We start from the raw sequence: 72,089 nt of genomic DNA on the forward strand, positions 1-72,089 counted from the left end.
CCCCAGGTGGTAAGGGTAGGTAACAACACATCCACCATGCTGATCCTCAACTCGGGGGCCCATCAGGGGTGCGTGCTCAATCCCCTTCTGTACTCACTGTTCACTCATGGCTGCACGGCCAACCACGACTCCAACACCATCATTAAGTTTGTAGATGACACAACAGTGGTAGGCCTGATCACCGACAACGACGAGACAGCCTATAGGGAGGAGGTCAGAGACCTGACCATGTGGTGCAAGGACAACAACCTCTCTCTCAACATGATCAAGAGAAAGGAGATGATTGTGGATTACAGGAAAAGGAGGACCGAGCAAGCCCCCATTCTCATCAACGGGGCTGTAGTGGAGCAGGTTGAGAGCTTCAAGTTCCTTGGCGTCCACATCATCAACAAACTCAGGAGACTGAAAAGATTTGACATGGGTCCTCAAATCCTCAAAAGGTTCTACAGCTGCACCATCGAGAGAATCCTGGCAGATTGCATCACTGCTTGGTATGGCAACTGCTCGGCCTCCGACCGCAAGGCGCTACAGAGGGTAGTGCGTACGGCCCAGTACATCACTCGGGCCAAGCTTCCTGCCATCCAGGACCTCTATATCAGGCAGTGTCAGAGGAAGGCCCTAAAAATTGTCAAAGACCCCAGCCACCCCAGTCATAGACTGTTCTCTCTTCTACCGCAGGGCAAGCGGTACCGGAGTACCAAGTCTAGGTCCAAGAGGCTTCTAAACAGCTTCTACCCCAGAGCCATAAGACTCCTGAACATCTAATCAAATGGCTACCCAGACTATTTGCATTGCCCCCCTCCCCTCTTTTACGCTGCTGCTACTACTATCTGTTATTATCTATGCATAGTCACTTTAATAACTCTACCTACATGTACATATTACCTCAATTGCCTCGACTCAATTGCCCCGCACATTGACTCTGTACCGGTACCCCCTATACATAGCCTCGCTTTTGTTATTTACTGCTGCTCTTTAATTATTTGTTACTTTTATTTCTTATTCTTATTTGTTTTAGGTATTTTTTTAACTGCATTGTTGGTTAAGGGCTTGTAAGTACCGTAATTTCCGGACTATAAGCCGCAACTTTTTTCCCATGCTTTGAACCTCGCGGCTTAAACAATGACGCGGCTAATATATGGATTTTTCCCGCTTTCAATTTTTTTTGAAAGGAGATGACTTCAGTGGTTTCAGTGCACAGGAGGAGGAAGATAGTGACCAATGACTTTCTTGGTAGTCTACTGTTTACTGCAAACTTTTTATTTTTTGTTACAAGCCGTGTTTTGTTAAAGCCTATTAATTTTTGTTACAAGCCGTGTTTCGTTAAAGCCTGTGTAAAGTTCATTTGTTTCAATGTACCGGTAGGCACCTGCGGCTTATAGACATGTGCGGCTTATTTATGTTCAAAATATATATATTTTTTTAATTCAGTGGGTGCGGCTTATATTCAGGTGCGCTCAATAGTCCGGAAATTACGGTAAGCATTTCACTGTAAGGTCTACACATGTTGTATTCGGCGCATGTGACAAATAAAAATGTATTTGATTTGTCAGTCAAAACCCATACAGCACTGTGAAGCGCAGAGCAATAGCTTCAATGTCATGTATAGCATGTTACTGTACAGCCACTACGTTCCAATTTAGGCATTTATCAGTGCCCAAATCTGCCATTTTCCACCTGTATAAAGATACGTGTGAAGGGCTATACCAGTAACTTCCAGCATGTTAAAAAAAAGCATCGCAAGCCATGCCACTTCATGTTAATTATGATGTCACGGGCAAGAAGTGATTGATTTGCATGACGCACAAAGAAATAAATAATTTTTGATGCTACAGTCTGTACTGTCCCTGGAGAGCCACTTGCTGTTCCAATCCTGCCCACAGGATCTTGATTAGAAGTGGATGTTACATCTCCATCCAATGCCGTTCCTGGCAAGACCTGAGACAGTGCAGTCTGCTTGCCTCTCTGCCGGCTTGCCTCTCTGTCTGCATGCAGCATCTGGTGGACACCTGCAACAGTGCAAGTCACTGGAGAGAATAAGGGAGAGAGAGGCCTCTTCAAATTTACTAAATCACCATAACCTGTCCTAGAGTATTCAGACTATTCAACTGAAGCAAGAAGAAACAGTAGTGTACAGTCACCAAAGTAAAATGAATGTTAACAACAATCAGTAGTCATAGAATTTGTAACAAGAATATCCCCAAGGCATGGCAACCTTGCTCCAGTCCATGCAACAAGAAACATCAGGCAGTCCAGGTCCATGCATAAGTGCCAAATAAAGCTCTGTCTATTAGACCTGGAGTGGCAATAGTTTCTGTCCCTGTTACAAAAAATAGGCTAATGTGAAACTGCGAGGTTTGATATGTGGATATGAGGCAGAGCCAAGCTATGGTTTCTGGTTTGGCCAGCTCAGTGAATCATTCAGAGGGAGAGAGAACTGGTTCTAGTACCATCTGATGGTTTCAGGCTAACACACACATTTAATTAAACAATGACACATTGCCGACATGCCTTGTTCTTCCTACAGAATGGGGGTAAATTCACCCCTTTCAACAGGTGAAACCATTGTTTGTTTATGAAAGCAGGATGAGGAAGACTGAGAATGTTCAAATTTGCCTAATTCGCTCGCCTGTATTTCTTCAAGTCTATTGAATCAGTTCTCTCTTCATCCTGGTCACTCTACGTAACACTGGGGACAAAATACATATCATTAAATATGGTATCTAAGTCACAGCACAAAGCCCTTTGAACAACAAAGTCAGTGCTAACAATCCATCGGATGAAATATAACATCGGAAAAAGTGACAAGATATTTTCCCTTCACAACAAAGCCCAATGCTTCCTACAGTGGGCCAGTTCGTTAGGCCATAGCAAACCAAAGAAGTGCTTTCAAATGGTATCAGACACTCAGGGCTCACTGTTCACAGAGCTCTTCGAGTTTAGATCGGTCTCTCCTGGCCCGTGAGGCAGCAGGGTGGTTATTTTACTGCCGTGAGGGTGCAATGCTGATTGTTAACGCAGGCAAAGTGATCCCTGGAGTCAGGCCCCTGAACCTGCTCCATCCTTGTAACCATGTCAGCAGACAGGTAGTGTCTGGGTCACAGGGTCAACATGGCTAGGCTGCAGTGGTCTGCATATGAATATACAGGGGAACAGGCTTTTCATTAATCAACAACAGAACTTGATGTTCAAAAGGATTTAGTAACGTCAACCTCTGCTTAATCAGGTTAGCTCAGGGGAGAACAACTGAAGCCACGGAAGTTCAAGGCTGACCGCAGTATTGCAGAGATTGTTAGCAGAAAACAGGATCCCTCATTATAGTGAATAAAAAAATGGTGATCTTCGTGGTCAATCTTTGTGTTATCTGGAGGTAATAGATAATATGATACAAAGCAAATAAGTTTATATCCTCTTTGCATGCAAAACAAAGTATTCTTCACTGTGCTAGACTGACCCAGCGTGGTCTGTCTGTCTGTCTGCCCCCAGAGAGACAAACATACGCCCATGATCCTCTCTGCCCTTCTCTCCCTTCGCCTTGCCAGCACTCTGTCTTTAGTCGCTGTGAGACAGGCCGACTCAAGCCAAGGCCTCCACAATTCATTACTATAGGAACAAAAGCCAAAGCAGTAGACAAAGCCGTCCAGACCAACCCAAAGCAGCTCCCACTTAACACACACATCACACTTCACAGTGGTCTCTCTGACAGACTTACATACAAACGGCCAATTCAAGGCCTTACTTCTGTCCTTTTGAAAATAAATATGCTCAATAATTATAATTCTGCCCTAATTTCTAAACCCTATAAAAGTAGTCACCACCTTTTCAGGACAGTAAAATATGATGGTTTCAAGATCAATTACTTCAGAAATTATACTGTGCAAAAAAATCGGACAATTTCATTCAGAATCCAGTCTGTCCCCTACGTGATTTTACTTTGATACAACTCACAAATGTAATAGCGCCAAAGACTGAAGAGCTATAATCTACCATTGTGCAACAAAATCACCTGTCTCGCTGGCTTCCGGCCTCCTCACACTGGTTCTGTCTGGCCAAATGTCATAAAAAAAACTCTTTGCCCTGAACCAATCAGTTCTGAATGTGCATATATTCCTGTCCAAAGGAAGAGAGGCGAGCCAATGAAAAGCCTCCCTCTTCCTATTCCTCCTGGTCTCCAGACCTGCTCACGCACATGACAATCGCCTTGTAAGAAATGCCAGTAGAGAGGCAATCAGCCATTGTAATTAGGCTGCTTGCCATCCCTGAGCTGTCATAATTCAGACTGGGCTGGAAGCTGGGGGCCTTGGTGGCTAGGAGGCTGGGAGGCTGAAAGGCTGATAGGCTGGAAGCTAGGAGGCTCGAAGCTCGGAGGCGGGAAAGCTGGAGGCTGGAAGGCTGGAGACTGGGAGGCTGGAAGCTGAGAGGCTATGAGCTGGGAGGCTAGGAGCTGGGAGACTGGAAGCTTGGAGGTTGGGAGGCTGGAAGCTGGGAGGCTGGAAGGCTACGAGTCTGAGACGCTGGGAGCTGGGAGGCTGGGAGCTGGGAGGCTGGAAGCTGGGAGGCTGGGAGCTGGGAGGCTGGAAGCTTGGAGGCTGGGAAACTGGAAGCTGGGAGGCTGGAAGCTTGGAGGCTGGGAAACTGGAAGCTGGGAGGCTGGAAGCTTGGTGGCTGGGAAACTGGAAGCTGGGAGGCTGCGAGGCTGGAAGGCAGAGCATTGGGATTGGCTGGGAGATAAAGCGACAGTAGAGACCCAGCTGTTGCTGACTGGGCCCACCACTGACTCATCCAAACCCCAACACAGGCCATTCCCTCTCTCCCCTCTCCCTCTCTCTCCTTCCCTCCCTCTTCCCTCTGTCTCTTCTCCTCTCTCAGAGGGGGAGACAGCAGCATTGTTTGTGTGGTGGGAGAAGGGGCTGACTGCAAAAATAAACTCTCCCTCCATGTCCCTCCTTCTCCCTCTCTCTACCCACCCACCTCCCATACTGCTCCCTGTCTCTCCACCTCCCTGTCCCTCTACCCCTCTCTCTACCCACCCACCTCCCATACTGCTCCCTGTCTCTCTCCCTCCCTGTCCCTCTACCCCTCTCTCTACCCACCCACCTCCCATACTGCTCCCTGTCTCTCTACCTCCCTGTCCCTCTACCCCTCTCTCTACCCACCCACCTCCCATACAGCTCACTGTCTCTCTACCTCCCTGTCCCTCTACCCCTCTCTCTCCCCTCCCTGTCTCTTTCCCTCCCTGTCCCTCCTTCTCCCTCTCTCTACCCACCCACCTCCCATACTGCTCCCTGTCTCTCTACCTCCCTGTCCCTCTACCCCTCTCTCCCCTCCCTGTCTCTCTCCCTCCCTGTCCCTCCTTCTCCCTGTCTCTCACCCCCATACTGCTCCCTGTCTCTCTACCTCCCTGTCCCTCTACCCCTCTCTCCCCTCCCTGTCTCTCTCCCTCCCTGTCCCTCCTTCTCCCTGTCTCTCACCCCCCATATTGCTCCCTGTCTCTCTACCTCCCTGTCACAGTACCCCTCTCTCCCCTCCCTGTCTCTCTCCCTCCCTGTCCCTCCTTCTCCCTGTCTCTCACCCCCCATACTGCTCCCTGTCTCTCTACTTCCTCTATCCCATATTGCTCCCTGTCTCTCTACCTCCCTGTTCCTCTACCTCCCTCTCTCCCCCCTCCCTGTGGTGTAAAGTAACTATACTTTGAAGTACTACTTAAGTCATTTTTGGGGGTATCTATACTTTACTATTGATATGTTTGTCAACTTTTACATCACTACATTCCTAAAGAAAATAATGTACTTTTTACTCCATACATTTTCCCTGAAACCCAAAAGTGTTCGGTACATTTCGAATGCTTAGCAGTACAAGAAAAGGGTTCAATTCACACACTTATCAACAGAACATCCCTGGTCATCCCTACTGCCTCTGATCTGGCGGACTCACTAAACACACATGCTTTGTTTGTAAATGATGTGTTGGAGTATGCCCCTGGCTATCCATAAATAAAAAATACAATTAAAATTAAATGGTGGTGTCTGGTTTGCTTAATATAAGGAATTTTAAATGATTTATATTTTAAATTTTACTTTTGGTACTTAAGTATATTTTAGAAATTACATTTACTTTCGATACTTAAGAATATTTAAAACCAAATACTTTTAGAATTTTACTCAAGCAGTATTTTACTGGGTGACCTTAACTTTTACTTGAGTAATTTTCTAATAAGGTATCTTTTCTTTTACTGAAGTATGACAATTGGGTACTTTTTCCACCACTGCTCCCTCCTATACCACTCCCTGTTTTTCTCTACCTCCCTGTCTCTCCCTCTCTCTGTCTCTCTACCCCCCCACGCCCCGCTCCCATACCGCTCCTTTCTCACACTTAATTTTTTTCCCACTGCACTGCAGACATTTGTTTTCCAACCTGCTTGACTGATAAGTACATGAGCAACCGATGGCCTCAAGGTTCTTTCTGAATTCAAAGGCAACGTCTTTAATTGTGGAAATTCATTATCAAAAATAAAAATCGGAACCTAAACCTTGCACCACGTATTAAACATGTAAAGTCCATTTGACCAACATCTAAATCCTTTTAAATAAGGGTATTCTTTAAACTGCCTCTCAAACTCTAACAGGAATTCTCCCTGTGCTCTGGATGGATGCAGACTCAGAGAACTAGCTTAGTTTACCTTGGAATTCAGAGCTAAACAGGAAGCTATGGCAGCATTCTACTGAGATGTATTTTATTTGTTTACAGGGCGTGGTTGACTCAGGAACTGGCTTTGCCTGCTGTATCTTTAAAGGACCTGAAGTTTTCTTGGGCAGTAAAACAAATAACTGTGAGTTCAGCCAAAATAGACAATAAAGCAGAATGGAGAAACTGGGGCAATTCAGTCCAGAGGCTCATTTTTCCAAAATGATTCACACTGGAAAGAAACGCATTTCCCTATCCTCAGATGAACTTAGTGTGCTCTCTCTCCCCCTCTCTCTATATTTCAATTCAATTCAACGTGGCTTTATTGGCATGGGAAACATTTGTTTACATTGCCAAAGCAAGTGAAATAAACATCAAACAAAAGTGAGAAGAAACAAAAATAACATAAAACTATTATAAATTAACAGTAAACATTGCACTGCCCTCACAAAGGTTTCCAAAAGATAAAAAGATGTATATTATCAGCTATGTACAGTGTTTTAGCAACGTGCAAATAGTTGTAGTAGGAATAGTAGGGGAAGATAAATAAACAGATAAATATTGGTGGTATTTACAATGTTGTTTGTGCTCAAATGTTGCCATTTTCTCATGGCAACTGGCTACAAATGTTGCTGCTGTGATTGCACATTGCGATATTTCACCTAAAAGATACGGGAGTTTATAAATTGTTGATTTTTTTTTCAACATCTTTGTGGGTCAGTGTGATCTGTGGGAAATACTGTATGTGTCTCTAATGTGGTCATACATTTGGCAGGAGGTTAGGAAATGCAGCTCAGTTTCCACCTCATTTTGTGGGCAGTGTGCACATAGCCTGTCTTCTCTTGAGAGCCAGGTCTGCCTATGGCGGCATCTCTCAATAGCAAGGCTATTCTCACTGAGTCTGTACATAGTCAAGGATTTTATTAATTTTGGGTCAGTCACAGTGGTCAGGTATTCTGCCACTGTGTACTCTCTATTTAGGGCCAAATAGCATTCCAGTTTGTTTTTATGTTATATGTTTTTGGTTCCCAGCAAACCGGGAACATTCCCGGAACATTAGCTAAGATTCCAATTCAGTTCTTGTTAGGATAACATCCCAAAAACATTTAAAACGTGTTTCGAATGAAATATCATTGAAATGTTCTCCTAACATAAAATGTTGTGCACAATATCTGTAACAACCACCACAGAACATTCCCCAGAACATTCCCCAAAGGTTCTCATTAGGATTCCAGCTAATGCAATAACACATTGTACCAGTAATGCTTTCCCCGCAAACCAAAATTACTTCTGTGAAAGTTCTCAAAACTTCCCCAGAACAAATGTTCTCATAACACAAAAACTGTCCAGTCATGCTGATGATTATACAATGTTTGTATAAAGCATTCACCTGATGTTGCAAGAACGTTCCCAGAACACATTTTGGCTGTTCTTTAAAGGTTCACAGAATATTTCATTAGGTTGTGGGAACTGTCTGGTTGGAACATTGTGGGGACATCACAAAAGATATGTCCCCAAAACACATAAAACTGCCCAGTTGTGTGGACGATTACACAATGTTTCTCTTAGAGTGCACAAAACATTCACCTGATGTTACAAGAACGTTCCCAGAACATTTAGCTAGACTAGCTAGACTATCTTACCTGTATACATCATGGTTGGATGCTTCTCCCTGTCACAGATGGCATGGTTGCCCTTAGTTTGTAGCTGTAGTCCAGAGACAGCTGCCGAGTGGCGCAGTGGTCTAAGGCACTGCATCTCAGCACAAGAGGTGTCACTACAGTCCCTGGTTTAAATCCAGGCTGTGTCATAAGGTGGCACACAATTGGGCCAGCGTTGGGGTAGGCTGTCATTGTAAATAACGATTTGTTCAATACTGACGTGCCAAGTTAAATAAACATTTTAAAAAGTGTTTTCACCATCTCCTTAGCTATCATACTCTAATTATACTGATTTCAAAACTCGGTCCTCCAGAAAGTGGAGAGCAACACTTATGCAGTTCTACTAAGCAATATATTTTTAAAAAGCCATGTTAGACAGGATTACCTACACATAGGTAATCCAGCTCAAATAGACAGAAGTGTGCTATACAGCAGACCAATCCGAACTCATCTCCCAGCATGTCCAGCCCACTCATTATCTAAGCCAATCATAGCTAGTGGGAAGGTTGCTGACTTTTCTGTGGTTAAATCAACTAGGCTCGTAATTGAACAATTTTATTCGAATTTACAGATGGTATACAAGTTTGTTATTAAGGCACATGAAAGTCACATGTTCCAGAAGGCATTTCTGCAAAAAACGCATAAAAAAATAATAAATAAATAAAACATTACGTTCAAATGGCTCTCGTGTGAAGTAGTGACCCGCGACATACGCCTAGTTTCCTGAAACGGGTCACATTTGTAGGAGATTCAATCTAAGGAGATTGAGAAAATGCTGGCGTTTGATTGATAATATGCAGACGGAGTCGAAAAGAGAACACACAGAAGGCTGTTGTATAAAACGCCTGTCTCTGGATTCCATCTTCAAACTAAGGGCAACCATGGCATCCGTGACAGAGAGGGAGAAGCATCCATCCATGTACATGGGTAAGATAGTCTAGCTAGCTAAATTTGATATTACATGTTTCTAATTTGGTCAGAAAGTAGATTTTATTTCAAGTTAAAGTGTACTGTTAGCTAGCTAGCTAACGTTATGTGTATGATCTGTGTAGTGATATTATTCGTATCTCAGAGCCATTTGCATTGCTAGTTATAGTTTCATGTTAGCTAGCCAACATTGAACCTGGTTGGTTAGCTACCAGCAGATTCATGCAGGGTAGTAACATTATGAGTTGGGATTAAGGTTCATTGTTTAGCTAGCTAGCTACGTGTCTAAACAAAAGACTCCACTATGCAAGTAACCACTTCAATAAAATGTTTATGATGTCACTGCGACAACTGTCAATAGACGTAGCTGGTAAATCTACTCTGATTTCAGAGCACTCTCATCTTGAGTGTGTCAGTGCGCAGAATAACTGACAAATTTACAAACGCTCAACACCTGACCTCTGTGTCAGTAAACTTTGGCAAAAAGGCGTAATTAAATTGTTGCCAGCAGCACAATTGCAGTCACCAACACTCTGGATAACATAAAAACAGCCTACCCAGCTCTGCTAGGGCAAGTAACATGGTCAGAGTGAGCTGTTCTCTCATTTGTGTCTGGAAGTAGCTAGCAAGCTAGCCAACGTTAGCCAATTAGCTTGGGTGCTTGACTGCTGTTATTAGGTCAGAATGCTCAGATCATCCCTACTCCTCGGCAAGAGTGTCCAGTGTGCGCTCTGAACGCTCCGAGAGCGAAACGCTCTGAATTTACGAATGGACAATCTGACAACGCTCTGAGTTTATGAAGTGAGGTTACAAGTTGATCAATTTTCAAAGCAGAAGGCCCTAAAAATTGTCAAAGACCCCAGCCACCCCAGTCATAGACTGTTCTCTCTATTACTGCATGGCAAGCGGAATGCCAAGTCTAGGACAAAAAGGCTTCTCAACTGTTTTTACCCCCAAGCCATAAGACTCCTGAACAGGTCATCAAATGGCTACCCGGACTATTTTTATTGTGTGCCACCCCCCCGAATCCCCCCCAGTCCCTCTTTTTACGCTGCTGCTACTCTCTGTTTATCATATATGCATAGTCACTTTAATTATACATTCATGTACATACTACCTCAATTGGGCCAACTAACCGGTGTCTGTATGTAGCCTCGCTACTTTTATAGCCTCGCTACTATAGCCTGTCTTTCTACTGTTGTTTTTATTTCTTTACCTACCTATTGTTCACCTAATACCTTTTTTGCACTATTGGTTAGAGCCTGTAAGTAAGCATTTCACTGTAAGGTCTACATCTGTTGTATTCGGCGCACGTGACAAATACATTTTGATTTGATTTGAATTACTTTCCAAATTGTTCCTCAACTGTAGTGTATGATATACCGTTTTCTAGCTATGAGTCTCTACTTTTATCCAATGTAAAAAACACAACTTCAAATGTTGCTACCAAAGACAGAATCAAGCCGGGTGGATTTGACAACTGTATTGTAAGCCATTACAAGGTGATATAGACACACAGCATTTTGATTGCATATTATGTAATTCATGGACATATGCTGAACTACTGGGCTCATATTTACAATGAGCCTGTCATCTGATAGCTCATCCAATCAGCCTCCACTGGTGAAGTGACAGTGAATAACCCAGTTACCAGTATTTCCTTGGGTTGGTTATGTCTTAGAAAGCATGGCGTTCCTGATTGACCATACTGCCATGGCTATATACTGAAGAAGAAAAAATGTGAGTGAGCTTCCCTGGTGGTGCAGAGGAAATAAAACCTGGCTTGGGAACCAAACACTGCAGGTTCAAATCACACATTTGCAGATTGTAAACATTTGAACTGTCTATATGATGAAATGCTGTTCAAATGTTCTAGGAATTAAATTAAAAGGCTGTGTGTCTATATCACCTTGTAGTTGGCCTACAATACAGTCCTCATATGTGAATTGCCATTAAATCTGGAGAGGGACATATTCCAATCTGCTTTCTTCAGCTTTAAGGAGCTACACATTTGCATGCTATGAATGATGTGTTAATATTAAGTAAAACATTTTCTGAGGACCTCCAAGTCAAGGTAAAGTGTATATTGCGTTAACATCAATGGAATGTTACGTTAAACATAAAACAAATATGCTGTGAATGTCATAAAAACAAACTTATTTGGAAATTGTGGAACATTGTGCAATATTGGAATATTCTGTGCAACATGTGAATATCACAAAAATATTCTTACAACATCCCAGACAACTCCCATAACTTACTTAAATGTTCTGGGAACCTTTATTAAAGAACTTAGACCAGGTGTTCTGTCAACATTCTTACAACATTATAAGAATATCCTGTGCAACCTAACTTAAACATTTAGGAACATCATCACAACTGAGAATATTATGTGTTTTGGGAACCTATCTCTTGTAATGCTTTGGGAATCTATCTCTTGTAATGTCAGCACAACTGGACAGTTTTAATGTTTTGGGAACATTTATTTTGTGATGTCCCCACAATGTTCCCACCAGACTGTTCCCATAACCCGATAAAACATTCTGGTAACCTTTAAAGAACAGACAAAATGTGTTCTGGGAATGTTTTTTGTAACATCAGCTGAATGTTTTTTCCACCCTAAAAGAAACATTGTAGAATCATCTGCATAACTGGACAGTTTTTGTGTTTTGGGAACATATCTTTTGTGATGTCACCAGAATGTTCCCACCAGACTGATCCCACAACCTAATGAAACATTCTGGGAACTTTTAAAGAACAGAGAAAATGTGTTCTGGGAACGTTCTTGTAACAATATTGTAGAATCAACCTCACAACTGGACAGTTTGTGTGTTTTGGGAACATATAGAAGCTTTGGAAAATATTCAGGTTCCTTGACTTTTTCCAAATTTATCTACGTTACAGCCTTATTCTAAAATGGACTCAATAAAAATAATTCCTCAACAATCTACACATAATACCCCATAATGACAATGCAACAACAGGTTTTGAGAAATCTTTGCTAATAAAAAACAGAAATACCTTATTTACATATGTATTTAGACCCTTTACTATTAGACTCGAAATTGAGCTCAGGTGCATCCTGTTTCCACTGATCATCCTTGAGATGTTTCTACAACTTGGAGTCTGTGATAAATTCAATTGATTGGAACATTATTTGGAAAGGCACACACCTGTCTAAATAAGGACCCACAATTGACAGTGAATGTCAGAAAAAAACCAAGCCATGAGGTCGAAGGAATTGTCCTCAGAGCTCCGAGACAGGATTAAGTTGAGACACAGATCTCGAAACAGGTACCAAAAAATATCTGCAGGATTGAAGGTCCCCAAGAACACAGTGGCCTCCATCATTCTTAAATGGAAGAAGTTTGAAACCACCAAGACTCTTCCTAGAGCTGTCCGCCTGGCCAAACTGAGCAATCGGGGGAGAAGGGCCTTGGTCAGGGAGGTGACCAAGAACCCGATGGTCACTCTGACAGAGCTATAAAGTTGTTCTGTAGAGATGGGAGAACCTTCCAGAAGGACAACCATCTCTGCATCTCTCCACCAATCAGGCCTTTATGGTAGAGTGGCCAGATGGAAGCCACTCCTCAGTAAAAGGCACATGACAGCTTGGAGTTTGACAAAAGGCACCTAAAGAGTTTCAGACCATGAGAAACAACATTCTCTGGTCTGATGAAACCAAGATTGAACTATTTGGCCTGAATGCCAAGAGTTACGTCTGGAGGTAACCTGGCACCATCCCTATGCTGAAGCATGGTGGTGGCAGCATCATGCTGTGGGGGTGTTTTTCAGTGGCAGGTACTGGGAGACTAATCAGGATCGAGGCAAAGATGAACGGACAACAGAGAGATCCGTGATGAAACTATGCTCTAGAGTGCTCAGGACCTCAGACTGGGGCAAACATTCACCTTCCAACAGGACAATGATCCCAAGCACACAGCCAAGACAACACATGAGTGGCTCCGGGACAAGTCTCTGAATGTCCTTGAGTGGCCCAGCCAGAGCCCGGACTTGAACCCGATCGAACATCTCTGGAGAGACTGGAAAATATCTGTGCAGCAACACTCCCCATTCAACTTGACAGAGCTTGAGAGGATCTGCAGAGAAGAATGTGAGAAACTCCCCAAATACAGGTGTGCCAAGATTGTAGCGTCATACTCAAGGCTGTAATCACTGCCAAAGGTGCGTCAACAAAGTACTGAGTAAAGGGTCTGAATACTTATGTAAATGGGATATTTCATTTTTTTTATTTCTATAAATTTGCAAAAAAATCTAAAAAACGTTTTTTTCTGTGTCATTATGGGGTATTGTGTGTAGATTGATGAGGGAAAAAATACATTCCGAAGGCACTGTAACTTCTGTAATGTCCCCACAATGTTCTCACCAGACGGTTCCCACAATCTAATGAAACATTTTGTGAACCTTTTTTATGTGTTCTAGGAACATTCTTGTAATACAAGGCGAATGCTTTATACAAATATTGTATATTCAACCGCAAAACTGGACAGTTTTTGTGTTATGAGAACATTTACTGCGACCTAACGAATGTTCTGGGAACTTTCACAGAACCAATTTTGGTTTGCTGGGCTGATTCTTTCCAGTGTGTCAAATGTTTTGGCTTTCTCATAATTTGGTAGGGTCTAATTGTGTTGCTGTCCTGGGGCTCTGTGGAGTCTGTTTGTGTTTATGAACAGAGCCTTAGAACCAGCTGGCTGAGGGGACTCTTCTCTATCTCTATGGAGGTGAGGGCTTTTTGGTTAAATGTGTGGACATCGCTTCCTTTTAGGTACTGTATTTGTAGAATTCAACAGCTCTTTTCTGGATTTTGATAACTAGCCGGTATAGTCCTAATTCTGCTCTGCATGCATTGTTTGGGGTTTTGCGTTGTACAGAAAGTTTATTTTTGCAGAACTCTGCATGCAAAGTCTCAATTGGGTGTTTGTCACATTTTGTGAATTCTTGGTTGGTGAGTAGACCCCAGACCTCACAACCATATGGGTTCTACAACTGATCGAAGTATGTTTTAACCAGATCCAAATTGGGATGTCGACTTCTATGTTCCTTTGGATGGCATAGACGGCCCTTCTTGCCTTGTATATTAGATAATTCACAGTCCTGTGGAAGTTACTTGTAGTGTTGATGTTTAGGCCGAGGTAGGTATAATTCTTTATGTGCTTTAGGGTAATGGTGTCTAGATAACATTTGTATTTGTTGTCTTGGCTACTGGACTTTTATTGAAACACTATTATTTTGTCTCAGTGAAATTCACTGTCAGGGCCCAAGACTGTCAGAATCTGTTTAGAAAATCTAGGTGCTTCTGTAGGCCCTCCTTGGTTGGGGACAGAAGCACCAGATTATCTGCAAACAGTAGACATTGGATTTCAGAGTCCACTAGGGTGAGGCCAGGTGCTGCAGTCTGTTCTAGTGCCCTCACCAATTCATTGATATACAGTATATGTTGAAGAGGGTGGGGCTCAAGCTGCATCTCTGTCTCACCCCACGGCCCTGAAGAAAGAAATATGTGTATTTACTGCCAATTTTAACTGCACACTTGTTGTTTGTGTACATTGATTTTATAATGTAATATGTTTTTCCCCAACACCCAGTAGCATTGCATGTGTAAAATCCCTGGGGAAGCCAAGCCAGAAAAAAAGCAATTTGACAACCTATGTTTTGTGATAATTGCATTGTTTGCTCTATAACCTGTTAGTTCATAGGCCTTGCCACCATGATATATAGGCTAAAGGCCGAGACAATAAGAAGACACAGCGGCAGAATACATTCAACCACACCTTTGTTTCATCACAAAACCAGAGAGCAACATCTGAAGTCCACAAAGCGTATTGCGTGTAACAAACAAGTTGCCTTGACCTACAGCATGGTCAAGCAAGTTAATGTTTCCGACATTTTCGGACTACTAAACAACTATTGATTTAGAACCACAAAGAAAACAGGAGCTTCCTCCACTATTCCAGCACCATTTCAACTTCAACATCATCACATCACCTATGCTTAGTTTAATACAGTGATAACTAAAAGATACCATAAACAATTTAGTCCAATCAACATAATCTAAATATGATGTGGCTGTCCATGGTTCTGATTTTTGTGTATGTGTGTGTGTGTGTGTGCGTTCGTGCAAGTAGAAAATACATATTGACCCAACCTACTGGTAGAGAAACGCCAATACCATCCTCCTCTCTTTCATGTCGATAAAATGGCCTGTGAATCTGTCATACAGTACACGCTTTTAGTTTTTATTGTCCTAGGCTATTTGGCTAAAATGCTTGCTCGCTAGCCTAACTTCCTTTCATGGGTAACTATGAGTTAGATAACATTAGCCTACTACATCTAGCTACATATTGAACTTCCATCCTTTCAGGCTGGGTCACAATGTATGACTTTATGGTTGGATCAGAATCACCGTTATAATCATCAGCCAGTAAAGAGAATTAAGTAAAACCACAAGTCTAAATCCCTAGCTAGCTAGCCACCGTAGGACAACGACACAACAAGATGCAACAATTCAATATTTTTTTGTCAATGACGTTCTTCTTTTGATGTGATGTGATTGATTTGAGGCCAAATCCAAAATGGCTTCCCTTGACACTTTTTTTTGGTGTGCCAGGACCATTTAAAGAACTCACTCAGTTTAGCTCAATGCTGATTGGCTATTATTTTATGATTTTTTTATCAAGCGAGGCCAAATGCTTGCTGGCTTCCCTTGAATTCAATGCTACGGGCGGCAACAATGTCATACTTTTTGTGACCAGAGAGCATTAGATAGTTGGGCTACACATACAGAGAGCTTGCCTGGATGCTTTCTCCGGTGAGATACACTACATGGCTAAAAGCATGAGCTCGTCGAACATCTCATACAAAAATCATGGGCATTAATATAGAGTTGGTCCCACCTTTCCTGCTATAACAGCCTCCACTCTTCTGCGAAGGCTTTCCACTAGATGTTGGAACATTGCTGCGGGGACTTGCTTCCATTCAGCCATAAGAGCATTAGTGAGATTGGGGACTGATGTTGGGTGATTAGGCCTGGCTTGCAGTCGGCATTACAATTCCTCCCAAAGGTGTTCGATGGGGTTGAGGTCAGGGCCAGTCAAGTTCTTCCACACCGATCTTGACAAAGCATTTCTGTATGGACCTCGCTTTGTTTAAGGGTGCATTGTAATGCTGAAATAGGAAAGGCCTTTCCCAAACTGTTGTCACAAAGTTGGATGCACAGAATCGTCTAGAATGTCATTGTATGCTGTGGAATTAAGATTTCCCTTCACTGGAACTAAGGGGCCTATCCCGAACCATGAAAAACAGCCCCAGACCATTATTCCACCTCCACCAAACTTTACAGTTAGCGTTCTCCTAGCATCCGCCAAACGCAGATTTGTCCGTTGGACTGTCAGACAGTGAAGTGTGAATCATCACTACAGAGAATGTGTTTCCACTGCTCCAGAGTCCAATGGTGTCGAGCTTTACACCACTCCCGCTGACGCTTGGCATTGGTGAACTTAGGCTTGTGTGCGGCTGCTCGGCCATGGAAACCCATTTCATGAAGCTCCAGACGAACAGTTGCTTCCAGAGGCAGTTTGGAACTCGGTAGTGAGTGTTGCAACCGAGGACAGACACATTTTACACCTGTCAGCAACGGGTGTGGTTGAAATAGACGAATCCACTAATTTGAAGGGGTGTCCATATACTTTTGGCCACGTAGTGTACATTCAGCTTCTTGCGAATTGAAGGAAAATTACAAAACACAGAGAGCTGAAAGATAAATTATTTTGTATGTTATTTTCTTTTTTCCTGGTACATTTTTGGGGGAAGCCTGGCTTCCCTTGACATCCATGAATACACGTCACTGCCAACACTGCTTTGCATCAATTTGTATAGTAGACCCTCATGCCAAATTGAGTCAAAAGCTTTTTTTTTATCAAAGAAGCAGGAGAAGACTTTGCCTTTGTTTTGTTTGTTTTTCAATAAGGGTGTACAGGGTGTATACGAGGTCTGTTGTATGGTATTTTGGTAAGAAGCCAAATGTCGATGATACTGCAGCTGGATTTTTATGAGATTGCTGTTGCCGCAGATTCCACTGTAATTATTGGGGTCAAATTTGTCTACAATTTGTGGATTGGAGTACCAGACCATGGTTACAAATATTGGGGAAGATGCCAGAGCTGAGTATAATGTTGAAGAGTTTAAGAATAGTCTACTTGAATTTGCGGTCTGTATATTTTATAATTTCATTTAGTATACAGTACCATCCGCACCACAGGCCTTTTTGGGTTGGAGGGTTTGTATTTTGTCCTGTAGCTCATCCATCTCACTGCCGGCTCCAATGCACGCACGCACGCACGCGCACGCACACGCACACACACACACACACACACACACACACACACACACACACACACACACACACACACACACACACACACACACACACACACACACACACACACACACAGGAAAGCTTATACTGCAGATTCTTTGCTTGCTGCAGAATTAGGTCACACACATAAAGCCCTGAAACACAGACACTTGTAAAGTCATTTTCAAAGTCATAGGAAAAACCACAAGGATACCCAGCAAGAAAAACACACAGAGTAAAAACCATGCCAACATAACACTAATCACCATATCTAAGCATCCAGTACTGTCGGTACAGTAACTGGTCATACTGTATGTGCTGAGCATTGACTTTCCACACGTATTTTACTTGAACATTACACAACACCAAGACAGATGACTTTAGGAAAGGACAGCGGGCTGCACAGAGGTTGTGCCCCACCAGTCAGCTAAAGTCAACAGTCTGAGTCTGGTCTATGTGCTTGTCTGGCAATGTTCCCTGACACTATTCACCTGCTCGGTCATCGCTCTGTTTGTCTGTTTTTCTTCCTGGGGCCCACACAAAACACAGAACATGACATAATACAGAACATCACTAGACAAGAACAGCTCAAGGACTGAACTACACAAATGTAAAATAAGTTTGCCTGTCTGCACATCTGCCTGCCTGCCTACCTGTGTCTGTCTGTCTCTCTGCCAGCCTGCCTGTCTGTCCCTGCTCTCCACTGAAGAGGATGAATGTAAATTACTGGAAATAATATTATATGGCTATGAAAGTTAAAAGCCAAAGTAGAAATAATACACATATCAATATCTCACACCAAGTTATTAACATTAGTTAGCCATCAACTGAAATAAATTCAGTGACTGCTAACTGTTTGACAACATGTGTCTTGACTGGGAGTGTCCCGCCTCAGTTGATAGGTGAGTTTAATGCTCATGAGAGAATAATCCTTGTAATTATATGAAGAGTCCAACTTTTTATGCAACAGATTCCCCTCACCCATTCCTCTGTTGCCACAGTATTAAAAGTAATGTCAAATGTTAATTGAAAATGTGAGTCTGCCAGAGCCTTTCCCAAGGTAAATGAGGATTATGAGAGGGGTGGGTGCACAATGTAAAAATAGACAGTTTAGAACAGATTATATTTCCCTTTGCAATGCAATGTGTTTGTTTTAATATTGCTATTGAAATGATTATGTCTTGGCAGCCAGCAATATTATCAGGACAGAAATCCCAATGCGGCCTCCCTTCCTTTCCCACCCTGGCCACAGCCTGCTAGGACAGAGGTGTCAGGGGAGAACAGGTAATCCATACACAGCGGAAGTTTATTGTTGTGTGTTAAGGCTTTCTTAGAAAGAGGTCCATCTGTGTGATTCAGGAAACTGACAGCTTGCCATATAGTTTAAGATTATTAAACATCTACCAATGCAATCTTGGCCATATGTAACATGTTAATGCGACACGTTTCCTTCTCATCTTTAGTTTGTCAAAGTTACACCAGGGCCGTACAACCACATTTGGGGCCCGGGGAACCTACCTCAATGGGCCCCCTCAACCCCCCAACATTTAAATCATGTTTTTTAGGAAAATATTTCAACACATTTTGCCATGAGGCTGAGAGACAAATCTGCTGTTTTATAGCTCATCTCATGCTTTTCTTGTTGCAGTTGTAAAGCAAATGTCCTGCTATTCTACACATTTTGCCATTGCTTATCAAATCAAAATCAAATTTTATTGGTCGAGTAGACATACTTTGCAGCTGTTATCGCATGTGAAGCGGAACGCTTATGACATGTTCAAATGCTTATTATGACGTGTTCATATGCAATCTGGGGGGGCCCCTGACCTCCAGGGGTCTCCCAACCCAAAGTATTTTTTTTAGGATACATTTCTGGGGGGGTTGGGGGCTCCCTGGATGTTGGGGGTCGCGGGACATGTGCCCTGTGTGCCCATACGGTAATCTGGCGCTGAGGTACACCATGTACACTGTATGTCAAACTTGTATAGTGTACTTCAATCAGAGGAATGGTCAAAGTGAAGTTGCAGGTCTTTCTAACAATATATTTCATCACATGCTTCATACAATGAAATACTAAGTAAATTAAATACATGCATCATTTCTCTAGCCTTGTACAGAATCTAAATGCACACCTCACACTTTTAAAACATTACATTTGCACAGAGCATAGTTAGCCAACCTCAGCATATTGTGTTTGGTTACACAGAATATCCTATACACCATAAACTACCAGAGAAGGAACATTATGAAGACCTCGAATGTTGCCATATTCTTTTCTCATAGGCCTATTTTACTAAGGAAATTAGTCAGGGAAACAATTATAAGCTACATTAACAAACAAAAAAATTAAACAGTCAGAATCCTGGACACCAGTGAATTAAGCAAGACCTCAACAACTAATGAATCACTTCAACAAGAGGCCATTGCCATTCTCTTAATGCAATATATTATAATAGCCTACATTATTTTAAATGAGGAGAGAAGTTTATTCCACCACCATCATATCTAAGCCTTTGGTTCAGCACTAAAGATCTACATATTGCAACACTGTACTTCAAATCCATCTACATAAAACAATGTAGACCTATAAACGTTATGCTATTTAAATAGCAAACATGCAAACGTATATATCAACGTCCAATGGCAAGTTAATTAAAAATAAAATTACTTACAATTTGTCCGTTGTTGATTTCAGGTCTCCCATACGTAAAAGGACCTGGAAGAAAAAGTTAAAGGACATAATTTTACTTCATTTTTGAAGTAGTTATGCTTTGTTGGATTTTTTGCGCATGTAGAGCACTGTAGGGAAACGAAAGCAGTCTTGTGTTGCAGCCTCGTATTGCCCTATCATTGCCTCGCAGCGTTTGACACAGTGTGTTCTGCACGTAACCAAAGTGACACCCACTAACGACGACCGACGATATGGAACATGTTAAAAGGACGGGGGTTTGATCCCGGGGAAAGCTTCTCTACTTTGCTATTCCGATCCCGCTTTGTCTGCATTGTCAAACGGAATGGACACGGTGTAATAGCCCACGAGCAGTGAATCGAGCACGGGCTCGTGACACTGAATCATAGCGTGAAACTGCTGTAGTCACTTTATATAGCCTGCAATCTATGGTCACTCCACACAGAGACACACATGATAAGAAAAAGTAATTTTTTACATCATCAGGCGACCAATGGAGATGTGGCTTGGCCTACCTGAGCAAGATCATGCCCTTCTCTGAATGAAAGCGACAGTTTTTTTAAATAAATATATAAATATGAATTGATGTATATGGTAGGCCTGGGCTAATGGAAAAGGCTATGTTGCTATGTTTGTCCATGCAATGGCCATTGATTGACATCTACAGACGTGTACCCTTGCAAAGCTGCACACAAAATATTAGATCAATGTGTGTGTGCGCCAAATAGAATATGAATAGCAGAATTACAGCACACACACACACACACACACACACACACACACACACACACACACACACACACACACACACACACACACACACACACACACACACACTACTGCAACAGAAAAAGAGGCACATTTAGTGTTCTATAGGTGAAACTGAAAGGCAGGAATATTGCACCTGTTTGCAGAACATGCTTCTCACACCATGTGTTCGCCATGCCTTTTTTTCAGTAAACAGTGAAACGTCGGTTATCTCAGACCAGACTATTTATTTCATCCTTGTTCCCTTCTTTTTAAAACATCAATGCATATATCTTTGTAAAATAATAGGATACCTGTTACATCTCCGGGATAGACTACACATCAAATATGTACATAATGCTTTTTCCATTAGATTATATTTAGGCTATTCACTTAGGCCTAAATCCTGTCCAAAAAAGTTGTTAATGACAATGGCTATACAATTAGTCTATTAATTAAATAGAAATGAATTCTGCCATGTGTCTCAAAAATATTAGGCAAATTGATACATTAATAAACCAAAACATTATTATTTAGGACTATGCATGATTCTTTTCACATTATTGATCCCTCTCCCTTTCAAAACACATCTGTTTTAGGGACTATGGTGTCATACCACTTATGTTAAATTAAAGCACCATTTTCATTGGCTTGTGCCCAGAAACTCTCTAGTGAATAACTTGATGTGGTTTATGAGTTGGAATGCTTTAAAAATGTTTTGTGAAGGTATGCATATCAAACTACTGCAGTTGCAGAGAAATGATTCTGGTAGAACTATTTTGACCAGGACTTGCTTACTCACAAGGGTCCTGAGATTTCCTGAGATTGTCTGAATCACTGTGTATGCTGGACGGCCGTAGATGACACAGGGGAGAGGGGTGGGCCTGGAAACAGAAGGGCTATGAGACAGAGGTTTAATCCTAGACACATAAAAAGTGTGATGTATACGGAGGGTGCGAGGCAACAGAATATGAACAGCAGAGGGGTTAAGGATTTTAGAGATGGGGAAGGGGCCAATAAAACAGGGTGAAAGTTTACAGGACTCCATCCAGAGGGGCAGATCCCAAGTGGACATCTATACCCTCTGCCCCCAACAATAGCAGGGAGCAAGGTCCGGTGGTGGTCCGCCTGTCGCTAATATCTGGAGGTGGCCTTGAGAAGAGTGGACCGGGCTCTCTTCCAGGGACGACGACAGCGGCAGAGGGGGCAGAGGGTATTCTGACATCTTCCTCTTGCTCAGGGAAGAGCTGGGGCTGATATCCCAAGGAACACTCAAAGGGCGAGAGGCCAGTGGCCGAGCAGGGAAGGGTGTTGCGTGCATATTCCACCCACACGAGTTGCTGGCTACAGATAGTGGGATTGGCGGACATGAGACAACGAAGCACCATCTCCAGGTCCTGATTGGCTCGCTCCGACTGGCCGTTAGACTGGGGATGAAAGTAGGAGAGTCTTATTCTGCAAACATACAGTGCAGGTGGCGACAAACCAGGATGGCAGGAGAGTCTAGAGGAATGGGCCCATTCCAGGACAGGAGAATGGGCAGAGTCCAGGACAAACAGCCGGGAATGCTTGCCTTACAGACCCGGCCCTCTATACCCCAGATGAGTGTAGCCACCAGACAGGAAGTAGGAAGGATGGTCTCAGTGTCAGAAGGTAGCAGCAGGACTGTACAGGCGTGAGAGCGAGTCAGGTTTGACATTCTTGGACCCAGGGTGGTAGGAGATAGTGAAATTAAAGCATGTGAATAACAGGGACCGTCGAGTCTGCCTTGAGTTGAGATGATCAGTCCACACTAAGAATGGAAGTTCCGGCCCCTTGAACCAGTGCCTCCACTCCACCAATGCCATCTTAACTGCAAGTAGCTCTTGATTTCCAGCGTCATAGTTCCTCTCAGCAGGGTTAAGATGATGGGAAAGGAAGGCACAGGGATGCAGCTTTTGGTCCTGGGTAGAACGCTGGGACGGCCCCCACTCCAACGTCCAAGGCATCGACCTCCACCACAAACCGATGGGAAGGGTCCGGATGAATTAAGATGGGAGCTGTAGTGAATCGATGCTTGAGGTCCGAGAACCCCTGGTCAGCTGCTGGAGACCACATGAAAGGAACCTTGGGAGAGGTTCCCCCCCTCTCAGAGTGCTGAGAGGGGGGGAAGCCAGGGTGCTGTAACCCCGGATTAGAGCAGCGGTAGAAATAAGCAAACCCCAGAAAATGTTGCAGCTGCGCTCTGGATGTGGGTTGAGGCCAATCCCCCACCGCTCTCACCTTGTCTGTATCCATCTAAATATTTCCTGCAACAAACAGTTGGTTCTCCAAGAAACAGTGGAGGACTTGTCGGATGTGGAGGACGTGCTCTTGAGCTGACCGGGTAAAAACGAAGATGTCGTCAAGGTAGACAAACACAAACCGGTTCAACATGTCATGGAGCACATCGTTGACCAGGGCCTGGAACACTGCGGGAGCATTGGTCAGTCCGAATGGCATCACCAGGTACTCGTAGTGCCCGCTAGCCGTGTTAAAGGCTATCTTCTATTCGTCACCGGTATCCGAACCAAATGGTAGGCGTTCCGAAGGTCCAACTTTGAGAAGATGGTAGCCCCCTGGAGAGGCTCGAAAGCTGAGGAGATGAGTGGTAGCGGGTAATGTTTTTTAACCTTGATATCATTAAGGCCCCGGTAGTCGATACACTGACGCAGGGGTTTGTCCTTTTTCTCCACAAACAAGAACCCTGCGCCGGCGGTGGAGGTAGATACTCCCAGCCGCAAGAGAGTCCTTAATGTACTTCTCCATAGTCTTGGTCTCCGGACCCGACAGGGAATAAATCCGCCTCCGAGGCGGTGTAGTGCTCGGAAGAAGGTTGATGGCGCAGTCGTAGGGTTGATGCGGAGTTAGGGATGTGGCGCGCGCCTTGTTGAAAACCTCCTGGAGGTCATGGTACTCTGCAGGAATGGAGGAGAGATCCAAGGCTTTACCCGAGCCTGCAGAAAGATGTTCCGGGGCAGGCGGCGCTGATTTCAGACAATGCGCATGACAGAACGGGCTCCAACCCATGATAGATCCAGTAGCCCAGTTGATCAGGGGATTGTGCCTCTGGAGCCATCAAACCACAAGTACATAAGGGGATTCGATGAGAAGGAACTGTATAGACTCACTGTGATTACCTAACACTCGCAGGTTGATAGGAATCTAATTGTGGGTAACTCTGCCAATAGAGCACCCATCCAGCGCAGTGACATCCATGGGAATGGAGAGGGGTAGTGTCCATCAATCTCCGACATCAGGGTAGTGTCCATAAAACTCTCATCGGCCCCAGTCAATGAGCACCCGGAGAGATTTGGACTGGTCACCCCACAGCAGGATGGCATGAAGAGGGGTACGAGTAAGGCGAGATTGGAAACTCCCCGTATGGCACACCAGTGTACTTGTACCTACTGATGAGCCTGGTCCTTTAATGGACAGGTTCATATGTAATGTCCTGTAGTACCACAAGACAGACAGCATTTTGTGCTCAGTCTGCACAAGCGTTCAACAGGAGACAATCTAGCCCTGCCCAGTTGCATGGGCTCCGGAGGAGACAAGTCGACTATCCTCGTGATTCCTGTCGGATTCTCTCGGCCCTGTAGACTTCAGGAACTTCCGGGATTCCTCGGAGATGAGTTGGGAATCTTGGACAAGCGAGTGTGACTGGGGACAGACCTCCTCTCTCTCCTATATTCCCGTAGCCGCCCATCAATCCATATGGTCAAGGCTACGAGAGAGTTGAGGTCCATGGGCAACTCCCGGGCTGCGAGCTCATCTTTAACTACCTCTGATAAATCATGAAGGAACGTGTCGAACAAGGATTCCGGGTTCCAGGCACTCTCGGCGGAAAACGTGCAAACTCCACCGCGTAGTCTGCCACACTACGGGAGTCTTAACGCAATTGAAGTAGCTTCCGAGCAGCCTCTTTTCAGGACAACGGAGAATCAAACACCTTCCTTACCTTTGCCACAAACTCCTCCAGACTGAGAAAATGGTGGATTGTTGCTCCCACACTGCCGTAGCCCAGGCGATTTCTCTCCCGGACATGAGTGTTATCATGTACGCTATCTTCAAGCGATCCGAGGGATGATGGAGCACTGGGAGAGGAACGCCCGGCAGGTTCATGGATCTCTAACATAGTGCTCCGGAAGAGGTAACCTGGGTTCACGGAAAGCCGAGGTAGGCTGGGAAGAAACGCCATTGGTAGCGGGGTTACTGAGAGTCTGGGAGGTTACCGTAGTGGCTTGGTGCCTGGTAGATAATTTGCGAAATAGCTCCAGTAATGCATTGAAAGCATGGTCATGGTGTTCCGCCAAGGTCTGGAGTCTTTCCACAAGGCTTTGAAGGAACTCCTTGTGTCTTCCAATGTGGCTCCTTGGGAGGAGACAGCGTTGCGGAGCTGGTCAGAGTCTGCTGGGTTAGTCAGGGCCAGTTCGTACTATCACGGCTCAGGATATGACCCAGATGCAGACACAGGAGGTGGATAGTTAGATACTCAGAATATTTATTATACAAAGAGGCAGGCAAAGGGCAGGTCAAGGGCAGGCAGAGGTTTGTAATCCAAGGCAGTGTCAAACAGGGACAGAATGGCAGACAGGATCAGGACAGGATCAGGACAGGTAGATAGGTCAGATCTGGGAAGTCTAGAAAGACAAACTTAAGAGCAGGAGAAACGGGAAACACACTGGTAAGACCTGACAAGACAAGACGAACTGGCACAGACAAACAGAGAACGCAGGTATAAATACACAGGGGTTAATGGGGACAAATGGGAGACACTTGGTGGGGGGTGGAGACAAGCACAAGACAGGTAAAACAGATCAGGGTGTGACAGTTTTGAAGTAAACGGGGCATGACCCATGACTACACAGTAAGCTACAGTACTATTTCAGACCAGATAGTTATGATAATATAATTTGTGTGACTATTACTGTGAATTTAGACTACTTTATTGTCAAATATATTTAATTTGTCATGATTAATATCCCCTGTCAATTTCCACTCAAACCTTTTAGGACTTGCACTATAAATGAACTGTTATACTTCTTATTTAAAAAGGTTGCTACTGTTTACAAAATGCCTATTTATTGTTTTTTTCAATACTCTATTTTCAGTAGCCACATTGATTTAATTTAAATTATTCGGGCTGTTATTCAATTGAATTCAAACACCCAATAAACTGCACACTAAATGACCACGAGTGGTCCTCTTATCTGGACAAGGGGAGCTGAGAGGAAAACTTGAACAGTCACACGAATAGTTTCACCTTGCCTACAGTAACCTACACGTGGCTGTAGCGCGGCACGAGCAGCCTCTTTAAACTAACCAGGGACCTGAAAGACAGAAAACACAAGCCCTAGCTGACTTCTCCTGCAGGAGGACGAGTCCAAGGCTAGGTCTGAAATGGCAACTTTCAAAAGTAGTGTACATTATAGGACATGTTTTCCTCCCATGTGAAGTGTAGACCCACTCAGGCTGCTTCTTCATTCTCCTATTAATACTAACATTATGCTATTAACACTATGATGCTATTAATACTAACATGAGCTATAAATACTAACATGATGCTATTAAAATTAACATGATGCTATTAAAACTAACATGCTGCTATAAATACTAACATGATGCTGTTAAAACTGACATTATGCTATTAAAATTAACATGATGCTATTAAAACTAACATGATGCTATAAATACTAACATGATGCTGTTAAAATTAACATGATGCTGTTAAAATTAACATGATGCTATTAAAACTAACATGATGCTATAAATACTAACATGATGCTGTTAAAATTAACATGATGCTGTTAAAATTAACATGATGCTATTAAAACTAACATGATGCTATAAATAGTAACATGATGCTATAAATACTAACATGATGCTATAAATATTAACATGATGCTATAAATATTAACATGATGCTATTAAAACTCACATTATGCTATAAATACTAACATGATGCTATAAATATTAACATGATGCTATAAATACTAACATGATGCTATTAATACTATCATGATGCTATTAAAACTCACATTATGCTATAAATACTAACATGCTGCTATAAAACTAACATGATGCTATAAATACTAACATGATGCTATAAAACTAATATGATGCTATAAATACTAACATGATGCTATAAATACTAACATGATGCTATAAATACTAACATGATGCTATAAATACTAACATGATGCTATAAATACTAACATTATGCTATAAATACTAACATGATGCTGTTAAAACTAACATGATGCTATTAATACTAACATGATGCTATTAAAATTAACATGATGCCATAAATACTAACATGATGCTGTTAAATACTAACATGATGCTATAAAACTAACATGATGCTATAAATACTAACATGATGCTAGAAATACTAACATGATGCTATAAAACTAACATGATGCTATAAATACTAACATGATGCTATTAATACTAACATGATGCTATTAATACTAACATGATGCTATAAATACTATCATGATGCTATTAAAACTCACATTATGCTATAAATACTAACATTATGCTATAAATACTAACATGATGCTGTTAAAACAAACATGATGCTATTAATACTAACATGATGCTATTAAAATTAACATGATGCCATAAATACTAACATGATGCTATTAAAACTAACATGATGCTATAAATACTAACATGATGCTGTTAAAACTGACATGATGCTATAAATACTAACATGATGCTATTAATACTAACATGATGCTGTTAAAACTAACATGATGCCATAAATACTAACATGATGCTGTTAAAACTAACATGATGCTATTAATAGTAACATGATGCTATAAATACTAACATGATGCTATAAATACTAACATGATGCTATAAATACTAACATGATGCTGTTAAAATTAACATGATGCTATTAAAACTAACATGATGCTATAAATACTAACATGATGCTGTTAAAATTAACATGATGCTGTTAAAATTAACATGATGCTATTAAAACTAACATGATGCTATAAATAGTAACATGATGCTATAAATACTAACATGATGCTATAAATATTAACATGATGCTATAAATATTAACATGATGCTATTAAAACTCACATTATGCTATAAATACTAACATGATGCTATAAATATTAACATGATGCTATAAATACTAACATGATGCTATTAATACTATCATGATGCTATTAAAACTCACATTATGCTATAAATACTAACATGCTGCTATAAAACTAACATGATGCTATAAATACTAACATGATGCTATAAAACTAACATGATGCTATAAATACTAACATGATGCTATAAATACTAACATGATGCTATAAATACTAACATGATGCTATAAATACTAACATGATGCTATAAATACTAACATGATGCTATAAATACTAACATGATACTATTAAAATTAACATGATGCTATTAATACTAACATGATGCTATTAAAACTAACATGATGCTATTAATACTAACATTATGCTATTAATACAATCATGATGCTATAAATACTAACATGATGCTATTAAAATTAACATGATGCTATTAATACTAACATTATGCTATTAATACAATCATGATGCTATAAATACTAACATGATGCTATTAAAATTAACATGATGCTATTAATACTAACATGATGCTATTAAAATTTACATGATGCTATTAATACTAACATGATGCTATTAATGCTAACATGATGCTATAAGTACAAACATGATGCTATTAAAATTAACATGATGCTATTAATACTAACATGATGCTATTAAAATTAACATGATGCTATTAATACTAACATGATGCTATTAATACTAACATGATGCTATTAATACTAACATGATGCTATTAAAATTAACATGATGCTATTAATACTAACATGATGCTATTAAAACTAACATGATGCTATTAATACTAACATGATGCTATTAAAATTGACATGATGCTATTAAAACTAACATGATGCTATTAATACTAACATGATGCTATTAATACTATCATGATGCTATAAAACTAACATGATGCTATTAAACTAACATGATGCTATTAGTACAAACATGATGCTATTAAAACTAACATGATGCTATTAATAGTAGCATGATGCTATTAAAACTAACATGATGCTATTAATACTATCATGATGCTATAAAACTAACATGATGCTATAAAACTAACATGATGCTATTAATACTATCATGATGCTATTAATGCAAACAAGATGCTATTAGTACAAACATGATGCTATTAAAATTAACATGATGCTATTAATACTATCATGATGCTATTAAACTAACATGATGCTATTAGTACAAACATGATGCTATTAAAACTAACATGATGCTATTAATAGTAGCATGATGCTATTAAAACTAACATGATGCTATTAATACTAACATGATGCTATAAAACTAACATGATGCTATAAAACTAACATGATGCTATTAATACTATCATGATGCTATTAAACTAACATGATGCTATTAAACTAACATGATGCTATTAAACTAACATGATGCTATTAAACTAACATGATGCTATTAAACTAACAATATGCTATTAGTACAAACATGATGCTATTAAAACTAACATGATGCTATTAATACTAACATGATGCTATAAATACTAACATGATGCTATAAAACTAACATGATGCTATTAAACTAACATGATGCTATTAAACTAACATGATGCTATTAATACTAACATTATGCTATTAATACAATCATGATGCTATTAATGCTAACATGATGCTATTAGTACTAACATGATGCTATTACAACTAACATGATGCTATTAATACTAACATGCCCAGCTGCTTGGAACTGACTGACTCATGTTTCTGCGCTTAAATGCATGATCATTTTGATCCTGCTCGCCCAGCGTAGGTCATACAGTGTTTGCAGAGGTCGCAGGGTAGGTCACACAACAACCTTGTTGACCCTAGCAGCGATGTAGAGAGACAAGGTTTAATGAGATTGCCCAGGCCGAGTGTGACTGTTTGTTGGTGACGTCTTTTCTCCAGACTGCGCAAGCAAGCAGTCGTTCAGCCCCGTGGTCATGTGATGAGATCACTGAGTTTAGGAGTGGGAGATTACTTGGCGGGCCCAGGGTGATCGGGTTCATCAGGCCAGGGACTCAGGGCAAGAGTTACATGTGCTCTGTATAAAGAAAGAACATATATATTACTGTAGGGACTTACAGAGCTAGAGGGTTGGGGATACCTGACCCTGTGCCATTCTCAAAGGAACACTCTGTCTCTCTATGTTTATAATGAAATACTTTCGGATCAATCCAATGCCGCAATTCCTGATAACTTGTCAAATCCTTTGTTGATAGCTTTGTTTTTTAATGTGTCAGGTTGTTGTTGACGGGTGGGTGGGAGGGAACACGTTGCATGGTGTGTGCTATAGTCCTTTGGTGGTGTGACCAGGAAGGAACACTAGAGGCGTCACGTCATCACTGGTCAGGATTAAGAAGGTCTCCCAGCCCTAAAGCCCTATAGCCCTAGTCTTAGACCATGCTGGCATGTCCTCCAGGAACACATGTGGTGGGAGAAAGCATGGATTTACGGAGTGCTGACACAGACTCCACAGGGAAAGTCTACTTTGGAAGCTCCACAAGGCTTTGCTTTGCCCCACCATGCGCCCACCCAACCCACAGCCGTTTCTCTCCCTCAATCCAATACAGACATGGAGCCATCCAGAGGAATAAAGACAGAACTGTGGAGTGCCCTGTCAGACCAAGTCACTGCTGTCAATAGGACATGCTGTTGCATGTTCAGGAGTTTCCAGCTATACATCAATAGTTCAGCCTCAATGACACTTTATTTCACTATTAAAGCCTTGTAGTCAATGTTGCAGGAACGAATGAACGCCAAGTACGGAACAAAATGAAAGGGGATTGAGATCTAGGATTTCCAACTAGTTGATTTCCTTGATGTTGAAATGGAAATAAATGTGAATTTAGGTCTAATGTACATCTGTTATGGTTAATCCAGCAGCACAATCATTCTGGTGAAGACAAAGCCTGTCTTTCCAATGCATGGACACATGCTTTCCATTTTTTTACATTTTAGTCATTTAGCAGACACTCTTATCCAGAGCAATTTACAGTAGTGAATACACACATTTCATGCATTTTTTGTACTGGCCCCCCGTGGGAATTGAACCCACAACCCTGGCGTTGCACACACCATGCTCTACCAACTGAGCCACAGGGAAGGCCAGTTCCATGTGCTGTGTAGCTCAAACTATAGACAATGAGCTTCCTATGGTGCCTAATCAACAGGCCAGACACAACATGCTTGCATATCAAGATGCAAACCACCAGATATTTCGTTTAAGGATTACAATTTACTGCCTCAGAGTTTCCCCCTGAAAATGTATTCAATAGAGTTCCCACTGGGCACAGACGCCATTTCAAAATCTAGTTTTTATATGCATTTGGTTGAGTTGTCAACTAACTTGAATTCAACGTGAAATCAAACAAAAACGTTAACATGTCATTGTATTTAGGTTAAAAGTTGGGTGAAAAAAAGATGACATTCCCTTACGTTGATGACTTTTTGCAAATCCGATCAGTTTTCCAGGTTGATTCAACTTTATCGCATATCATTTTTGTTGTTAAAATGACGTGGAAACAACGTTGATTAAACCAGTTTTTGCCCAGCCGGTTGGTTGTGTCACCCGTGTGAATTCCAACTCAGAGGAGTGGTGTGGTCTATTGCTAACTATGGTTAGATGTTTGTCTAAATGACCCCTTTGACTACAAACTGTCTGGAGACTCTCTATACACAGTCACACTAAGCCATGCCTAAACTTCTCTGGATGTCTCCTTGGAGAGGAGACTAGTGACAGCGCCACAAGTATAACGTTACAATTCTCTATTAAGTTTGGGCTCCATGTCTGCTGCCTACTATTAACCAGTATAAGTGGCAAAGGTTGAAATTCTGTTCCTTTAGTAACTATGACTTTTGCATGAATTGCACATTGATGAGAATGGTTTCTGCATACAACAGGTTGCATAACAAGCATCTCCAGTTGGGGTTTCACCTGAAGAATCCATACGCAATAACTGTCCCACCCACAGACCACACAAACCCCTCAGGGGGATTTTCTAACAACAGATTGCAGAAAGATGAGCAGGATTGTAAACCAAAAACTGGCATTGGATCTTAGCTTTTAGCTTTCTCACATAAACCAAGAAACACATTATATGCTAGTTTGTTAACTCTGGGAGATATAATCTTATGAAAACACACTCATTACACTCCTAGCAGGAGTCCCTATGTGAGGCCTCACCCCTGTCAATGAAAGATGCATGTATGACTAAATATGTGCTTAGATTTGTCAACCTGTGAAGACTTAAGAAAGAACCAGGGAGACAATGGGCAACTTTATGGGAAAGCCGCGCTGCCCCGTAGTCTAAACAAAATCTTATTGTTCCTGTTTTCCATAGCTGTGGGAGTGGGGGGCAGGCATTCCCTCAACTACCCCTCCCCAATGGGGGGTGGTGCAGAAAAAAAGCATTTGCCCGCTCTACAGATGGCTAAATCGGTCCGCTAATACAGGACTAGTAAAGGCACAGTGCACTACTTTTGTTACTATGTATAAGGGAGGGGCAGATTTTTTGTTGTTGTTGCCTCCGCTACAGACGGCTATATCATTTTTTAAAATAAATTAGTTTATCGTATTCCTGATTTTTCAGGGGGTTCTGGAGCACCCTCAGCCTCCATACTTCCTGCGGCTAGGACCCAATCTCAAAGACACCCTTTCCACTCCTTCCCAATTCTCTCCATTCTCTCCCTCCCCAGTCCTCTCCTTCCTCCCTCTCCCTCACTAGTCCTCTCTCTCCTCTCTCCCTCCCCAGCCCTCTCCCTCCCTAGTCCTCTCTCCCTCCCCAGCCCTCTCCCTCCCTAGTCCTCTCTCTCCTCCCTCTCCCTCCCCAGCCCTCTCCCTCCCTAGTCCTCTGTCTCCTCCCTCTCCCTCCCCAGCCCTCTCCCTCCCCAGCCCTCTCCCTCCCTAGTCCTCTCTCTCCTCCCTCTCCCTCCCCAGCCCTCTCCCTCCCAGTCCTCTCTCTCCTCCCTCTCCCTCCCCAGTCTTATCCCTCCCCAGTCCTCTCTCCTCCCTCTCCCTCCCCAGCCCTCTCCCTCCCCAGCCCTCTCCCTCCCCAGCCCTCTCCATCCCCAGTCCTCTCCCTCCCCAGTCCTCTCCCTCCCCAGTCCTCTCTCTCCTCCCTCTCCCTCCCCAGTCCTCTCCCTCCCCAGCCCTCTCCCTCCCCAGTCCTCTCTCTCCTCCCTCTCCCTCCCCAGCCCCCTCCCTCCCCAGTCCTCTCCCTCCCCAGTCCTCTCCCTCCCCAATCCTCTCCCTCCCCAGCCCTCTCCCTCCCCAGTCCTCTCCCTCCCCAGTCCTCTCTCTCTCTCCTCTCTCTCTCCTGCGGCTAGTCCTCTCTCTCTCCTCCTCCCTAGTCCTCTCCCTCCCCAGTCCTCTCCCTCCACAGTCCTCTCTCTCCTCCCTCTCCTTCCCCAGCCCTCTCCTCTCTGTCCCTCCCCAGCCCTCTCCTCCTTCTCCCTACACAGTCTCTCTCCAAGCTATGCTCTACTCCTCCAGCTCTGAGGCAGTTACCAGGCTGGTAATTAAACATGCCTCCTCTCAGTGTCTCTGTCTCCTTGGGGGGAGTCTCTCCCTGTACTGCACCCTCCATTTTGGGTCCAGACGGTAGTTGATGAGGGATTATCTGCCCCCCCCCCCCCCCCGCCATAATATAAAATTAGTTCAATTCACGGCAGTAGCATTGGGTGGACGTGCCACTACCTTTCCCACGGTTCCCACACACACACACACACACACACACACACACACACACACACACACACACACACACACACACACACACACACACACACACACACACACACACACACACATCCAGGCTCTCTTCACCAGCAGACTACCAACACTAGCACCATTACTCCCCCGGATTTGGCTATCAGGCCTCTAAGATATACTTCATCAATCACTGAATTGGTCAGCTTCAGAGTAGTCTATAGAGTACAGCATGAGGTAAAGTTCAATATGGATGAAATACATTGAATTTTGGCGATTAAGATAACCCCCCTATATTAGTTGATTATTATATGGTCTGCTGAAACACATATAAATTCATGTTGTCAGCTCTTAAGACAACCAGAGTTTAGTTAAGATCTTATTACTGTAAACTGTATGTTAAAATTGTCTCGCAGGTCCTATAGCATTCCACTATAATTTCGCAGGCCTCAGAGTGCCCTGAAATCCTTTAACTTGGTCATATTAATGATCAATCTTTCAACAGGGCTCTCGTGTTCTTGGGGTTTGTATGTTAAAAGGAAGTTGGTTCTGTATTGAGTGAGCGACAGTGTTTGGAAAGAAACACAATCTTTCGCTGCGCTGTTTCTTAAAGCTATAAACCTGGCCTGGGCTTCTATGGTAGAGCTGTGTGTACTACTGTGTCACTCAGAACTACCTAATGCCAACAGAGTGTTTCTCTGGGGGTGGGTGGGGGTGGGGTGGGGGGAGGTATAGTTTGTCTGTCACTGCTGGAGAAACACATGATCTGGATCTGCAAATCTGCCATGTCAATGGTTTGTCCCAAATCCAAATGGCACCCTATCCCCTATATAGTTCACTATTTTTGACCGGGGCACAAAGGGCTTTGGTCAAAGTAGTGCACTATATAGGAAATATGTTGCCAATTGGGACAGAGAATATTTGAGAGTTTCTTGATTTCCAGAACAAACTGCCAAGTGACAGGGAAATAGGATGGACCAGAAAAGATTGTGAATAAAACCCTTAGTGGTTATTTTCTGCTTTCTATGATCAATTGTTATTTTTCATGGGAAGTCACCAACGGAATGTCTGCGTGCTAACCTGAAAATAGTTCTAGATATACTGTGAAGAGACCTCTTGCAGCATGTCTTGTGGGGTATGCATGGGTGTCTGAGCTGTGTGCTTGTTGTTTAAACAGACAGCTCGGTGCTTTCAACATGTCAATACCTCTCACAAATACAGGTAGTGATGTAGTCAATATCTCCTCTACTTTGAGCCAGGAGAGATTGATATGCATATTATTAATGTTTGCTCTCTGGGCACATCCAAGGGCCAGCCGTGCTGCCCTGTTCTGAGCCAATTGCAATTTTCCTAAGTGGCTCTTTATGGCACCTGATCACACGACTGAACAGTAGTCCATGTGCGACAAAACTAGAGCCTGTAGGACCTGCCTTGTTGATAGTGTTGTTAAGAAGGTAGAGCAGCGCTTTACTTTGGACAGACATCTCCCCTTAGCTACTGTTGTATCAATATGTTTTGACCATATCAGTTTGAAATCCAGGATTACTCCAAGCAGTTTAGTCACCTCAACATGCTCATTTTCCCCATTATCTATTACAAGATTTAGTTGAGGTTTAGGGTTTAGTGAATGATTTGTCCCAAATACAATGCTTTTAGTTTTTAAAATATTTAGGACTAACTTATTCCTTGCCACCCATTCTGAAACTACCTGCATCTCTTTGTTAAGTGTTGCAGTCATTTCAGTTGCTGTAGTAGCTGTAGTAGCTGACGTGTATAGTCTTGAGTCATCTGCATACATACACACACTGGCTTTACTCAAGGCCAGTGTCATGTCGTTAATAAAGAAAATATTGAAAAAAGTAAGGGGCCTAGACAGCTGCCCTGGGGAATTTCTGTTTCTACCTGGATTATGTTGGAGAGGCTTCCATTAAAGAACACCCTCTGTGTTCTATTAGACAGGTAACTCTTTATCCACAATATAGCAGGGGGTGTAAAGCCATAACATACATTGTTCCAGCAGCAGACTAGGATCGATAATGTCAAAAGCTGCACTTGAGTCTAACAAAACAGCCCCCACAGTGTTTTTTATCATACATTTCCCTATAAGCGTGCTGAAAGTCTGTTGTCAATTTGTTAACTGTAAAATAGCATTGTATCTGCTCAAACACAAACACAATTTTTTCCAACTCTTTACTAATGGTTGGTAACAGGCTGATTTGTCAGCTATTTGAGCCAGTAAAGGAGGCTTTACTATTCTTAGGTAGCTGAATAACTTTTGCTTCCCTCCAGGCCTGAGGGCACACACTTTCTAGTAGACTTCAATTGAAGATATGGCAAATAGGAGTGGCAATATCGTCCTCTATTATCCTCAGTAATTTTCCATCCAAATTGTCAGACGCCGGTGGCTTGTCATTGTTGATAGACAACAATAATGTTTCACCTCTTCCACACTCGCTTTACGGAATTCAAAATTACAATGCTTGTCTTTCATAATTTGGTCAGTTATACTTGGATATGTAGTGTCAGCGTTTGTTGCTGGCATGTCATGCCTAAGTTTGCTAATCTTGCCAATGAAAAATCATTAAAGTAGTCGGCAAAATCAGTCGGGTTTTGTAATGAATGAGCCATCTGATTGAATAAATGATGGAGCTGAGTTTGCCTTTTTTGCCAAAATGTAATTGACTGTGCTCCAAAGCTTCTTACTATCATTCTTTATGTATTTTATTTTTCTTTCAAAGTGTAGTTTGTTATTATTTAATTCAGTTTTGTCACATGCTTTCTCATTTTGCAGTATGTTTGCCAATTGGTTGTGCAGCCACAGTTATTTGCCATTCGTTTTGCCTCATCCCTCTCAAACATACAGTTGAAGTCGGAAGTTTACATACACTTAGGTTGGAGTCATTAAAACTTGTTTTTCAACCACTCCACAAATTTCTTGTTAACAAACTATAGTTTTGGCAAGTCAGTTAGGACATCTGCTTTGTGCATGACACAAGTCATTTTTCCAACAATTGCTTACAGACATATTATTTCACTTATAATTCACTGTATCACAATTCTAGTGGGTCAGAGGTTTACATACACTAAGTTGACTGTGCTTTTACACAGCTTGGAAATTCCAGAAAATTATGTCATGGCTTTAGAAGCTTCTGATAGGCTAATTGACATACATAATTTGAGTCAATTGAACGTGTACCTGTGGATGTATTTCAAGGTCTACCTTCAAACTCAGTGCCTTTGCTTGACATCATGGGAAAATCAAAATAAATCAGCCATAAAATTGTAGACCTCCACAAGTCAGATTCAGCCTTGAGAGCAATTTCCAAATGCCTGAAGGTACCACGTTCATCTGTACAAACAATAGTACGCAAGCATAAACATCATGGGACCACGCAGCCGTCATACCGCTCAGAAAGGAGTTACGTTCTGTCTCTTAGAGATCAATGTATTTTGGTGCGAAAAGTGCAAATCAATCCCAGAACAACAGTAAAGGACCCTGTGAAGATGCTGGAGGAAACAGGTACAAAAGTTTCTATATCCACAGTAAAACGAGTCATATATCGACATGACCTGAAAGGACGCTCAGCAAGGAAGAAGCCACTGCTCCAAAACCGCCATTAAAAAAGACAGACTACGATTTGCAACTGCACATGGGGACAAAGATCGTACTTTTTGGAGAAATGTCCTCTGGTCTGATGAAACAAAAATAGAACTGTTTGGCCATAATGACCATTGTTATGTTTGGAGGAAAAAGGGGGAGGCTTGCAAGCCGAAGAACACCATCCCAACCGTGAAGCGTTGGGGTGGCAGCATGATGTTGTGTGGGTGCTTTGCTGCAGCAGGGACTGGTGCACTTCACAAAATAGATGGTGTCATGAGGAAGCAAAATTATGTGGATATATTGAAGCAACATCTCAAGACATCAGTCAGGAAGTTAAAGCTTGGTCACAAATGGGTCTTCCAAATGGATCACCATTATGACGCCGGCGGCCCTGTCTACCCCCACCTTTTTATACTGGTAGGGACGTGACATTCTCTCTACTGTGATTCTGACATTTCACATTCTTAAAATAAAGTGGTGATCCTAACTGACCTAAGACAAGGAATTTTTACAAGGATTAAATGTCAAGAATTGTGGAAAACTGAGTTTAAATGTATTTGGCTAAGGTGTATGTAAACTTCCGACTTCAACTGTACATTTTACAATTTCACAATCCAAGGTGATTTAACAGTTTTTACAGTCATTTTCTTAATGGGTGCATGTGTATCAGTAACTGGGATAAGCGATTTCATAAATGTGTCAAGTGTAATGTCTGTTTGCTCCTCATTACACACCACGGACCAACAAATATTATTTTCTCATCAACAACATAGGAATCACTACAAAACTTCTTGTATGCCCTCTTATGCACTTTATTAGGCCTAGTCTTTGAACTTTGGATTTCCTAGATATGGCTACTATATTGTGATCACTACATCCAATTGATCTGGATACTGCTTTCTAGCACATTTCTGCAGGATCAGTAAAGATGTGATCACTACATGTTGATGATTTCATTCCTGTTCTGTTTGTAACTACCCTGGTAGGTTGACTGATAACCTGAACCAGGTTGCGGGCACTGGTTACAGTTGAAGCTTTTTCTTGAGTGGGCAGCTTGATGAAAGCCAGTCAATATTTAAATCACCCGGAAAATATACATCTCTGTTGATATCACATACATTATTAAGCATTTCACACATGTTATCCAGATACTGACTGTTAGCACTTGGTGGTCTAATGTATTATGGATTGATTGTTTTGATTGTTGTTATGCTGATTGTGACATAGGTAAAGAGGTTGTTGTGTGCTGAAAATGTTGACCCATGACCATTCTCAGCATGCCTTGGTGAATGGAGAGGTGAACTCTGATCCTGAGAGTGAAACGGATCCTAATCTATTTTATTTATATACATTGCCAAATTGCAATTTTTGATGATAAGATAATACTCAGGAACTATAGCAGGTTTATGCTAATGGGACATAGAGTCCATAAGTGATGCCTTATACATAGTGGGATCATGATGCTTGTCCTGTGTCATGTTCATTAGGCACTAAACGGAAGAAATGTGACTTAAACAGGGAGTCACTACCTGGATTTGTCCAACAATATATGCACATTTCTGTTTCTACAGATGGTTCTACGGGGATGGAAATGGTTATTTCTTCCATGCTGACCAATGGGGGTATGCTCAGTATCGATATGATGAATTGTTTTGTACTGATGGAAAATGTACTCCGATTTAGAAGGCTGGGGATTTCTTAAACCATATTTTAATGTTTATATCAATCCCAATGAAGGATATTTTATGTTAATGTAAAAACTCAGTAAACCAACAGATGATCATTTACAATGGTAATATACTAGTGCAAGGAAGTTTATGCTTAAATGTCGTTTGATGGTTTTCTCATCTGTCTAATGTATTTCTAAACCATGTAATTTTATTTTTAAGTTGAGATAATTCTCAAAATGCGGGAATGCGATAGAAAAATGACATATTTACCTGATTTGTTTAATATTAATAGTTAACAATTTCTGTTCTGTTTAATTCTGTGTTTCTGTAAAGAGATGGTTTCCACGCTAGTTTCCTGCAGTTAGTCTGCTAGAGATAGCTGGAGCTGACAATGACTTGGTGATAAAAACCTAAAAGCTGGCATTCTATAGACAAGATGTGGTGTGTGTGACCCGAGATAGAGATAGCCTGGAAGTGTTTAGAGCAATACCTCATTGTCTCATCTTCCTGGCATCTGGGAAACTACGCCGGGTTGGGGGTAAAACACCATCCTGTGTAGATAACCAAGGTGGCTTATGGGACTTGGAACCAGTCTGACTAAGCATTTGTAGGTCCCATATAACATCTGTTTTTTCATTATCAGTTAAGCACTCGGCAACACACTTCAGAGTGTGGGGTCGACGGTTTCATTATTGCAATAATTCATCGATATGATAAAGACAATAAAGAGGATTGTTTGAACGAATGACCAAGTCTCTCTCAGTACTGAATTTCTACGACAGCGACCCACAAGAATGGGCTTCAGGTGAGGTAGATGAACCTGTAGCCATATTACTTCAACAGTATTTAACATGAGATCCTCTCTAATCTTTACAGGAATGTGGTTCTGAATATAAACAGACACAGCAGTGGTTCAAAATGAAGAACACAGTTCCTACATTTGAATATAAAAATGGATTTTATCAAACAAAACTATGCTACATTTTATCTCTGGGACCCTCAGGATGACAAATCAGAGCAAGATTACTGAATGCAAGTACATTATTTACCTTGAGAGGTGAATGTATCAAACCAGTTGCCATGATAAGTGTTTTGTTGTTGTGCACTCTCCTCAAACAATAGTATGGTATTTCTTCACTGTAATAGCTACAGTAAATTGGACACTTCAGTTAGATAATTTAAGCTTTCTGCCCATATAAGGCATGTCTATGTCCTGGAAAGTTGGTTTTGAAGACCTCCCCAAGGTCCAGTTATTCCACGGAAATGGCGGAGAGATCCGAGTCTTCTCTCAAGCCTACAGGAAGATGTCCCGGGGCAGGCTGGGCCGACTTGAGACAATGAGCATGGCAGAACAAGCTCCAACCCACGACAGCACAAGTAGCACAACCATGGGTACTTGGGGAGATTCGATGAGCAGGAATTGCATACACTCACTGAGATTTCCTGATACTCGTAGGTAGATAGGAATCGTGTTGCGGGTGACTCTGCCAATAGAGCGCCCATCCAGCACTGAGTGGAGATACCAAGCTCCGACACCAAGGTAGCATCGATAAAGCTCTCATCGGCCCCAGAGTCAATGAGCACCCGGAGCAACTGACAAACAGAGAACAGGTATAAATGCATAGGAGATAATGGAGAAGATGGGTGACACCTGGAGGGGGGTGGAGACAAGCACAAAGACAGGTGAAACCGATCAGGGTGTGACACCTGTCACATACATGCCCTTTATGTCAGTCATCAGTCAAAAATAAGGTGTTTTGTCCTGCTCCTAATATCTGCTGCTGCATTCATCCCTGTCATCAGAAACAGAGCATTAGTAGGTGCATGTCTGACATCAATGTGTGCGCAATTACAATGATAATTTAAATGATCAATTTCAGAAAATGTTTTTTAACATAAATATATTATTGATAAGTAGGCTATGGTGTAATGGAATGTTTTGCCTTGTGTGATAGGTTTTGTGGGCTTTGACACTCTTATGTAGGTGTCATAACCAGCCATAAAATAATGTAATATATGTCACAACATGTCTAAATATATGTGTCTTGACAGTGCTATGAACCATATTATGACAGGTTATGACAAGTTATGTCAGCTGTTATGACATATTATGATATGGTTATGATCGTCTGGTAACGTGTTATGACGCTGGGTGTCAAGTAAAGTGTTACCAATTTTTTTTCTCACCCATCTACACACAATGCCCCATAATGACAAATCTAAAATATTTTTTTTTACATTTTTGCAAATTTCATGAAAATTAAATGCAGAAATATTTTATTAACCTAAGTATTCACACCCCAGAGTCAATACATGTCAGAATCAAGTTTGGCAGTGATTATAGCTGTAAGTCTTTCTGGGTAAGTCTCTTTGAGCTTTGCATAGCAATATAGGCAATGTATCATAAATGTGTTGGCACAGCTTACCCATCAAACCGGGTACATTCCCAGAACATTAGCTAAGATTTCCATTAAGTTCGACTTAGATAAAACCCTAACATTAGGATGATAACATCCCAAAAACATTCAGAGAATGGTAAACGTTCTCCCAACGTTCAATAAAATGTTGTGCACAACATTTGTAAGAACCATCACAGAACATTCCGCAAAAGTTCTCATTAGGTTTCCAGGTAATGTCACGTCCTGACCAGTATAAGGGTTATTTGTTATTGTAGTTTGGTCAGGACGTGGCAGAGGGTATTTGTTTTATGTGGTTCGGGGTGGTGGTTTATTTAGTAGGGCGTTTGATTTATTATTTCCGGGTTTTGGTTTATGTTCTATGTTTTGTACTTCTATGTTCTTCCTGGGTTGGTGTATTTCTATGTGTAGGTTAATGGGGGGTTGGACTCTCAATTGGAGGCAGGTGCTTTCTCGTTGCCTCTGATTGAGTGTCCTATATATGGGTAATTGTTTGGTTTAGTGTTTGTGGGAGATTGTTTCTTGTTTTGCTGAGTGTGCCTGACAAGACTGTTTTGTTGTTCGTGAGTTCTTCTTTTGTTATTTTGGTGTTTTCTTGGTTTAAAATAAATACAAGATGAGCATCCACATTCCTGCTGCGTTTTGGTCCTCCATTCCAGACGACAACCGTTACAGGTAATGTAATAACACAATGTACCAGTAATTATTTCCCCCCAAAAACGAATTGGTTCTGCGAAAGTTCCCAGAACATTCTTTAAATCACAGAAAATGTTCTCATAACACAAAAACTATCCATTCGTGGTGATGATTATGGAATGTTTGTATAAAGCTTTTGTCTGATGTTACAAGAATGTTCCCAGAACACATTTAATCTGTTCTTTAAAGGTTCCCAGAATGTTTCATTAGGTTGTGGGAACAGTCTGGTGGGAAAATTGTGTGGACATCACAAACTATATTTTCCCAAAACATCAAAACTGTCCAGTTGTGCGGATGATTCTATAATGTTGCTTTTAGGGTGCAAAAAACATGCACCTGATATTACAGGTGATGAGCTTGATGCTCCTCTCTAATGAATATTGAGGGAATTATTCTGGTGACACGATCATGCTTGGCTTCCATTTGACAAACAAAAATAATCTTGCTCTTTTGCTCATAATAACCTTATTATGTAGGCTATAACCACACTAAATCGGCAAGCTGTTGCCTAGAGCGCACGTGCCAATACCAGAATGGGCACGCTCAACATTTTTGGTAAGAAAACCATCAGTAGAGTTGAAAATGCGATGGAAACCCGTTTAACTTGTGTTATTTATTCGGTATATGGGAATTTAACCGCAAAGGGTATTTTTATGTGCACTACGTCAAAATTCAAAAGGCACTCGCACATCTGAGCTATCTTTGTTGCAGGTGCATGGCAACAGTGGAATAAGATGAGGAAAAATAAGATAGGATCACTGCTCTTTAATAAGCTTTATGTATGTGCACTATGTCATCACGCACAGCCTTTTATCCGCAACAAGTCAATTTGATGGGAAAATGCGCATAATGTTTTTAAGCAGATTTTAGAATATTCACATGAAAATCTGTCGCAAATTGAATGGAAACCTAGCCACAGATTTCACAAAATGTTGCATCATTTATTATATGATTGCGTGATATTTCTGTGTATACTTTCCGTTGAAACTTGCATCGATGCATGTCAATACAATATTCTATAACTGGCTAGTTTTGTCTCTCCTTACGTTCCCTGTTAGATCTTTCCCGGGGGACAAATCCCAGAACTAATATTCCTACAGGTGTAACTCACAGGAGGTTGGTGGCACCTTTAATTAGGAAGGACGGGCTCGTGTTAATGGCTAGAGCAGAATAGGTGGAATGGTATCAAATAAAATAAACACATGGTTTCCAGGCTGTGTAAGGAATATTTGACCAAGAAGGAGAATGACGGAGTGCTGCATCAGATGACCTGGCCTCCACAATCACCCAACCTCAACCCAATTGAGATGGTTTGGGATGAGTTGGACCACAGAGTGAAGGAAAAGCAGCCAACAAGTGCTCAGCTCCTTCACGACTGTTGGAAAAGCATTCCAGGTGAAGCTGGTTGAGGGAATTCCAAGAGTGTGCAAAGCTGTCATAAATGCAAAATGTGGCTGCTTTGAAGAATATCCAATATAAAATATGTTTTGATTTGTTTAATACTTTTCTGGTTACTACATGATGCCATATGTGTTATTGCATAGTTTTGATGTTTTCACTATTATTCTACAATGTAGAAAATAGTAAAAAGAAAGAAAAACCCTTGAATGAGAGGTGTTCTAAAACTTTTGACTGGTAGTGTATATTTTTTTACATTTAACCTTTATTTAACTAGGCAAGTCAATTAAGAACAAATTCTTATTTACAATGACGGCCTACCCCGGCCAAACCCGGACGACGCTGGGCCAATTGTGCGCTGCCCTATGGGACTCCAAATCAGGGCCGGATGTGATACAGCCTTGATGCATCCCTATCAATGAAGACTAGGGTGGGACAAATTATTTTGTAGGTTTTCTCAATTGAAATTCCATATATAGGTGGTTCTGGAAGTATTCTTTGGTTGATTGTTATGTTAAACAAACATGATGAGTGCTTACCCCCGACAATTTTGACCTTCAAATGTGTTTTCTAATCATAAATACGGAGGACAGGTTGCTGCTTGTGGTCAGAATCTGACTGGGGAGAGAAACCTGCTTGCTTGAGCCTACTGCCTGAGGTTCAGAGAAACAGCTCTTCTCCAATTCTGTAGCCTACTAGAAACCAATTGTTTCCAAGTTTATAATACTTCCAAAGCTGTCTTTGAACTCACAAAACTGAGCCCAATATAACCGTTACAAATGATCTCTAGTTTTGAGAAATACCGGTCAGACACGAGATGTGCATCTCGTCAATTCGCAATAAATCTTTCTCCATTTGAAAAATATCCCTTTCTATATAATTCCTATTTGTTCTTAAGAATTTACTGCGTTAAATGGGACTGTACTTCTTAATTTGTTACAAGTTAGTTCACCGAATTATGGGTTTGGTAGCCCTTTCCTGCAGTAAAATAACTAATGGCCTCATGGGCGGAGTATTATTCATATTTTTCATAATTTCATAATTAATAAAAAAAATTAAATAATAAATAAACTGCCAGAAATGTTGTGTTTCTATGTCAAACGGTTTTGTCATATTTCAGTCTTCTGTGAAGTATATAAAGTGTAATATTGGGATGCAAACTTAGAATGTAATACATTTCAACTCTATATCTGACATGGTACACGTCTTCTTTTCTTTAAGCCCATAACCATGTGTGGGAGGTATATACTTTTGTTTCAAACCAGATTTGTTGAAGACTACCAAGAAACACTCTATGACCTTGACTTAGCCTACTGCAGTAAAATGTTTTAAGAAGAGGAGCGTGAGAGAAAGAGGAGAGAGAGAGAGAGAGAAAGAAGAGGAGAGAGAGATAAAGAGAGGAGCTATTGCTCAGTTCTCCTTACAAGCCTTACTCAACTTTTTTTCCCTTTACAAACCACAGGCCAAACCAAAAGCATAATTGGTGGGTGAGGGGGATCCAATCATAAAATTAGGAATTGAGTAGTACTGTGTAATGTAATGCCAAAGAAAGCCAATAGCTACGGTGGGAAAATAATTTCCAATCCATCAAATGTGTCATGGTATATTATTGAGGGGGTCAAATTGTCCTGTCTCCCCCTGTGCGCAGGCGTGTGTGTGTGTGTGTGTGTGTGTGTGTGTGTGTGTGTGTGTGTGTGTGTGTGTGTGTGTGTGTGTGTGTGTGTGTGTGTGTGTGTGTGTGTGTGTGTGTGTGTGTGTGTGTGTGTGTGTGTGTGTGTGCATGCTTAGGTGCGTGTGTGGCATATGGTTTTGTCTACCTTAAACAACCTTAATCCGTTGTTTCCAGTGGCGTTTATGTCTCAGCCAGTTGGGGCGGCAGGTAGCCTAGTGGTTAGAGCGTTGGACTAGTAACCGAAAGGTTGCAAGATTGAATCCCCGAGCTGACAAGGTGCCTTGTTCTGTCCCTGAACAAGGCATTTAACCCACTGTTCCTATGCTGTCATTGAAAATAAGCATTTGTTCTTTAACTGACTTGCCTAGTTAAATAAAGGTAAAAAAAAAAAATCTGTTATATGCCAGCTCAGATCTGCTCCACTCCAGGGTTCCTCCAAGCATCTACCCCGAGACCTCCCGAGATTTAGGCTCGCTGTCTGGCCAGGTACCAGCCTAGCTGTGGTTATGTTGCACAACACTTTGTGTGTCATTTGTCATACATTGTCATTGTCAAAGACGCCTGTGATAAATGTCTCGCATTCTGTTTACCAAACCGATGTGTTGGCTTTGTGGTTTGTCAGTGTTGTTATTATATTTAATTGATCGTTCATGTAAAGAAGTAAACTCCCTTTTGAGGACTTTCCGTGTTATTACTCAAAGGCAGGAGGACTTTCAATGTCTAAGTTAAAGTAGTATAACAGACCAATGTTGTTTTATCTTTGCCTGTACTTACAGTAAAATCCTGCCAGAGAAACACACCAGCATGACACTGGTGTAATGAATGGTTATGCTAGGCCTGCTGTGGATTTGTTGCAGAACAACATTCCCCCTCCCTACAGTAAGAATGACCTCTCTGAACTTACATTATGAAGCTAGACACACCATGGGCACACAATAACATTACTGTATGTCCCATACACCCCCTCTCTGCACCCAGTAATGACAAACATGCATTGTCCAAGAGCAGAACCAGAACAATCACTTCCTTTGTGCTGCAGACACTCAAGGGTCCAGCAAGGTCAAGAAACTTTTAAGAGTTTCAAGACACTGAATCATGTCAACAGAATCATATCCATCTACTGTATGTTTATTATGAAAAATAGTTTTACTAAAAAAGATACTGTAGGTATGCTATAAGAAACAACAAATTAAAACTCCTATTATCAAATTACTTCAAATATTTGTTTTGGCTGATGAATTTGGCTAATAAAACTAGTTACATTAGATAATCTGGATACAGCTATTAAACTTTCTTAAACATTCTCAATACCCAAACCAATTCCCAAAGCACCCATCTCACTCTTTAATTGTTGAATTTGTACTTTTTCCTGTGCTCTATCTATTTAAAGGGCAAGTGGACTTCCTGATTTGGCCTCGTTTTAGTTTTGGTTAATTAAGAAATGCTAGAGGCCATGACTGAATTCAAAAGTGAGTTGGTTTCAGGGTTTGGCTTGATGTGGGTGTCTCTTGTGTGTGTTCGCAGGTGGGAAGTGTTATTCAGCCAATTAGCTTCAGCCGGCTGGTGTGCAACCGTGACAAAGTTGGTTTGACTTTGGATAGCCTATCTCCGAGGCTAGTTAGGGACCTTCAATAAATTACAGAATGTAACTAAGACAATATTTTCATGTTGCACACCTTTTAGTTTTCTCATTAAATGCTTAAAATATTTGTATATGAATTTCTACAATTTATAGTTGGTTTGAGGTGTTTAAGTCATTGAAATATGGAGCTATTGGAATATTTACATATTGCCCCATGCACATTGTGCAATTTACTGATGGTCCATAACTTGCCCTATATGCATATCCAAAGTAAACCCAAATTTATCACGGCATTACGATTGGGTTGCGTGCAGCTGCACAATTGATGATTACTTGTGTGCTACCATCTGTGGGCATGTGGGCAGGATTGAAACAAACCCAACCTTCATTTACGTTCTGATGTTGTCACGACCACAAGTCTCACAAAACTCAGTTTTAGACGAGACTGACTTTATGACCAAAATTGTCCTATTTACACTTTGTAGTAAATTTTCACAGTAGAATAAATGTTTCTGACTCATATCGATGCCACATAGGCTGTTTTCTAAATGGGAAGTTGTTTTTTAGGGGCAGTTGCTCTTTAAGAGAGCATTGCCTGCTAGAAATATCTTCCCTCCCTCTCCTCCCTCCCTGCCCCCCTTCCTCCCTCCCTCTCCTCCCTCAATCTCCTCCCTCATTCTCCACAGACCCTGATTCAGCACACCAGGCTCTGGTATCACTCTGCGATGACATCATAATATAATAATAATAATGATTAATATCATCATCATCACACATCTGCCCTGCTGAGCTGGGCCCTTGCATCACAGACGGAACTCGGTCTCCCCCAATGACAGAGCTACGAAGGACAAAGGGGTGGAGTCAGTGGGTTACACCAGCAGAACAGGCTCTAAGAGAAGTAAAAAGTTGAGGGAAAGTTGACAATACAATAAAAAAAGAAAAGAATACCAGGCACGGACAGGCACATTGAGATGCAGAAACAATATACCTGCTGTGCCTTTGTGATGCTGTTTTCCCTATCGCTCTCTGAACAATCAAAAGTTATATCAGATGACCCAAGCCTTTACCTCACAAGTACTCCATTCAAGACAACTAAATGGGTTATGGCTGAAAACATTAAAGTCCTGAACACATTCATACAGTACTTGATCTAACTCTGCTTGTCGGGAATGCTACATCTAAACAAAGGAAGAAAATCATCACTCAAACTCTGCAAATGTACAGTTGTTTTGAGCTGGACTTCCACTGACCCGTATGATTTAAAGCTTCAATCAGCAATTGAAACAATAACAAGCGTTTTCCACGCATCTGTTTCAGTAAAAAACTGAGGGATGGGGCTGGAGAAATGCAACCACTCTCAAATTCATAGACAGAGCTATGGATGCAAGGACTGACCATCCATTATATCTAGTTTTAACCATGTTTTGAGGCTATATAGTGTTTGAGTAAAACAAGCCTATATTTTGGGTTATGATGGGGATTTGCATTTGTATTTGTATTTCTATTTATTATGGATCCCCATTAGCAGCTACTCTTCCTGGGGTCCAGCAAAATGAAGGCAGTTTATACAATTTTAAAACATTACAATACATTCACAGATTTCACAACACACTGTGTGACCTCAGGAGCCTACTCCACCACTACCACATATCTACAGTACTAAATCCATGTGTATGTATAGTGCCTATGTTATTGTGTGTGTGTGTGTGTGTGTGTGTGTGTGTGTGTGTGTGTGTGTGTGTGTGTGTGTGTGTGTGTGTGTGTGTGTGTGTATGCATGTGTCTGTGCCAATGTTTGTGTTGCTTCACAGTCCCCGCTGTTCCATAACGTGTTTTTTAAATCGAATTTTACTGCTTGCGTCAGTTACTTAATGTGGAATAGAGTTCTATGTAGTCATGGCTCTATGTAGTACTGTGTGCCTCCCATAGTCTGTTCTGGACTTGGGGACTGTGAAGAGACCTCTTGTGGGATTGATGAGGTATGATGGGGTATGATGGGTTATGATGGGTTGTGATGGGTTATGATGGGTTATGATTGGGTATGATGGGTTATGATGGGGTATGGTGGGGTATGATGGGTAATGATGGGGTATAATGGGGTATGACGGGATATGATGGGGTATGATAGCGTATAATGGGTTATGATGTGGTATGATGGGGTATGATGGGTATGATGGGGTACGACTAAGCAATGAAGCAGTTCTAAGCTATATTCTTCAAGAATCAATGGGTACATATCATATCAAGTCCAAAAATAGGAACTGCTGATTGCCCCTCAATCAATCAAGAAAACGTGTAACACATTTACTGTGAGTGATGGAGTTGACTAGGTTGTGGCTCTGCTGAAAGATGCCCAAACTAAATTGAAAGCGAGAGGAAGTTGATTTTGCCGGGGTAGTGGAGTGCACATGTAGTATAATTGCATCACAATTCTGCTTGCATGTTAAGAGAAAGCACAGTCAGACCTCATATCTATTTTAGTGTCAAATCCTTCAAAACCTTATCTCAAAACACTCTCTGTGCTACCAGTATTGATTCAGGTTATGTCTGGCTAACAGTTCTATTCAGGTGTTATAAGAGAAGAATTTCTTCATAAGTGTAGTCTCTCTTTTCCTTTCAATTGAACATGCTAGAAAACCCCTCATATGGCAGAGAATGAAAGGACAACGAATTATATAATTCAGGTGTATTGTATGATTTCCTGGTTCAATCCAAGACATACAGTTGAAGTTGGAAGGTTACATACACCTTAGCCAAATACATTTAATCTCAGTTCTCCACAATTCCTGACATTTAATCCAAGTAAAAATTCCCTGTTTTAGGTCAGTTAGAATCACCACTTTATTTTAAGAATGTGAAATGTCAGAATAATAGTAGAGATAATGATTTATTTCAGATTCTGTTTCTTTCATCACATTCCCAGTGGGTCAGAAGTTTACATACACTCAATTAGTATTTGGTAGCATTGCCTTTAAATTGTTTAACTTGGGTCAAACGCGTCGGGTAGCCTTCCACAAGCTTCCCACAATAAGTTGGGTGAATTTTGGCCCATTCCTCCTCACAGAGCTGGTGTAACTGAGTCAGGTTTGTAGGCCTCCTTGCTCGCACACCCTTTTTCAGTTCTGCCCACACATTTTCTATAGGATTGAGGACAGGGCTTTGTGACGGCCACTCCAATACCTTGACTTTGTTGTCCTTAAGCCATTTTGCCACAACTTTGGAAATATGCTTGGGGTCATTATTCTATCCAAGATGGCGTAGCAGTTCAGACGTCCTTTACCCTCCTCTTGTCGTGTCCCATGTGTATATATATATATTTACATATTTTTCTTCGCATTATCTTTTTACATTTTTTCTTCTAAAACTCAACCTCAAAGCACTCTCCTGCAACCCGCCTCACCAATTTAAAAAAGAAAGTATTATTTACCTCAAATCCGAAATCCACAACAGAAGCTAGCCAGAGATTAGCCATTTTCACTGGCTAACGTTGGAGTTCAGCTAGCCACGGTTAGCTGTCCTCAGCTATCCATTAGCTCGAAAAGCTATCGCCAGTTTTTGTACAGCGCGACTCAGACCAGAGCACACCGTACCTATTATCGCTCCTTTCCCCGATTTCTACCGCAGGCTCTGAAACCTGGATCTGGATCCAGCTAACTAGCTGCTACCTGAGTGACTATTGGCAACGTCGGTCCCGGAATTAACACACATTATTCCGGAGCTAGCCAGCTGAAGAGTTCCGTCAGCCACTCATGGGCTTTTCCTGAGCTAGCCAGCTGAAGTGTCTCCTGGGCTACAATCACCTATCCTGACCCGCTTTACTGCCGATGCGGAGCCCCATCGGGCCTTCACGACTGGACCACCGACGTTATCTGCCCGATAGAGTTATCCAACTGGCCCCTCCGTCGCGACGTAACCTGATCGCCCATCTGCGGCCCACTAATCGTTAATCGTTAGCTGTCTTATCGGCTGCGATCTGAATAGGTCTATCGGACACTTTTCTTGGGCCATTATAACTAACTATTTTGCCAACTTGGACTGGTCCCCCCTTCCACACGGAACCCCACTAACCCACAGACGGAAACGCACGAGGTGGCTAAAAACAGACTTCCCTCCATCTTCCACCAGCTTGCTACCTATGGCCCGGCTAGCTGTCTGAATCTCACTGGACCCTTTGATCACTCGGCTAAGCATGCCTCTCCTCAATGTCAATATGCAATGTCCATTGCTGTTCTGGTTAGTGTTTATTGGCTTATTTCACTGTAGAGCCTCTAGCCCTGCTCATTATACCTTATCCAACCTCTCAGTTCCTCCACCCACACATGCTATGACATCTTCTGGTTTCAATGATGTTTCTAGAGACAATATCTCTCTCATCATCACTAAATGCCTAGGTTTACCTCCTCTGTATTCACATCCCACCATACCTTTGTCTGTACATTATACCTTGAAGCTATTTTATCGCCCCCAGAAACCTGCTCCTTTTTCTCTCTATTCTGGACGTCACAGACGACCAATTCTTATAGCTTTTAGCCGTACCCTCATACTCATTCTTCTCTGCTCCTCTGGGGATGTAGAGGTGAATCCAGGCCCTGCAGTGCCTGGCTCCACTCCTACTCCCCAGGCGCTCTCTTTTGATGACTTCTGTAACCGTAATAGCCTTGGTTTCATGCATGTTAACATTAGAAGCCTCCTCCCTAAGTTTGTTTTATTCACTGCTTTAGCACACTCTGCCAACCCGGATGTCCTAGCTGTGTCTGAATCTTGGCTTAGGAAGTCCACCAAAAACTCTGAAATCTTCATCCCTAACTACAACGTTTTCAGACAAGATAGAACGACCAAAGGGGGCGGTGTTGCAATCTACTGCAGAGATAGCCTGCAGCGCTCTGTCCTGCTATCCAGGTCTGTACCCAAACAATTTGAACTTCTACTTTTAAAAATCCACCTCTCCAAAAACAAGTCTCTCACCGTCGCCGCCTGCTATAGACCCCCCTCTGCCCCTAGCTGTGGACACCATATGTGAACTGATTGCCCCCATCTATCTTCAGAGCTCGTGCTACTAGGTGACCTAAACTGGGACATGCTTAACACCCCAGCCATCCTACAATCCAAGCTTGATGCCCTCAATCTCACACAAATTATTAATGAACCCACCAGGTACAACCCCAAAGCAGCAAACACTGGCACCCTCATAGATATCATCCTAACCAACGTGCCCTCTAAATACAGCTCTGCTGTTTTCAACAAAGATCTCAGCCATCACTGCCTCATTGCCTGCACCCGTAATGGTTCAGCGGTCAAACAACCTCCACTCATCACTGTCAAACGCTCCCTGAAACATTTCAACGAGCAAGCCTTTCTAATCAACCTGGCCCTGGTATGCTGGAAGGATATTGACCTCATCCCGTCAGTAGAGGCTGCCTGGTTATTTAAAAAAAATGCCTTCCTCACCATCTTAAATAAGCATGCCCCTTTCAAGAAATTTAGAACCAGGAACAGATATAGCCCTTGGTTCTCCCCAGACATGACTGCCCTTAACCAACACAAAAATATCCTGTGGCGTTCTGCATTAGCATCGAACTGCCCCCGCGATATGCAACTTTTCAGAGAAGTTAGAAACCAATACACACAGGCAGTTAGAAACGACAAAGCTAGCTTTTTCAGACAGAAATTTGCTTCCTGCAACTCAAACTGTATAAAGTTCTGGGACACTGTAAAGTCCATGGAGAATAAGAACACCTCCTCCCAACTGCCCACTGCACTGAGGATAGGAAACTCTGTCACCACCGATAAGCCCACTATAATTGAGAATTTCAATAAGCATTTTTCTACGGCTGGCCTTGCTTTCCACCTAACTACCCCTACTGCATTCAACAGCACTGCACCCCCCACAGCTACTCACCCAAGCCTCCCCCAATTCTCCTTCTCCCAAATCCATTCAGCTGATGTTCTGAAAGAGCGGCAAAATCTGGACCCCTACAAATCAGCTGGGCTTGACAATCTGGACCCTTTCTTTCTAAAATGATCTGCCGAAATTATTGCAACCCCTATTACTAGCCTGTTCAACCTCTCTTTCGTGTCGTCTGAGATTCCCATAGATTGGAAAGCAGCTGCTGTCATCCCCCTCTTCAAAGGAGGTCACACTCTTGACCCAAATTGCTACAGACCTATATCCATCCTACCCTGCCTTTCTAAGGTCTTCGAAAGCCAAGTCAACAAACAGATTACCGACCATTTCGAATCCCACTGCACCCTCTCCGCTATGCAATCTGGTTTCAGAGCTGGTCATGGATGCACCTCAGCCACGCTCAAGGTCCTAAACGTCATCGTAACCGCCATTGATAAGAAACAATACTGTGCTGCCGTATTCATTGACCTGGCCAAAGCTTTTGACACTGTTAATCACCACATCCTCATCGACAGACTCAGTAGCCTTGGTTTCTCAAACGATTGCGTCGCCTGGTTCACCAACTACTTCTCTGATAGAGTTCAGTGTGTCAAATCGGAGGGCCTGCTGTCCGGACCTCTGGCAGTCTCTATGGGGGTACCACGGGGTTCAATTCTTGGGCCAGCTCTTTTCCCTGTATACATCAATGATGTCGCTCTTGCTGCTGGTTAATCTCTGATCCACCTCTACGCAGATGACACCATTCGGTATACTTCTGGCCCTTCTTTGGACACTGTGTTAACAACCCTCCAGACGAGCTTCAATGCCATACAACTCTACTTCCGTGGTCTCCAACTGCTCCTAAATACAAGTAAAACTAAATGCATGCTCTTCAACCGATCGCTGCCTGCACCTGCCCGCCTGTCCAGCATCACTTCTCTGGACGGTTCTGACTTAGAATTTGTGGACAACTACAAATACCTAGGTGTCTGGTTAGACTGTAAACTCTCCTTCCAGACTCACATCAATCATCTCCAATCCAAAGTTAAATCTAGAATTGGCTTCCTATTTCGCAACAAAGCATCCTTCACTCATGCTGCCAAACATACCCTCGTAAAACTGACCATCCTACCAATCCTCGACTTCGGCGATGTCATTTACAAAATAGCCTCCAATACCCTACTCAACAAGCTGGATGCAGTCTATCACAGTGCCATCCGTTTTGTCACCAAAGCCCCATATACTACCCACCACTGTGACCTGTATGCTCTCGTTGGCTGGCCTTCGCTTCATAATCGTCGCTCCAGGTCATCTACAAGACCCTGCTAGGTAAAGTCCCCCCTTATCTCCGCTCACTGGTCACCATAGCAGCACCCACCTGTAGCACGCGCTCCAGCAGGTATATCTCTCTGGTCACCCCTAAAGCCAACTCCTCCTTTGGTCGTCTCTCCTTCCAGTTCTCTGCTGCCAATGACTGGAACGAACTACAAAAATCTCTGAAACTGGAAACACTTATCTCCCTCTCTAGCTTTAAGCACCAGCTATCAGAGCAGCTCCCAGATCACTGCACCTGTACATTGCCCATCTATAATTTAGCCCAAACTACTACCTCTTCCCCTACTGTATTTATTTATTTTATTTATTATTTTGCTCCTTTGCACCATATTATTTATATTTTAACTTTGAACTTTCTTCAAATTATAAATCTACCATTCCAGTGTTTTACTTGCTATACTTTATTTACTTTGCCACCATGGCCTTTTTTACCTTTACCTCCCTTATCTTACATAATTTGCCCACATTGTATATAGTCTTATTTTTGTCTACAGTATCATTGATTGTATGTTGTTTTACTCCATGTGTAACTCTGTGTTTTTGTATGTTATCGAACTGCTTTACTTTATCTTGGCCAGGTCGCAATTGTAAATGAGAACATGTTCTCAACTTGCCTACCTGGTTAAATAAAGGTTAAATAAAATAAATAAATAAATAAAATTGTCCATTTGGAAGACCCATTTGTGACCAAGCTTTACCTTCCTGACTGATGTCTTGAGATGTTGTTTCAATATATCCACATAATTTTGCTTCCTCATGATGCCATCTATTTTGTGAAGTGTACCAGTCCCTCCTGCAGCAAAGCACCCCCACAACATGATGCTGCCACCCCAATGCTTCACGGTTGGGATGGTGTTCTTTGGCTTGCAAGCCTCCCCCTTTTTCATCCAAACATAACAATGGTCATTATGGCCAAACAGTTCTATTTTTGATTCATCGGAGGACATTTCTCCAAAAAGTACGATCTTTGTCCCAATGTGCAGTTGCAAACTGTAGTCTGGCTTTTTTATGGCGGTTTTGGAGCAGTGGCTTCTTCCTTGCTGAGCGTCCTTTCAGGTTATGTCGATATATGACTCGTTTTACTGAGGATATTGTCACAGTTGACTTGGACTGGTGTAAGGCGGAATCAGATGCAGGAGACAGGTGCTGGAGGTGAGTGTCCTTTTAATAATTTGACACACAAAACAAAACCACGAGGCACAGGGCGCTACAGACAGACTGCCTGGGAAAAACACATTCCCAATATTGCGAACAAAATATATATATAAGCGGCACAAAAAGGCACGGGGCGCAGCCCGGTAAATCCTCTCTTCGTGAAACTGTCAGAAACAAACCCGTAATAAATCACGGACCACTGTCCTGAGTGGACAATCAACAATCCTGCACAAAACCCCAACTGAAAACACACACAACACAAAACAGGTGCGGAACAGACAGACGAAACCAAAAGACACAGAACCAACGATCGGTGGCAGCTAATAGGCCGGCGACGATGACCGCCGAGCGCCGCCGGACCGAGGAGGGGCGCCACTTTCGTTGGATCCTGTGACAGTACCCCTCCCCTGACGCCGGCCTCGGGGACGGCCCGGAGGGCGAGGCGCCGGCCGATCTGGTCGACGACGGTGGAAATCCAGCAGCATAGGGGGGTCCAGAACGTCCGCCGCCGGAACCCAGCACCTCTCCTCCGGACCGTACCCCTCCCAGTCCACGAGGTACTGCAGGCCCCCTACCCGACGTCGGGAGTCCAGGATGGCTCGGACTGTGTACGCCGGGACCCCCCCTGATGTCCAGGGGGGGGCCGGGGGGACCTCCAGCACCTCATTGTCCTGCAGTGGACCAGCTACCACCGGCCTGAGGAGAGACACATGAAACGAGGGGTTAATGCGGTAATACGCAGGGAGTTGTAACCTGTAACACACCTCGTTTATCCTCCTCAGGACTTTGAACGGCCCCACAAACCGCGGACCCAGCTTCCGGCAGGGCAAGCGGAGAGGCAGGTTCCGGGTCGAGAGCCAGACTCTATCCCCCGGATTGTACACGGGGGCGTCACTGTGGTGGTGGTCAGCGCTCTCCTTGTGACATTCGCTAGCCCTCTTTAAACATTCCTGGACCGCGTTCCAGGTCTCCTTAGAGCGCTTGACCCATGCCTCCACCACAGGAGCCTCTGTTTTGCTCTGTTGCCATGGCACCAGGACCGGCTGATACCCCAGCACCACCTGGAAGGGTGACAGGTTAGTGGAGGAGTGGCGCTGAGAGTTCTGGGCCATCTCGGCCCATGGCACGAACTGCGCCCACTCCCCTGGCCGGTCCCGGCAATACGACCGCAGGAACCTGCCCACATCCTGGTTAATGCGCTCTACCTGCCCATTACTCTCAGGGTGGAAACCCGAGGTCAGGCTGACCGAGACCCCCAGCCTCTCCATAAACGATCTCCACACCCTGGACGTAAACTGGGGACCCCGATCAGATACGATGTCCTCGAGCACCCCGTAGTGCCGGAAGACGGTCTGCAGGGCCGTAGGAAGACCGGGCAAAGGGAGCAGACGGCAGGACTTAGAGAACCTGTCCACAACGAACAGGATCGCCGTGTTCCCCTGAAACGGCGGGAGATCCGTAAGGAAATCCACCGAGAGGTGAGTCCAGGGCCATTGTGGAACGGGGAGGGGCTGTAATTCCCTCGAGGTAGGTGCCTCGGAGCCTTACACTGAGCGCACACCGAACAGGAAGAGACATAACGCCGAACATCCTCAGCCAAGGTGGGCCACCAGTACCTTCCCTTCAGGCCCCGCACTGTCCGTTCCACCCCAGGATGACCCGAGGAGGGTAGAGTATGGGACCATCGGATCAGGCGATCGCGAACACCAAGCGGAACGTATTTCCGGCCCACGGGACACTGCGGTGGAGTGGGTTCTGACCGGCCCGCCCGCTCGATGTCCGCATCCACCTCCCATACCACTGGTGCCACCAGACAGGAGGCGGGGAGTATGGGAGTGGGATCGATGGTCCGCTCCTCGGTGTCGTAGAGACGCGACAGTGCGTCAGCCTTCCGGTTCCGGGAACCTGGAATGTACGAGAGGGTAAAGTGAAACCTCGTAAAAAACATGGCCCACCTTGCCTGACGGGGATTAAGTCTCCTCGCTGCCCGAATATACTCCAGGTTACGGTGGTCGGTCCAGATGAGAAAAGGGTGACGTGCCCCCTCAAGCCAATGTCTCCACACCGTCAAAGCCCTGACCACGGCTAACAGCTCCCGGTCCCCCACATCATAGTTGCGCTCCGCCGGGCTCAGCTTCTTAGAAAAGAACGCACATGGGCGGAGCTTCGGAGGAACGCCCGAGCGCTGCGACAGCACAGCTCCTACCCCAGCCTCGGACGCGTCCACCTCCACTATGAATGGCAAAGAGGGGTCCGGATGCGCCAGGACAGGTGCCTTGGTAAACAGAACCTTCAGACGATGGAAGGCTCTGTCCACCTCTGCCGACCATCGTAGCCGCACCGGCCCCCCCTTCATCAGTGAGGTAATGGGAGCTGCCACTTGGCCAAAACCCCGGATAAACCTCCGATAATAATTAGCGAACCCCAAGAACCGCTGCACCTCCTTCACCGTGGCTGGGGTTGGCCAATTACTCACAGCCGTCACGCGGTCACACTCCACCTCCACCCCCGAGGTGGAAATGCGATATCCTAGAAATGAGACGGCTCGTTTGAAGAACTCACATTTCTCAGCCTTGACGTATAGGTTATGCTCCAGCAGCCGCCCAAGCACTTTACGCACCAGGGACACATGCTCGGCGCGTGTGGCGGAGCAGTTCAGGATGTCATCGATGTACACCACCACACCCTGCCCGAGCATGTCCCTAAGGACCTCGTCCACAAAGGATTGGAAGACAGCGGGAGCGTTCTTTAACCCATACGGCATGACGAGGTACTCATAATGGCCCGATGTGGTCCTAATGCGGTTTTCCACTCGTCTCCATCTCGGATACACACCAGGTTATACGCACTCCTGAGATCCAATTTCGTGAAGAAGTGCGCCCCGTGAAATGACTCCACTGCCGTAGCAATGAGAGGTAGCGGGTAACTGAAACCCACTGTGATAGCATTTAGACCTCTATAGTCAATGCACGGGCGCAGACCTCCCTCCTTCTTCTTCACGAAAAAGAAGCTCGAGGAGACGGGGGACTTAGAGGGCCGAATGTATCCCTGTCTCAAGGACTCAGCGACGTATGTATCCATATCCTCTGTCTCCTCCTGAGACAGAGGATACACGTGACTCCTAGGAAGAACCGCGTCAGTCTGGAGGTTTATCACACAATCCCCTCATCGATGTGGGGGTAATAGAGTCGCCTTCGTCTTACTGAAGGCGATAGCCAAATCGGCATACTCTGAGGGAATGTGCACGGTGGAAACTTGGTCTGGACTCTCCACCGTAGTCGCACCGATGGAAACTCCTAAGCACCTACCTGAGCACTCCCTCGACCACCCCTTAAGAGCCCTCTGCCTCCACGAAATCTGGGGGTTGTGTGTGTCTAGCCAGGGGATTCCCAATACCACCGGAAACGCTGGGGAGTCAATGAGGAACAGGCTGATACGCTCCTCATGACCCCCCCATGTCTGCATCACCAGTGGCACGGTGACCTCCCCTACTTGGCCTGACCCTAGCGGTCGACTATCTAGGGCGTGCACGGGGAAGGGGTGGTCCAGCTGAACCAGGGGAATCCCTAACCTATTAGCTAACCCACGGTCCATAAAACTCCCAGCTGCACCTGAATCGACTAGCGCCTTATACTGGAAGTGATGGGAAAATGTAGGAAAACAAATGGAGGTGTACAAGTGATCGACAGGGGGCTCTGGGTGTGGCTGGTGTGGACTCACCTGGGGGGTCGAAGTAGTGCTCCGCCTGCCCTCCGAACTCCCAGAGGGACCTCTCCAGCACCGGTCCACAGTGTGTCCTCTGCGCCCACATCGGGTGCAGGAGAGACCCCCCCTCCGGTCCTCCTCGATGCAGCCCCCCCTATCTCCATGGGCTGTGGAGCGGGAGGACTGGGAGGCGGAACGAACAGGCCCCTACTGGAACGTCCCCGGGCAGCCAGCAGGTTGTCCAATCTAATGGACAAATCCACCAGTTGGTCCAGAGTGGAGGTGTTGTCCCTACAAGCCAGCTCCCGGCGGACGTCCTCGCGAAGGCTGCACCTATAGTGGTCTATCAGGGCCCGCTCGTTCCACCCCGATCCAGCGGCGAGAGTCCGGAATTCTAATGCAAAATCCTGAGCGCTCCTCGTCTCCTGTCTCAAATGGAATAGTCGCTCACCCGCCGCCCTGCCCTCCGGGGGATGATCGAAAACCGCCCGGAAGCGGCGGGTGAACTCAGGGTAGTCGCCCCGGGCCGAGTCTGGACCATCCCAGACCGCATTGGCCCATTCCAGGGCTCTACCCGTGAGACACGAGACGAGGACGCTCACCCTCTCTTCGTCGGAGGGAGGGGGGCGGACGGTCGCCAGGTACAGTTCCAGTTGGAGCAAGAACCCCTTGCGGCCGTCCCATCGAACTCCCTGGGCGGTGAAATCCGGATCCCGCCGGCACCCGCTTCAGTGGGTGTGGGTAGGGGCGCAGGGTGAGGGACCAGAGCTGGTCTGGCTGGGGAGGCACCTCTCTCCCAGCTCTCCAACCGGGCCAACACCTGATCCATGGCCGAGCCTAGGCGGTGGAGGAGGCCGGCATGTTGGGAGACCTGCTCAGCCATGGATGGCGCTTCTGCTCCTGCTGACTCCATAGGTTCGGGTGCGGGATTCTGTCACAGTTGACTTGGACTGGTGTAAGGCGGATTCAGATGCAGGAGACGGGTGCTGGAGGTGAGTGTCCTTTTAATAATTTGACACACAAAACAAAACCGCGAGGCACAGGGCGCTACAGACAGACTGCCTGGGAAAAACACATTCCCAATATTGCGAACAAAATATATATATAAGCGGCACAAAAAGGCACGGGGCGCAGCCCGGTAAATCCTCTCTTCGTGAAACTGTCAGAAACAAACCTGTAATAAAACACGGACCACCGTCCTGAGTGGACAATCAACAATCCCGCATAAAACCCCAATTGAAAACACACACTAAATAAGGCCCCACTAATGACAGACACAAAACAGGTGCGGAACAGACAGACGAAACCAAAAGACACAGAACCAACGATCGGTGGCAGCTAATAGGCCGGCGACGACGACCGCCGAGCGCCGCCCGACCGAGGAGGGGCGCCACTTTCGTTGGATCCTGTGACAGATATAGATACCTTTGTACCTGTTTCCTCCAGCATCTTCACAAGGTCCTTTGCTGTTGCTCTGGGATTGATTTGCACTTTTCGCACCAAAATACATTCATCTCTAAGAGACAGAACATGTCTCCTTCCTGAGCGGTATGACGGCTGCGTGGTCCCATGATGTTTATACTTGCGTACTATTGTTTGTACAGATGAACGTGGTGCCTTCAGGTGTTTGGAAATTGCTCCCAAGGATGAACCAGACTTGTGGAGATCTACAATTGTTATTTCTGAGGTCTTGGCTGATTTCTTTTGATTTTCCCATGATGTCAAGCAAAGAGGCACTGAGTTTGAAGGTAGACCTTGAAATTCATCCACACGTACACCTCCAATTGACTCAAATTATGTCAATTAGCCTATCAGAAGCTTCTAAAGCCATTCAACTTAGTGTACGTAAACTTCTGACCCACTGGAATTGTGATACAGGGAATTATAAGTGAAATAATCTGTCTGTAAACAATTGTTAGAAAAATTACTTGTGTCATGCACAAACTAGTATGTCCTAACCGACTTGCAAAAACTATAGTTTGTTAACAAGAAATTTGTGGAGTGGTTGAAAAACGAGTTTTAATGACTCCAACCTAAGTGTATGTAAACTTCCGACTTCAGCTGTAGGAGGAGACAGCCTTTTAATTCCGGTGCAGTTCATCTAAAATAGTTGATTACCTCCAGAATGAGACAGACCCTTTGGTCCAGTCTATCAATAACAACAAGTGAAAGCCAACACGTTGCAAGTAAACGTGTTCTGTCTTCATGCAGTGTCCATCTTAAATAACACACACACACACATACACTCACTCGCTTGCACGCACGCACGCACGCACACACACACACACACACACACTCCTTAGTTATCCAACTAATCCATGTCCTTGGCTGCACTCAGGAAGCACTAATTAAGTTATTAATGATATGCATGTGTGCTGCGGTGCCGTGCAAGCCCTGGCTCAGTAGGACAGCTGGTAGCTCCTACTCAGCTTTAGTAAGTGGTGAGAGAGAGGGAGGGGGGTTAGTGGTGATTATTAGTGATTATTAGTGAGCCAGAGAGAGAGGGAGAGGGGTTAGTGGGGATTAATAATGAGACAGAGAGAGAGAGGGGGGTTAGTGGGAATTAATAATGAGACAGAGACAGAGAGAGAGAGGGGGGTTAGAGGGAATTAATAATGAGACAGAGAGAGAGAGAGAGAGGGGGTTAGTGGGAATTAATAATGAGACAGAGAGAGAGAGGGAGGGAGGGAGGTTAGTGGGGATTAATAATGAGACAGAGAGAGAGAGGGGGGTTAGTGGGAATTAATAATGAGACAGAGAGAGAGAGAGAGAGGGAGGGAGGTTAGTGGGGATTAATAGTGAGACAGAGAGAGAGAGAGAGGGAGGGAGGGAGGTTAGTGGGGATTAATAGTGAGACAGAGAGAGAGAGAGAGAGAGAGAGAGGGAGGGAGGGAGGTTAGTGGGGATTAATAATGAGAGAGAGAGAGAGAGAGAGAGAGAGAGGGAGGGAGGGGGTTAGTGGTGATTAATAGTGAGACAGAGAGAGAGAGAGGGAGGGAGGGGGGTTAGTGGTGATTAATAGTGAGACAGAGAGAGAGAGAGGGAGGGAGGGGGGTTAGTGGTGATTAATAGTGAGACAGAGAGAGAGAGAGAGAGAGAGGGAGGGAGGGGGTTAGTGGTGATTAATAGTGAGACAGAGAGAGAGAGAGAGGGAGGGAGGGAGGTTAGTGGGGATTAATAGTGAGACAGAGAGAGAGAGAGAGAGAGAGAGGGGGGGGTTAGTGGGAATTAATAATGAGACAGAGAGAGAGAGAGGGAGGGAGGGAGGGAGGTTAGTGGGGATTAATAATGAGACAGAGAGAGAGAGAGAGGGAAGGGAGGGGGTTAGTGGTGATTAATAGTGAGACAGAGAGAGAGAGAGGGAGGGAGGGGGGGTTAGTGGTGATTAATAGTGAGACAGAGAGAGAGAGAGGGAGGGAGGGGGGTTAGTGGTGATTAATAGTGAGACAGAGAGAGAGAGAGAGAGAGAGGGAGGTTAGTGGGGATTAATAATGAGACAAAGAGAGAGAGAGAGGGAGGGAGGGAGGGAGGGAGGTTAGTGGGGATTAATAGTGAGACAGAGAGAGAGAGAGAGAGAGAGAGGGAGAGAGGGGGTTAGTGGTGATTAATAGTGAGACAGAGAGAGAGGGAGGGAGGGAGGGGGTTAGTGGTGATTAATAGTGAGACAGAGAGAGAGAGAGAGAGAGGGAGGGGGTTAGTGGTGATTAATAGTGAGACAGAGAGAGAGAGAGGGAGGGAGGGGGTTAGTGGTGATTAATAGTGAGACAGAGAAAGAGAGAGGGAGGGAGGGGGTTAGTGGTGATTAATAGTGAGACAGAGAGAGAGAGGGAGGGGGTTAGTGGTGATTAATAGTGAGACAGAGAGAGAGAGAGAGAGGGAGGGAGGGAGGGAGGGGGTTAGTGGTGATTAATAGTGAGACAGAGAGAGAGAGAGGGAGGGAGGGAGGGGGTTAGTGGTGATTAATAGTGAGACAGAGAGAGAGGGAGGGAGGCGGTTAGTGGTGATAAATAGTGAGACAGAGAGAGAGAGAGGGAGGGGGGTTAGTGGTGATTAATAGTGAGACAGAGAGAGAGAGGGAGGGAGGGAGGGAGGGGGGGGGGGTTAGTGGTGATTAATAGTGAGACAGGGAGGGAGGGAGGGAGGGAGGGAGGGGGGTTAGTGGTGATTAATAGTGAGACAGAGAGAGAGAGGGAGGGAGGGAGGGGGGTTAGTGGTGATTAATAGTGAGACAGAGAGAGGGAGGGAGGGGGGTTAGTGGTGATTAATAGTGAGACAGAGAGAGAGAGGGAGGGAGGGAGGGGGTTAGTGGTGATAAATAGTGAGACAGAGAGAGAGAGAGGGAGGGGGGTTAGTGGTGATTAATAGTGAGACAGAGAGAGAGAGGGAGGGAGGGAGGGAGGGGGGTTAGTGGTGATTAATAGTGAGAGAGAGAGAGGGAGGGAGGGAGGGAGGGAGGGAGGGGGGTTAGTGGTGATTAATAGTGAGACAGAGAGAGAGAGAGAGAGGGAGGGAGGGAGGGAGGGGGGTTAGTGGTGATTAATAGTGAGACAGAGAGAGGGAGGGAGGGGGGTTAGTGGTGATTAATAGTGAGACAGAGAGAGAGAGGGAGGGAGGGAGGGGGTTAGTGGTGATTAATAGTGAGACAGAGAGAGAGAGGGAGGGAGGGAGGGGGGTTAGTGGTGATTAATAGGGAGACAGGAGAGAGAGAGAGAGAGAGAGAGAGGGAGGGAGGGAGGGAGGGGGGTTAGTGGTGATTAATAGTGAGACAGAGAGAGAGAGAGGGAGGGGGGTTAGTGGTGATAAATAGTGAGACAGAGAGAGAGAGAGGGAGGGGGGTTAGTGGTGATTAATAGTGAGACAGAGAGAGAGAGAGGGAGGGGGGTTAGTGGTGATAAATAGTGAGACAGAGAGAGAGAGAGGGAGGGGGGTTAGTGGTGATAAATAGTGAGACAGAGAGAGAGAGAGGGAGGGGGGTTAGTGGTGATAAATAGTGAGACAGAGAGAGAGAGAGGGAGGGGGGTTAGTGGTGATAAATAGTGAGACAGAGAGAGAGAGAGGGAGGGGGTTAGTGGGAATTAATAGTGATGCTGTGATTGAGTTCTTCTTACCAAGACAGTCTGCATGTGAGCCTGGGAAGAAGAGAAGGGAGTGCTTAATATACATTGGTATAACTGACTGTATGCACACACACACGCACACGCACACGCAAGCACACACACACGCATCCACACTCCACAGAAATGCAGTCCCCATGATTACAGTGAGTAACCATCGAGGTCAGGTGAACATTTCTCGATAATGGCGCAAGACATTGCTACCAAGAAGGCAGCAATTAAGATGGTGGAATGACTGGAGGACATTCGGAACTCCAGCCCAGATCTACTGCTGGAGGAGTTTGAGGCAGGAGCTCATGCTTAACTCATTGTGAATACTTATGAAATAGCACCCTCTGGTGGGTGTTATTGATAAAACCTCATACGAACTTGAGGTGTAAATACAAATCGTATTCTAAAAATAAATGGCCATTGTAAATCCAATGGAATTTGTCATCCATTGTGTGTGTGTGTGTGTGTGTGTGTGTGAATCCAGAATGCTCTGGCGTTTGAATTTTCTGCACCAATTCAGCCACTTGGCTTCTCAAACTAGAACACATGTAAAAATATCACACGACACTGTTCTACAGCAGTAGGCAAACAGGCGTTCAAAGAATACATTCTCTCGCTTTCCGTGCTAATCCATTTTATATTGTCTGTTCACCCTGCGCTGTCTCCATCTACTGGGAGGGTTTGGAACATCTATTTTTATTTATCTTTCAAGCCATTACACAACAAATACAGACGGAACTCTCGACGCAACAGTGGAGGACATTCCATGGGTGAGGATGACAGCTCCATTGCAGAATATTATGACTAGGGCAGTGTCTGTGTGTTACAAGGAAACGACAGACAAGAATGTTTTCACTAACATACAATCATGGCCAGTTACTCAATCATTTCAACAGAAATGGCAACAAACTACAGCGGGTATCTACTACAACATATTGCAATGTATTGAATCACACAAAGACATGAGATATCTTATTTTATCATGCAATGAAGGACAATGAGTGCATGTAAGGCAGGTCTGAATATCATACAAGTTGCGAGGTACAGACCAACCGACCGCCCACTAGCTTCAATATATCCCTCAAATTATTTAATTACTTGGTTATGACATGATTTATTTCTCCGACAACACTCGGAGCCGGCCCTGTGTAAATTCCGCAGCCATTACAGCCATTTCAGTCAAAATTGAGATAAAATAAATACTAGTTTACTGCCCTGTTCTGTTCTGTACTGTATAAAAGAGAACCTCATTGTCCAGAGACAGTCCTATCTGCCACTTCCTGTGAGCTTTGTGTCTGTGCACGTCGCTGCCAACGACTCAGCGCTAGCTACAAATTCCACTGGATTCCAGTAAGTAGCATTTGACAGCTTTCCTGGGCTTAACGGGAAATCACTCAATGGGACCCAAGATTATAACCTCTGTAAACCGCTGGTCAATGGAAAAGTCTTAATCCACTCATAGCCAACCACTCCCTGGTGTAACATTGGCTTCGGCAGATACGGAGGTGGCCGATTTCTCCATAAAGCAAATAAATTCAGTGTAGAAGAAATACATTCCCAGAGGAACAGTATGTTTGGAGCCACTGCATGGTGTGTGTGGCCTCTCCTCCTAACGGTCACTTCAGCATTTATATGTCCTTCTGTATTTATTTATTCACAGAAACAGAGGCTAAATTAGGTATTATCTAAACTAACAGATTCTTAGACAGTGTGTCACAAGGTCAGCTGTGTCTTGTATAGCGCCCCATGTCCTTAACAGTTTACTTAGGGTCACAGTCTACAAACTATACTAGCCACAGCCTAGTTATGCTTACTAAACTAATTATTGATCCTAGCTTGTTTTACAGTGTAAAGAGAAGCTCCTGGACCCGGAATAAAGACTTGACTCACTTGACTTATTACATTGAGCTCCTAGAGGAGCAAAGGGCCACAAGAGGTCCTCTGGAATAGAGACAAAGCAACTTATTCCACGTCAACACATCACGTTGTATGAGAACATGGTTACTCAGTGAGGTTTTCTACATGGGCCTCATGCAGGCAGGAGCTGATGGCGACCAGTTTTACACTTCAGTATGGCCTCTGAGTAATTGTCTAAAGACATCTACAGACCAAACTGTCTTCTTAATTCTCAAAGAAAACACATGTAGTGAACTCATGCACCACAGCAAAATAAAACTAAATGGATGCCTTTCATGTCGAACAGTTCCAGTTTATAGCTGGGTTACGCTGTGACTGAAAATTTCATTGTCATCTCTGTGTCAACTGAGGTAATGGATTCAGCATAGCCTTGAAGGTGGTTCTTTCTCTGACTCCCTCTCCAGCTGTTGTCACGTCGGCCACACACTGGAAAGAAACAAGATGGAGACTGCAGACAGAGCGACGCAGACGGAAAAAAACAAGAAATAACCAATGAGGAGAAGAGAGGAGAGAAGTAAAGAGTCAACCACAAACAAACTTCAACAACAGAACCCAAATATGCCTTTTGACCTTCTGTCACCAAAAACCACAGAATGCTTTCTGCTTGCAGTTCCACTGGAGTTCAGCCACTCAGCGGGGGCGTCTGGGTCGCCCATGGTGACTGACTGTCACTCTTCTGTCGCCGTGGAAACTGTCCACTTCCCATCCCATCTCACATGGGCTGAGAGAAAGCCAGGGGACAGACAGACAGACAGACAGACAGACAGACAGACAGACAGACAGACAGACAGACAGACAGACAGACAGACAGACAGACAGACAGACAGACAGACAGACAGACAGACAGACAGACAGACAGACAGACAGACAGACAGACAGACAGACAGACAGACAGACAGACATTAAGGAGGACAGAGACTGGAGGACAGACAGACAGACAGACAGACAGACAGACAGACAGACAGACAGACAGACAGACAGACAGACAGACAGACAGACAGACAGACAGACAGACAGACAGACCACAGGCACCCAAACTGGCTTGACTTCATATAACAGTCATTTCTGTGAGGAAGTCAAGCTCAATGTGACGGTCCATTACTGAAACACAACAAAGCAGCCTTTTCATCAACTCACAAACACCGGGAGAGGAACATGGGGCTCACTACGGGCCAGCTACAAGATGGGGGCTGAAATAGAGTGTGTTGAGTACAAACGGTAGCTAGAAGACATTGAGAACTTCTTTTGACTTTTTATAAGTCATGTCCTCTAACTAAAAATCTAATCCTGTTGGAAAGAAGTGCAGCATTCGCTTTACTGTAGAGGTTAAAATCCTCCCCTGACCTGACTGAGATGTCATCAGGTTACTGTTGTTAGGTTCCAAACAAACAAGCAGTCCCTGTGTAATGTATCCCACTAAACATTCCTTTGTGTGTGAGGCCCTGTGGAGGCAGAGACACTCTCCTGGACTGCAGACAGACACAACAAAGGGCACCTGTGTTTGACAGGCAGCGCCATGCCAAACCTGAGGTCAGAAAGAACACTAGGACACACACTAGATCTAGGACAGACACTAGCAGAGGGGTTCTCAAAGTGGGGTCTGTCCGCGGAGGTACCGCATGGGATCCGCGACCAGAACTAAAATATATATACAGTACCAGTCAAAAGTTTGGACACACCTACTCATTCAAGGGTTTTACTTTATTTTTACTATTTTCTACATTGTAGAATAATAGTGATGACATCAAAACTATGAAATAACTCATATGGAATCATGAAGTAACCAAAATAGTGTTAAGCAAATCAAAATATATTTCACATTTTAGATTCTTCAAAGCACCCACATTTGGCATTTATGACAGCTTTGCACACTCTTGGAATTCCCTCAACCAGCTTCACCTGGAATGCTTTTCCATCAGTCGTGAAGGAGTTCCCACATATGCTGAGCACTTGTTGGCTGCTTTTCCTTCACTCTGTGGTCCAACTCATCCCAAACCATCTCAATTGGGTTGAGGTTGGGTGATTGTGGAGGCCAGGTCATCTGATGCAGTAATCCGTCATTCTTCTTCTTGGTCAAATATTCCTTACACAGCCTGGAGCTGTTTTGGGTCATTTTCCTGTTGAAAAACATACGATAGTCCCAGATGGGATGGCGTATTGATGCAGAATACTGTGGTAGCCATGCTGGTTAAGTGTGCCTTGAATTCTAAATAAATCACAGACAGTGTCACCAGCAAAGCACCCCCACACCATCACACCTCCTCCTCCATGCTTCATGGTGGGAACCACACATGCGGAGATAATCCGTTCACCTACGCTGCGTCTCACAAAGACACAGCAGTTGGAACCAGAAATCTCAAATTTGGACTCATCAGACCAAAGGACAAATTTCCACCGGTCTAATGTCCATTGCTCGTGTTTCTTGGCCCAAGCAAGTCTCTTCTTCTTATTGGTGTACTTTAGTAGTGGTTTCTTTGCAGCAATTCGACCATGAAGGCCTGATTCACACAGTCTTCTCTGAACAATTGATGTTGAGATGTGTCTGTTACTTGAACTCTGTGAAGCAATTAATTGGGCTGCAATCTGAGGCTGGTAACTCTAATGAACTTATCCTCTGCAGCAGAGGTAACTCTGGGTCCCCCTTTCCTGTGGCGGTCCTCATGAGAACCAGATTCATCATAGTGCTTGATGGTTTTTGTGATTACACTTGAAGAACCTTTCAAAGTTCTTGACATTTTCCGCATTGACTGACCTTCATCTCTTAAAGTAATGATGGACTGTCATTTCTCTTTTCTTATTTGAGCTGTTCTTACCATAATATTGACTTGGTGTTTTAACAAATACAGTTGAAGTCGGACGTTTACATACACCTTAGCCAAATACATTTAAACTCAGTTTTCCACAATTACTGACATTTAATCCTAGTAAAAATTCCCTTAGGTCAGTTAAGATCACCACTTTACTTTAAGAATGTGAAATACCAGAATAATAGTAGAGAGAATTATTTATTTCAGATTCTGTTTCTTTCATCACATTCCCAGTGGGTCAGAAGTTTACATACACTCAATTAGTATTTGGTAGCATTGCCTTTAAATTGTTTAACTTGGGTTAAACGTTTTGGGTAGCCTTCCACAAGCTTCCCACAATAAGTTGGGTGAATTTTGGCCCATTCCTCCTGACAGAGCTGGTGTAACTGAGTCAGGTTTGTAGGCCTCCTTGCTCGCACACGCTTTTTCAGTTCTGCCCACAAAATTTCTATAGGATTGAGGTCAGGGCTTTGTGATGGTCACTCCAATACCTTGACTTTGTTGTCCTTAAGCCATTTTGCCACAGCTTTGGAAGTATGCTTGGGGTCATTGTCCATTTGGAAGGCCCATTTGCAACCAAGCTTTAACTTCCTGACTGTCTTGAGATGTTGCTTCAATATCTCCACATAATTTTCCTCCCTCATAATGCCATCTATTTTGTGAAGTGCACCAGTCCCTCCTGCAGCAAAGCACCCCCACAACATGATGCTGCCACCCCAACGCTTCACAGTTGGGTTGGTGTTCTTCGGCTTGCAAGCATCCCCCTTTTTCCTCCAAACATAACGATTTTCATTATGGCCAAATAGTTCTATTTTTGTTTCATCAGAGGACATTTCTCCAAAAAGTATGATCTTTGTGCAGTTGCAAGCCGTAGTCTGGCTTTTTTTATGGTGGTTTTGGAGCAGTGGTTTCTTCCTTGCTAGCCGCCTTTCAACTTATGTCGATATAGGACTCGTTTTACTGTGGATATAGATAATTTTGTACCTGTTTCCTCCAGCATCTTCACAAGGTCCTTTGTTGTTGTTCTTGGATTGATTTGCACTTTTCGCACTAAAATACATTAATCTCTAGGAAACAGAACGTTCTCCTTCCTGAGTGGTATGATGGCTGCGTGGTCCCATGGTGTTTATACTTTCGTACTATTGTTTGTACAGATGAACGTGGTACCTTCAGGTGTTTGGAAATTGCTCCCAAGGTGAACCAGACTTGTGGAGGTGTACAATTCTTTCTGAGGTCTTGGCTGATTTCTTTTGATTTTCCCATGATGTCAAGCAAAGAGGCACTGGGTTTGAAGGTAGGCATTGGAATTCATCCACAGGTACACCTCCAATTGACTCAAATAATCTAATTTAGCCTATCAGAAGCTTCTAAAGCCATTCAACTTAGTGTACGTAAACTTCTGACCCACTGGAATTGTGATACGGAGTGAAATAATCTGTCTGTAAACAATTGTTGGAAAAATGACTTATGTCATTCACAAAGTAGATGTCCTAACCAACTTGCCAGAACTATAGTTTGTTAACAAGAAATCTGTGGAGTGGTTGAAAAATGAGTTTTAATGACTTCCGACTTCAACTGTAGGTCTATCTTCTATATACCACCTCTACCTTGTCACAACACAACTGATTGGTTCAAAGGCATTAAGAAGGAAAGAAATTCCACAAACAAGGCAAACCTGTTAATTGAAATGCATTCCAGGTGACTACCTCATGAAGCTGGAGAATGCAAAGAGTGTGCAAAGCTGTCATCAAGGCAAAGGGTGGCTACTTTGAAGAATCTGAAATATAAAATATATTTAGATTTGTTTAACACTGGTTATTGGTTACTAATTGATTCTATATGTGTTATTTCATAGTTTTGATGTCTTAACTATTATTCTACAATGAAGAAAATATTAAAAATAAATTAAAACCGTTGAATGAGTAGTTGTGTCCGAACTTTTGACTGGTACTGATATATGTATGTATGTATGTATGTATGTATGTATGTATGTATGTATGTATGTATGTATGTATGTATGTATGTATGTATGTATGTATGTATGTATGTACTTGTCACGTCCTGACCAGTAAAAGGGGTTATTTGTTATTGTAGTTTGGTCAGGGCGTGGCAGGGGGTGTTTGTTTTGTGTGTTTCGGGGTTTTTGATTTATGTTCTATATTTTCTATTTCTATGTTTATTCTAGTTTTCTATTTCTATGTTGTGTTTTTCAATGACCTCCAATTAGAAGCAGCTGGTTGTCGTTGTCTCTAATTGGAGGCCATATTTAAGTGTGTTCGTTTTTCACTTGTGTTTGTCCATGTTAGATGGAAAGGGACCTTGGAGGCAGGCTGGGGAGTACCGGCGACCGAAGGAGGAACTGGAGGCAGCAAAGGCAGAACGACGGAGGTATGAGGCATTTTTTCCTCCATTTCAGGAGGTGAGGAGGCAGCCCCCCAATTTTTTTGGGGGGGGGCAAACGGGTAGTTTGGCTGGGCCAGGGGTGAGCCCTAAGCCAACTCCCCGTGCTTATTATGGGGAGCGTTTGGCGTGGAGAGCACTGTGCTGTGCAGAAGTGTGCACGGTCTCGCCCATCCGCACGCACAGTCCGGTGCGGTCGATACCAGCCCCCCGCAAGTGCAGTGCTAGAGTGGGCATCCAGCCAGGAAGAAGTATGCCTGCTCAGCATATCTGGCCACCCGTGTGTCTCCTAGGCCCAGGATACCCTGCGCCTGCTCTACGCACGGCAGCCATCATTCCTCAGCACAGCCCAGTTCGCCCTATGCCAGCACTCCGCCCGTGCAGGGCTACAGTGACAACTCAGCCAGGACGGGTTGTGCAGGCTGTGCGCTCCTTACCTCCAGTGCGTCTTCAAGACCCAGTGTATCCTGTTCCTGCTCCTCGCACTAGCCCTGTGGTGCGTATTACTGTTCTGGCACCTCCAAAGCCAGCCCCACGCATCAGGCCTCTATTGCGCCTGCCCTGTCCAGTATGTCCTGTTCCTGCTCCTCGCACTAGCCCTGAGGTGCATATCACTAGTCTGGCGCCCCCAAAGCCAGCCCCACGCATCAGGTCTCTAGTGCGCCTGCCCAGTCCAGTATGTCCTTTTCCTGCTCCTCGCACTAGCCCTGAGGTGCGTGTCAATAGTCTGACGCCTCCAAAACCAGCTCCACGCATCAGGCCTTCAGTGTGCAGTCGCAGTCCAGAGCTTCTGGCGACAGTTCCCTGTCCAGAGCTTCCGGC

This window comes from Salmo salar, chromosome 23, assembly GCF_965601325.2.
Source record: "Salmo salar chromosome 23, fSalSal1, whole genome shotgun sequence".
NCBI classification, from domain to species: domain Eukaryota; kingdom Metazoa; phylum Chordata; class Actinopteri; order Salmoniformes; family Salmonidae; genus Salmo; species Salmo salar.